Source organism: Ascaphus truei, chromosome 5, assembly GCF_040206685.1.
Source record: "Ascaphus truei isolate aAscTru1 chromosome 5, aAscTru1.hap1, whole genome shotgun sequence".
NCBI classification, from domain to species: Eukaryota; Metazoa; Chordata; class Amphibia; order Anura; family Ascaphidae; genus Ascaphus; species Ascaphus truei.
In genome coordinates this window covers 198,450,650-198,522,738 of record NC_134487.1, presented here as the reverse complement: position 1 = coordinate 198,522,738, position 72,089 = coordinate 198,450,650, and the positions used below count along the sequence as shown (strand labels likewise).

At 45.3% G+C, this 72,089-nt stretch overlaps 1 protein-coding gene across 1 annotated transcript; it reads right to left on the bottom strand.

Annotated features, from left to right (window-relative positions):
* Window positions 1-36,399: 36,399 nt before the first annotated feature.
* On the bottom strand, window positions 36,400-39,719 carry WNT8A (Wnt family member 8A). The gene is made up of 6 exons (XM_075599001.1): window positions 39,649-39,719; window positions 39,499-39,532; window positions 39,236-39,374; window positions 38,401-38,526; window positions 37,571-37,713; window positions 36,400-36,963 (listed from the first exon to the last, which is right to left on the bottom strand). The coding sequence occupies exons 1-6, from the start codon at window positions 39,717-39,719 to the stop codon at window positions 36,400-36,402; spliced, it is 1,077 nt and encodes a 358-aa protein (XP_075455116.1).
* Between the last annotated feature and the right edge of the window lie 32,370 nt (window positions 39,720-72,089).

Genomic DNA, 72,089 nt, shown 5'->3' with positions numbered 1-72,089 from the left:
GTCTTGAGCTCTGCACAGCAGAGCTGATTTTCAAGACACAGGGAAAACTACTACACCTGAAGCTGAACCAGGAAGTGAGATTTTCCCTCCAAGAAACAGATAAGACTTTTATTCTTAAGAGACTGCTTATATCTGCTTATTTCATGTAATATGTTTTGGGGCTGCGAGAACTGCTTGACTAAGGGAGATGTGAATTATTGCATAGTGTTTCACTAGAAATACTCCCAAGTGAATGGAAGCTTTGTTCCCCCCCTGTGTTTGGATAATTTTCCTGATGAAAAGGAACAGGCACAATAAAGCCTATTATAATTTCACAATTATAAAGCCTCCTAATTGTGTACCTCTGTGAACGTCCGTCTACATATATGTTCTATATATGTTTCATATATTTTATATCTTGGTGGAACGTAGTATTAATGTTTGTTCTCTCCATTATTCTCCTCTTAGATATCCTTTGAAATTCATGCGTCATTTGCATCGATTTATATTATATTTTATAATAAATAAATATTTTATGTAGATTAGGGGTTTTTATTAATATATTAATATATGTTTATAACACTGTCTATCTTATATATCATTATGTATTTGTACACTCATTCTGACTCTATTATGTAAATTATGTCCATTTGTATTATTGATTAATGTCCCGCCCGTTAGAGTAGCCAATAGTTAATTTGTCTGTACTATATATATGGGAGACCACTGGGGTTGTAATATAAGAAACACAGTGTTAAAAATAAATTTGAATCATAATTTAAAACAAAGACCACAATTGGGAAATAAAGGGGGTGGGGGGGAGGGAAAAAAAGTGTCATAAATAAGAGAATAATGCTCAATATAAAGCCCAAACGTCCACATCCTCATTTAACCCTTTCGGGAATAAGGTTTCTAATTTATGGATTCAGTATGTTTATTTTTAACACTGTGTTTCTTTTATTACAGACTATCATTTATTGCTTAATATTTGTGCATTTTAAGTTTCTTTGTTAATATCAATAAAGTTGTTGTTTTGTGTGTTAAATTAAAAACATTTCTCCAGTCATGCTGACTGCTGCCCTGCCAGTTTGATTGGTAGCCTTGTGCTAATTAGCCAACCAATGGGTAGTGCATGAGGGGTATTTAATGCCTCTGAGAAATGTTATTTCTAATCCCTGATGAAGTAGTGTCATACTACGAAACGCGTAGGATTTTATTAACACCTGTATCTAGTAGGTTATTGCTGCATTATTTTTTGGCATCATTGCGAGTCATTTCATTCCTGTGCCTTGATTCTTGTGAACCGCGACTGTGACGTCATCATACGGCGCACTACGACGGATCGACAGCATTTCTAACCAGAGAGACCTCTGTGTGAGTGACCGCTCCCGGCTTTTGCTGTGCCGGTTTCAGAGCACACTCTGTATGGTTAGGGTCCCCCTTACTGTTCAATCTGGGGACCGCTGCCATGCCTATACCATTGAAAGAACTTTGGACATTTTTAACACCATCTGACCGAAGGGAGTGTTTCTACAGAGGCGGTATCATCATCTCCGGTTGCCTGTACTTATTAGGAATCCCACAGATACCATCGTAGATGCCTGCCAGAGAGACCAGTTCCTGACTCCTGAACACCTACTTGTCGAGTGGTAACTTGTGTGCTGTGCACACTCAATGCTTATGATCTAGCTGTTTGATGTACGCAGAATATTTATCCCTACTTTTTATACAATAATATTTTGATTTACTTCACTATTTGCGTTTTGCGCTGTTTTTTTGTTTCCATAGATAGGGACACTGCCCTGTAGCATTAGAGTGAGGGACACAGACAGGATGCAACTGCAACCTGGCTTCAGGTGATCTGAGACCAGACACCTGCTACTACCATCAGACTGTTAAAGGTATTACAATCCACGTGGGACCTACCCAACGCAGAGGCTTCGTGGATACCGTCCCTCAATCCATGGATCCCATTCTTTTCATCTGCGCGCCAGGTGTGGACACACCCGGCAGGTACCTCATCAAGTTTAACAACAATACACGGCTAGTGGGGCGACAGCGCTGTCTCACACACTTGGATGGGGGTTTGACTCTGTGGACACCAGGGTGGTGTGGTGCCCGGGGCACCTCAGTACAGGGGGACAAAACCCGCGGGGGTATGGACACGGTGTTGGGGAAGCATGGTGAGGGGTTACGGCCCTATGAGGCCTGAGAGTTTATGTAGTGGTATTAGTATTATATCCTGTTCAGTAAAACCAGTTATATCCTGCTGGTGTGTGCTTACTATATTGTCCTGCATGGGTTATCCCACCTTGTTAGGATCCTGCGCAGGTGGAGGCGCTGTTGTCAACTGGATCAGGTAAACCCCCGGCTCCCAGTAGCAGAGGTTCAGTCCTCCTGTTAGCCGCAGGTAACGCACCACATACATTGTAGCCGCTATATATCCCAGGGGGTGGGGGAAAGTGCGTTACATTTGGAGCTCTGCTGAGATCTCAGACCTGGGGTGCCCTACTCAGCAGCCAAATTAAAATACCTCCCATTTGTCATCATGCTAGTACCCTCAAGCCATGAGGTCCATGCCTGGGCCTTCAAGGTTCAAGAACCACCCAGCCACGTAGTCGCAGTAGGGAACGTTCCCGCTCTCCTGGACCAAACAGAGATCCTGGACCACCTAAGATGACTCCTCGGCCAAGACAAAGCGTGGATAAGGGGGCGAGAGTTTGACACCACATTCCAGTGGAGTACCATATTACTGACGGCGGGTCAAGAAATATGCCGTGAAGATGCCCCTCAGACTTTACAAGCCCCAGAGGCCCCACCAGGGGCCTACCCCCTCATATTCTCTGATTTACCAGAAATCTGAGAAATGTTCACCTCAGTACCCTCCTCAGCAGTCCCTTCCCAAGCCAAAAAGTCCCCCTTCTTCCATCTCACCGGGGGGGTGGCCGACTACTGCTCCAGTTTCAAGTACTCTTAACAGGGTAGACGCAACCCTACCACGAGTAACCGTCACCCCGAGTGCCCTAAAAGGGGCCACCAGCTGGGCCTGGAGGCTCCCATGTACACCTACCTCAGGCCCTTGTCCAAGGCTTACCAGTGATAGTCGCTTCTCAAGTTGCGGCTCCGCCCTGGGGGTGGCCCTACCGCAATTAGTGGAGGCCATAACTATGTCATCACAGTTGCAAAATTACAGAAAGCTCAAGGCCTTCTCCGAGATAGAGCCCACGCCTCTAGGAGAAGAAGTGTTCGAGACCTGGAGGGAACAGGCTCTCCAAGTGATAGATGAGGGGTTGTGCTCAGAAGCCGTTAAGAGACAGAGGCTGGTCGAATGCATCCAGCCCCTGGCATCCCAACTGGTACGGATGCACCGGGACATCGAAGGAGACGTTACCGCTCATGAGTTAGTGGAACTTTTAACTCAATCGTACACCAGTGAAGACGACGAAGACGAGCTTCTGGCTCAGTTCAAGGCTATCCGCCAAAAGGAGGGAGAAGATTTGTCCACATTCTTCCGCAGGCTCCAACTATCCCTATGGACACTGCTATCCAAGAAGATCATCTCTGTCTCAGAAGTGGACCGGTATTGGCTTAAACAACTGCTGAAGGGATCCCTATCTTCCCATCCGGTAGCCCTTCTGATGCGGGCTGCCCCAGCAACCCCCGTACCTCCCAGCTATATGAACTTGATGCGGCAAGTCAGAAAGCACGAAGTTCAGCTTCACTTCCATGCCCCTAAAAAGACCAAAGAGCCCCTCAAGAGTGAAGCCAAAGGGCTATCCGCTCCAAAAATCCAAGAGACCTAACGTACAAAAGAGGATCCTTCCCCAGTCACCGATTGCCAAGTACCGGGAATCTGGGAGAGCCGCTCCTACCTATCGGAGTGAAGGGGACCTCAGTAACATCATCTGCTACCACTGTGGCCAGAAGGGTCAAATGTCACGGGCCTGCCCAGAGGAAAAAACTCCCCCACTGGGACTGTCCATCCTAACGTAATGATTTGCGGGGGTCAAGACGGTCGAGACACGTTCCGTATCAGACGAACCACCTAAAGTACCTGGTGACACCCCTTCTGAGCAAAGCCACAATGATGGAAACTCCCCATTGGACGCTTACAGTCGGGTGGGACCCGCTGCCATCATACGCATCGTCGTGGACAGTGTTTATTCATCGTCGTTGTTGGACACTGTGTCACAAGTGACCAATATGTACCGAGGGTTATACAACCAACATCTCCAGCCCCGACCCCTGCAGTCGGCGGAGCACATGAAACTGCGGGGACTCAGTAATGAAGATTATCCCATCGATGGGTTAGTGAAGGTTTGATTGGAGCTTCTGGAGCTGAACACTGGCATGTCACACCCTATGGATGTGGATATGGTATGCCCCGAACCCAGAGAGCATCCCAGTTCCCCGATCATACTGGGAACCAACACCGACATAGTGTGGACCGTAATACAGGCCTACCTGCAAGAAGCCGGCGAACTGCCTCTGGATAGTCTAACCATCCATCCCATCCTGTTGGAGGAGTGTTGCAAGATATCTGCCCTAGACCGTCATGGAGATCTCTTCAACATGCAACCAGGAGTAACAGAGATTCCACCAGGGGGAGTGAAGCGCATGGTCGCACTGTGCTGCTACCCCAACCGAGATGAAGCCGATCACCTCTTTTCCCTGGAGAGTATGCCCGAGGAAGACTCCCAGCGAGGCTACAAGCTGGTGCCCGAATTGCGGGAATGGATCTCCAATCTGCCAGGAAGAGTTAAAGTGTTCATCCAAAATATCTCTCCATATCCAATGGCTTTTGATCAGGGATGAAAATTGGGGCAGATATCACCGTCACCGCCGTGGAAGAGATGCCTCAGGTGAATGCCGCTTCCGCATCCGAGCAGTCAGCTGGGCTGACCTTCAACTTCGGCGACTAAGCCCTGCTGGCTGAGTGGAAAGATTGACTAGCGGAAAAACTGGAAAGACGCCGGGCCGTATTCTCCACAAGTTAGATGGACGGGGGCTGCAGCCGAAATGCCCAACACACAATCCGGCTGGGTGACGCCACCCCCTTTCGAGAATGTTCTTGTCGCACGGTCCCTCGGAATGTGGACAATGTAAGGGACATCTTGCAAGAGATGGAGACAGTGGGGATTGTGACTGAATCCCGGAGTCCCTACGCCTTGCCCATCATGGTGGTAAGGAAGAAGAATGGGTCGGTACAACTGTGTGTCAACTATAGGAAGCTGAATAACCGCACCTAACCTGACCAGTACACTCTTCAAAGAATAGAGGAAATACTCAACGCGCTGAATAGGAGCCAGTGTTTCTGTGTTCTAGATTTGCGATCTGGGTACTACCAGGTACCGATGAGTGCAGAAGATCAGGAGAAGTTCCCGCCCCAATCCTGATGATGCATGATGCATGGGCGGTGCGCGCTCTCCTCAGCGCCCTGTGGTCTCCGCCCCGACTCCGCCTCTGCTCTGACGACAGAGGTACGTGGCACAGCGGTCACCCGCGGGACTCCTATCTCTCCTCGAGTCCCGTCTCTGGTCTCCACCCCCGCACTGACACGGGTGCTGTGGCGCGCGATCGGGTTGTCCGTCGGATACGCGGGTGACGCACGGCGCGCACGCAGTCACTAGTAGCTCCACCTCCACTCCTAATCGGCTGCACAATAGGGCGCATGCGCGATCCAGCAGCCTATCAGTGAAGGTCCCACCACTTCCTGGATGCCTCCCATTGGTAGGAGGTCCTTTAAATACCCTGTCTGAGCTTCCATTCATTGCAGAGCATAACCTTGGTTTGTGACGCTGCATCTCACTGCAATTCTGAACCCTGCCTTGTCTGCCTTGTACTGTTGCTGCCTGACTCGGATCTTGTACTCTGTGATACTCTCCTGCACAGACCCTGGCTTTGATATACGACGATCCAGCTTTCTCCTGCGCTGACCTTGGCTTTGGCTTTACAACAACTCTACTCTCTCCAATCCTGACCCCAGCTATGTACCCCAACGATCCGCCACTCTCCACTCCTAGAACTGGCAAGTACCACGTTTAGGCTGTCTTCTATAATCCCGACCCGGCTTGCAAGACCATCCTACACTCTAGACGCGCCCTCGCGGTTGTGGTCGGTGTTCTGTACCAATCCCTACCTCAGCCCCGTGGTCGCGCCTCATTTGTGGTGAGGTACGCGTTACAACATTGCACAAGCCACGCAATGGACCCCGCAGAGGTAGCGAACACCGTTACCCATCAGGCCCAATTCTGGGAGCCCATGCCCCCGTCTAGCTATGCTGGATCAGAATCTGGATTTCATCTCTGCTACGCTGCAGACCATGTGCAGCCACCTCAGTACCCCCAGAATGACTCCATCTATGCCCGTGCCTTTAGCTCGTGATGTCACACCAGTATCTGTGGTCCTAAGGGAACCTGGGATCCCTACTCCTGACTGCTATGGAGGGCTCCCCTCAGCTTGCAGAGGATTCCTGAACCAGTGCCAGGTGCAGTGCAACATACAACCATCATCCTTTTCTACCCACCGCTCTCGAGTGGCATATATTGTATCACTCTTGACAGATGAAGCATTAGCTTGGGCATTACCTCTTTATGAAAAGGGTTCCCCCTTGTTGGAAGACTCTGTCACTTTCATGCAAACCTTCTGGACAATCCAAAGATTGGCTTCCGCTGAATTCACACTACTGCAGTTAAAACAAGGCTCTCGCACTATGGGACATGATGCTATCGAGTTTACGACCCTGGCCGCGGAGACAGATTGGAAAAAGGGGGAAAAACGATGCACACACAAGCGTACCACGGATTAATAATGGAACTAGGGGCTTTGAAGGCTGCTTTCCGTCAGGGCATTGAGGAGAGGCTGAAGGATGAATTGACGTACAGGGACATACCCGCAGATCTGGAAGGACTGATCGGCCTTTGCATGTACCTGGATCTTCGAATGAGTGAGAGACGTCTGGAGCAGGATCGTTCTCATAGATTCCGGTCTCTTCTGCTTACTTCACCTCTTCAGGCTCCTTCCAATGAAACGTCAGGAGAACCATCTGAACCCATGCAATTGGGTAATTTTGCGTTTGACAGAACGGAAGAAGCAGCACCGGTGATCCTTGGGGTTGGGCTTCTACTGTTGCGAGAAGGGTCACGTGGTACGAACCTGTCTTAAGATATCTGGAAACGCCAGTGCCAAGATCAAGTAGGGGAGTTGCCTCTGGGTATCTGCACCTTCTCCCCATCTCCCTGTAATTTAATGGTTTCCATCTGCCTATCCAATGCAATTACAACACATATCACTGCGAAATGCTCAAAGAACTAGATTGGTCATCACTCGAGTCTAGGCGCAAAGTTCACCTTTCCTGTCTTGCCTTCAAATACTTTCTGGGCAAGCTACCCATCTATCTGAACAAGCTCCTCACCCCTACCACATGCAGCACTTATCACCTGAGATCCGACTCCAAAAGACTGTTCATGGTCCCAAGGCTCAACAAAGTATCCAGCGGCGCCTCCTCTTACCATGCACCCCAAAACTGGAACAACCTACCGGAGACTCTCACATCCACCACCAGTTTAAGTTCTTTCAAAACTAAGGCTGTCTCACATTTTAATCTGGTCTGTAACTGTTACATAAGCCTATAATATACATCTTCTCTAACTGTGCATGCAATGTATTGTATATAATGTATACCCTGTTCATTTATGTAACTGTATTTGTAACCATGTATTATTTGTCATATTAACTATGTCCAGGACATACTTGAAAACGAGAGGTAACTCTCAATGTATTACTTCCTGGTAAAACATTTTATAAATAAATATCCGGACAAGACTATTCTGTGTTAACCAAGGCCTTCGTGGACTCTGGAGCCACTGGTATATTTGTAGATAAGGCTTTCGCTCAACGAATCAATAGGACGTACCCCTAGATATCTCCTCCATTGACGGTAGGCCGTTGGGATCGGGGGTCGTGTCACAAGAGATGATTGAAATCATGGCCACGGTCATTGCACTGCACCACAAGTCCTCCAGCTGGATGCAATAAATTCCCCAGCAATCGATGGGGTTCTAGGGCTTCCCTGGCTATGTACCCACAACCTCCAGATTTACTTAATTTCGGCCCAGATAATAACCTGGGGGTCTGCTTGCCATGGCAAATGTCTTTCAACCTGTCATCCTGTGACTACTCTTCTACTACCTGCACTAGAGGACTTACCCGGTATCCCAACCTGGTACTCTGACCTGAGTCAGGTCTTCCACAAGGGGCAGGCCGAAGAATTACCTGTGCATCTACCGTTTGATTTAGTGATCGACCTTCTTCGTGGGAAGACTCCTCCTCGTGGATGTATGTATCCTCTTTACGAACCAGAAACCAAGGTAATGAGGACATACATTGACGAGAACCTGAAGCGAGGATTCATTCGTAAATCAGGTTCTCCTGCTGGTGCAGGTTTTTTCTTTATGGCAAAGAAGGACGGGTAATTGAGGCCTTGTATTAATTACTGGGGTTTGAATAAGATTACTATCAAGAACTGGTATCCTCTCCCTCTGATCACCAAACTCTATGACCGCCTGCGTGGGGCAACCGTTTTTACCAAACTCAATCTAAGAAGAGCCTATAATCTTATAAGGATAAAACAGCGTGATGAGTGGAAAACTGCTTTCAACACACGTGACGGACACTATGCGTATCTGGTGATGCCCTTCGTCCTATGCAATGCACCTGCAGTCTTCCAGTTCTTCGTGAACGAGATTTTCAGAGACATGTTAGACTCATCCGTTATTGTATACCTTGACGATATCCTCATCTATTCTAAGGGGCCTATTCTTTAAGCCTTGATAAGCCACTTATCGAGCACTTATCGGCCAAAATGCCTACTGCTATTCAGTAAGCCTCGATAAGTGGGCGATAAAGGCATAAACCGCCCAAAGTTTCAGCTGTCAAAAAAAGATCGCCGGGTGAGCGGCAATAAGCCACTTATCGGCAGGTTCTGAAACTCATGCAATTTTAGTAGCCTTGATTAGCTTATCGAGGTTAATCGCAGCTCTAGAATGGCGAGTTTCTCCCAAAATCCTTACGTCAACTTTTCCTGGTGCTGGATGCTGGTGAGAAGTTGCTGTGAGGCGGCGAGAGAAGTCTTAGGGGAAAAAAATGCATTTTTCCTGCATCAGATTAATGCCGGGAGTCTCCGGAGCTGATACCCATTAATATCAGCACCGGAGGCCCCCGGCATGAATCCCATGCAATAAAAATGCATTTACAATCAACTTCATTACCTTAGTGGATAACCGCTAAGGCAATGAAGGGGTAACAACCAGTGCCATGTTTATTGTGGTAGCGGGGGTGGGTGAAGGTGGTATTTGGCTCTTGGTGGGTGTTTAGGCCTTGCGGGGGGCTTGCGGGTGGAGTTAACCTCTTCATTACCTTAGCGGTTAATAGCACTAAGGTAATGAAGGGGTTAACCCCTCCCGCTACCCACCCGGTACGTATAAACACCCACAAAGGGCCAAATACCACCTTCACCCAACCACGCTACGCACAATAAACCGTGCACTGGTGGTTAACCCCTTCATTGCCTTAGCGGCTAGCCGCAAAGGTAATTAAGCTGTTTTAAAAAGAAAATTAATACTAGTGTAGATGAGCAGGGGTTCTCCGGAGCAGAACCGCATTGATTTGAGGTCCGGGAACCCCCTGCTTCCAGAGATACAGGCCTGTATCTCGGGAAGCAGGTGGTTCCCAGACCTCAAATCAATGCAGTTCTGCTCCGGAGACGCCCTATTCATCTACACTAGTATTCAAATTAATATTAAAACACATCGATCTCTGGTGAGATTTGCACAGGGACATGTGTCTCTCACTGTGCAGCTCTCTCTGCAGCTAAAACAAATCGCCGGATTTGGCCTTTTGAGAGAGCGATCATCACGTTGCCAGCTACTCGTCTCTTTTGGGAATTTTGCCATCACAGGAATATCGTGATAGCAATGCTCAAAAAACAGGCGGCAAAATCGGCCCAGCCATTTTTTTATGAAGTCTTACAGAATAGGCCCCTAAGACTCTGGAACAACATCATCAGCAGGTGAGGGTGGTCCATAAACGTCTCCTGGATAACAACCTCTTCTCAAAATTCAAGAAGTGCGAATTCGAGAAAGCCCACCTTTCTTTTCTTGGATACATCATATCTGCCCAGTGCCTAGAAATGGACCCTGCCAGGTTGCTGCTGTTCTGGATTGGCCAGTACCTAAAGGACTAAAAGCTATCCAGAGATTCCTGGGCTTTGCGAATTATTACAGGCGATTTATACGGGACGTCCCCAAAATTGTTGTACCCATCACAGCCATGACAAAGAAACAGGCAGATCACATGAACTAGTCTCCGCAGGCTCAGGCGGCTTTTCTGAAGCTTAAGAAGATCTTTTCATCTGCACCCATCTTGAAACACCCCGATCCTCGTCATCCTTTTATCGTCGAAGTGGATACGTCTGACGTTGGAGCAGGTGCAGTCCTGTCACAGAGAAGTAAGTTTCAGGGTCGGTTAAATCTGTATTCCTTTTTCTCAACAAAAAAAAATGTCTCCTGCGGAACACAACTATGATGTGGGCAATCGTGAACTCCTAGCCGTAAAGATGGCCCTGGAGGAATAGAAACACCTTCTTGAAGGAACCACTGTACCAGTCATGATTCTTACAGACCATAAGAACTTAGAATACCTTGAGGGGGCATACAAGCTAAAGATGGGCACTTTTTGTAGCCGTTTCAATTATGTGATCTCCTACCGCCCGGGTTCCAAGACTGTAAAATTGGATGTGCTATCATGCCAGTTCTCCTCAGATGACACCGATTCTATGGACAAGGGTCCCATCATTCCCTCATCTAAAATTGTGTCCGAAATTATGATTCTCCATCGTATTCAGAAAGCCCAGAGCAAGGTGCCCACAGGAAAAGCCATCCCTCCATCCAAACTTTTCATTCCCACTTCTCTTCAACAGGAGGTCCTACGATGGGTACACGTATCCAAACTTGCAGTCCATCCGGGGGTTTCCAAACGTGAGCTTCTGGAGAGGACTTTTTGGTGGTCAAAATGTAAAACAGAAGTACAGGCCTGCAGTGTATGTGCCGAACTAAGGTTCCCGGAACTCTGCCCTCTGGGATTCTGCAACCACTGCCAATACCCTCTAGTCCACCTATCCATGGACTTTATTGTAGAACTTCCCCCATCTCAGAGTATGACCACCATTCTTGTTATTGTTGACCGTTTCACAAAACAAGCTCATTTTGTACCCCTAAAAAATCTTCCCTCTTCTTCTGAACTGGCAGACATCATCACCAAGGAGGTATTTCGTCTTCATGGACTGCCTTTACAGATTGTCTCAGACCGGAGATCCCATTTTTTTCCTCGAAATTTTGGAATGTTTACTGCAGGCGATTGGGGATTGACCTTCACTTTTCATCTGCCTATCACCCACAATCCAATGGGCAAACTGTGCGCACCAACCAATCCTTGGAGCAATACCTCAGGTACTATATTAATGAACACCAGAATGATTTGGCAGAACTCCTACCACTGGCTGAATTTGTCCGCAACAGTCTATCCCTCTAACTCTCTGGCTGTTCTCCATTTTTTGCAGCATGGGGTTACCATCACTTTTCTCTTCCCTTCATTCTCCAGTAACAGGTGTCCCAGTGGCTTATACTTGCAAGATCTTTGTAAGGGGATGCAGAAGTGTGCGGAGAAGCGGAGAACAGGGGGATTGCGACCCACTGTGCACCTGCCACCCGCTACTGACCCCGCACTATATATCATCCTAAGTGTAAGCCTTCAATTGTATTTTACTGTGTATGAATATAATTTCGATCTGCACTATTTGGTCTGTTTTCTTCTTTTGAAGATTGGCTGCTGAGATTTACTGCATACCTATGGGAACATCTACCCCTTGACTTGGATGACTGCTCCTTTATATCTGCTCTATTGTGAGTAGCCATTTGTGAGCCCCTTATAAGATATTGTCTATTCACTGTGTATGACATCACTACACTATGTTTTCATGGTTGCAAGCTGCGCTCCCCTGGTCCATGTGGAAGAAGTTTCACCATCGTCAGTTAGAAAAAACAGGACCTAGTCGCCCTGAAATTTGACCCTGAAGTGGGGGATACTATAAGGGATCTGTTCGAACATCCAGTATGACTGCTGAAAAGACATCATCTTCTTCAAAGCTACCACGGCCATATTGCTTCTTTTCAATCCCTGCCCTCGCAGGAAGTAAGCCTTGCTTTGAACCTCATTGTAAGCAGCTGCTTCACGCCTTTTAGTAGCAGGCAGTTGCTATCCAATTTTGCTTGTGCAAAGTACTTAGTACCTTGTCCCATATGAGCTCTGTCTTTGCCTTTGTTTTGTCTGACACCTGCCTCGACCTTGGAACCGGACCTAACTACCCCTTGCCTGCCGCCTGCCTGGACCCCGGAACCAGACCTGACTACCCCTGGCCTGATGCCTGCCTTGAACTCAGAACTGGACCTGACTCCCCTTGTCTGCCGCTTGCCTCGACCCCAGAACCATACCTGGCTACCCCTTGCCTGCCACCTGCCTCGTTCCCGGAACAGGACCTGACAATCCCTGCATCCCAGGCCTCTGATCCCAGGCCAAGGTGGGTGTATTACTTCCTACCTCTGCCCTGCGGGTCCGTATACTGTCCGGCAGTCAGCACGTCTTTGGGGAAATGGGATGTTATTGGGTCCGTTGTGCTGTTGGCAGATTTTGTGCACTCTCAGGATGTCACTGATGAGCAGTAGCAAAATCTTGGCATCTTGTTTTATCGGCTGGATGCGGTCAGCTATTCCACTAAGGTGTGGGTGATGACGTGCCACGTCTGGTGTGGGAATCTCGCTCCTGTTCACTGCCACCTGATTGCACTCTTATAAGCATAGCGAGTGGTATTTTTATCCTATCATCTATGGAACGTATGGTGAAGCCATGTGCTCTCCTCCCTCAGTCCAGCGCATGTTCTGAGTGTGTAGGTGGAGGCGTTGTCTCGTGTGTTGAATAAGTTGAAGCATTCTGACTTGACTAATGATTGATTGCTTTGATCATCGATGATTGCGTACATCCTAATAGCTCTCTTAGGTTGTCCCTTGGGGTATACTGCAACAAGGCAGTATAGAGCAGGACCTCTAGTCATACGCCTCTCCGCAAACTTTGATACACTGGGATGTGACAGATGGTGAGGGTGTCTTCTCTTCTCCCTCCTCCCCACCATGCTTTGGCATGGAGGTAGGGTTGTTGAGTTGGTTGAGTGTCAGTGCCTCTGGATGTAAGGATGTTACGTGCTTGTCACTATTGCACACTGTAGATTTAATGGCTTCTTTACAGTCTTTGAACAGATGACTTATGGAAGCGCAGCATCTGAAGCAAACTCCAAATTCTTTGAATAGGTTCCTGAGTTCCTCTATTGCAGTAGGTTCCGGAGTTAATCTATGGCAGTAGGTTCCTGAGTTCCTCTATGGCAGTCCTGCACAACTCCAGTCCTCGAGGGCCGCAAACAGGCTAGGTTTTCAGGATATTCCAATTTCAGCACAGCTGGCTCAATTAGTGGCTCAGTAATACTGAGCCACTAATTGAGCCAGCTGTGCTGAAATATGGATATGTTTAAAACCTGGCCTGTTTGCGGCACTCGAGGACTGGAGTTGTGCAGGCCTGCTCTATGGGATTCATTCTAAACCCGAAACACCTGTTAAGTGGGTGTGGCTTCTTGTGTGTGGGGCACTCCCTGTTTGGGTCCCGTCTCCCTGCTTGTAGCGATAGAATGATTGGGACGTGGAGATGTTGTAGAATACACGTCTGTCCTATGGACCGAGATAGGCATTCTGGTGCTATCGTATCTTGTCACAGGTCCTTCATTCTTGAGGTTGCTTGCACTGGGTGCAGTTGGTGTACCCATGGCGAAGCTGGGTTCATTTTTCGTTGCAGCTGCTTCATGTATAAAGTTCAAGAAGAGTGAGAAGGGAGGGAAGGCGGCTTGCTTCCCCCTTTGTATTTTGAACCTTAAGAAGACAATCTTTCTTGAAGGTTGTAAGGTAGTTTCTCCAAGATGGGTTTCACTCCACGAAAACAGTCTAAGACGTTGAAACCTTGTAGGGATTGATCAGTTCTTGAAGACTCCAATTCCTGCAGCAGATCACTGAGCTCTCGTAACTTTGTACAGTCTTTGACCGAGATTCTGGGGAAGTTGTCAATTCTTTTGAAAAGTGCGTCTTAAGTTACCTCTGGGCTATCATAGCACTCATCTAGTCTCTTCCATACTAAATTAAGACCCACTTTAGGGCAGTTTACGTTTGCTGCTCTGAGTCTCTTCACTTGCTCTGTAGATTATTTCCCTAACCATTTGGTTAGCAGTTTGAGTTCTTCCTTTGCAGTGACATCGAGACTCTTGGCTATATCCTTGAATGTAGATTTCCATACTCTGTTGTTCTCAGGATGGTCATTGAAGTTGGTGAGTCCTGTTTTTACCATATCCCGCCGGATCGTATACTTGCCCATGTATGTAAGGCCTGATGTATCAGTCTGTTTGTTTTGCGCATGATGTGGGCAGTGGCATTTGGGAATGTTGCTCTGTCCGCCATCAAAGTTCAGAGCGTTGTACTGTGAGGTCAAGTGTGGTTGATCGTGCGTCTTTGATATGTGGGCAGGGTGGGTGCTTTACGCAATGGTGTTTGCTAGGGGGAACCTTGCGTCGTCTCTTCCTTGTGGTGAATGTGTGATGACTGTGGGTTGGTTTGAGGAGCTGTCTTTCTCTGTGTGTGCGTAACTTGAATGCGAGCCTGTTGTAGTGCAACTGTGTGGATCACTGTTGTAGCTGTAGCCATCCCAGGGTGCATATGCCCCTAGAGAAGCAGCACCAACTTCCTGTGGGTTCTCCATAACTTCGACATCTGTGATATCCTCCTCATCAGGTACAGATGGTGAGCTGGCGTACATACTGACGTGGCTCATCACATAGTTTCTAGTGCGCTGGACTGGATCCTCCAAAGCTATCTGACTGAATGGTTGCTTCCCGCTGTCCTGTCTTGCGGCTGCTTCTAAAGACCTCGGCTTGGGCTGCGGCGGCGGTGTCCTTTACCTCTAGTAAGGTCTCTAAGTCCATGTCTAACTCAGCCTTCTTACACACAGTGGCTGTGGTTGCAGTATCCAACTCCAATGTTTTTGAAACAACTTAGGTCTCTTGTGGACGAGGGCTCCCTTTTGGGTGTTCTTGACCAGAGAGAATGTGAATTCCTTCTCGAGATACATCCCATCATTCCTGTCTTTCACCATCTCCCAAAGGTCCATAAAACTTTGGTCTCCCCTCCAGGGAGGCCAATAGTTTCTAGCATTGGATCTTTGGGAGATGGTGTCTCTAGATATGTGGATTATTATTTGCAGCATTTTGTACATTTATTACCATCATATATCAGAGACAGCGGGGACCTTTTGGACAGATTATCATGCATTGATTGGAAAGGGGTCACCCTAGATGTGACCTCCTTGTATACAATCATAACACATCAACACGGTATGGCAGCTATCAAAACTTATTTTGATCACTCCACTTTTTCACTAACACAGAGCACTTTTATTTTAGATTGTATAGATTTTTTATTAACACACAATTACTTTTTGTTTGATGACACTTTTTATCTCCAAACACGTGGGACCGCTATGGGTACCAGCTTTGCTCCGTCGTACGCAAACCTTTTTTTAGGAGTCGGTCCACGTGTTTGGAGACAACAACCCTTATCGACAGTTTATCACTTTTTATAGATGGTACATGATGATGATTTAATATTTATTTGGGAAGGAGGGTAAGAGTCACTATTATTATTTATTAATCACCTTAATCACAATGATTTAAATTTAAAATTCACCTACACTTATGATTTTCACCACATACAATACCTTGATTTGTATTTGTTTATCGATATGGACATGAAAATCATTTCAAATATATATAGAAAAATAAATTCACGGAATACTTATTTAAGATTTGATAGCTGCCATCCAAGATCCCTCCTAAATTCAATTCCGAAGGGACAATTAATACGCTTGAAGCGAATATGCGCTAAAAATGAAGATTTCTTAATTCAATCCGATGAACACTTAAAGAGGTTTGAGGAGAGGGGTTACTCTAGGTCTAGTCTAAAAAGGTCACTTGATGAAGTGATGGATATGAACAGGGATGATCTCTTGAATAAACAAAGGAATCAGAATAAACACAACACATGGAACACAAATAGTCCAATCTTTATTACACAACATAATGTTCAAGTCAATAACATTAAAGACATTGTAAAGAAACATTGGAAGGTTTTGTCTGCAGATCCCCTATTGAAGGAAGTGTACCTAGAGGGCCCACGTTTTGTCTTTAAAAAGGCAAAAACGATAGCAAATCATGTTTCTAGAAGCCTTTTTTCATCGATTGGTCAAACCCAAGGGGGTAATCTTCCTAAAGGGTGATTCAAATGTCTAAATTGTGTTTCCTGTGTTCATTTGATGCCGTCTTCTAATTTTGTTTCCTTTGATACAGGACAATCATATCCCATCAAATCCTTCATAAATTGCAATACCACATTCATAGTCTATCTTTTGGACGGTGGATGTGGTAAGCAATATGTGGGACGTACTACACGAGCCCTAAAGGTCAGAATGAGGGAGCATATCAGATTGGTCAAACTAGGGGATCTTACACACCCAGTATCTCAACACTTCACTAATTGCAAATTTGGGGACGTCACCAAGTTAAAATATAGAGGAATCGAACATGTTGAGAAACCATGTAGGGGTGGCAATAGGTTGGAACTGTTGGACAAAAGGGAACTCTTCTGGATTTTTACCCTTAATACCAGAATCCCATATGGTTTAAATTCAGACTGGGATTTGAGTCCATTTCTTAAGTAAATAACATAAGGTCATACAATGATTATGACGGTATGCCCTTTGAAATGATCATTGCAATAATTTGTACGGATGCACTCACTTTATCATTAATTTATATTCATGAGAATGTTTAGAGAAACATCATATATATATATAAATACATAAAAATTATGAAAATGAATGGATTGTATTGTACAAATTTATTGTTAAGGATATCTATCTTCAACTTTGATGTATCTATTGGTTACAAAACGATCTGGAATATATGACTCTTGATAATCACCATATAGGATATACTTACATTAAGAATGGACAATTATTTGTTTATTATCCTTCATTAGATTTGAACTATTATTCTTTGTTTGTACCCACTATATTATAGTATGTTCGGTCTATAAGGATAATGGGAGTCATATTAACCTATTCAAAATGTTTTTAACAATTGTATGATGACTTTACAAATTGTGTGTTTTTTTAAATGTTTGTCATTATTGATATCTCTAACTAATGGAGATCGTGGTTTTATTTTGTGTTCATATACATTCTTTTAATAAAGTTTGTTTAGGGTTTTTTTTGTATGTTAGTTATGTTAGGAATATAGTACTAATAAAGTTTTGTTTGTTTGTTTGTTCAGAGACGCGCCGACGTCACCACTCTACTCTGCGCGAGGCGCACTACTCGTGACACGCCCTGTTGACATGGCGCGTCGCTTGTGACGCGGCTAAGCGACGGGTTAGTGAGGACGAATGGCGGGAAAATTAGCATATATCAGGTAAGGGGGTTAGATTAAATCGGTATACACCTTGAGAAAGAGAGGAATCTCGAAACGCGTTGGTGGGGGCCTTAGGGCTCGTTTTTCTTGTAACCATGCTCTGATCCATTAAACCTTTTATTTTGGGACCCACTCTCTAGCAATTGTTTTTGTAGTAGTGCTCCAATTCTCCTTTGTCTACCCTGTTGAGTACTTTGGAGTGCCGGTAGCACACGCCTACGAAGATCAAGCCCAGTGGAGACCATCCTACCTAACAGTGAGTTATTCCACTTATTTGTACACCGCTATAATCCTAAATCAATGTGTTGGGCTGGACACTAGCAAGTGTGAGTATTCATCATTCAAGAGGTGGTACTCTTCCAGTTTATTGATATCTGGTGGATTTGGTGCTATCATTCTGGAGGTGGTCACTTTATTGTATGGGATACTTCAAGGATACAATTTATGGCAATTATACTCTCATGAGCCTAACAGCTTTTTGGGTCTGTGTTTGAGCACCATACAGCTTTTTTTTGTTCTTGCAACTGAGGTTGCGGTATCGGCAGCAGTGGAAGCAGCAGTGGCTTTAGCGATGGCTGCAGCGGCGGCAGCAGTGGCTGCAGCAGCGACCTTCTGCTCCTCCTCTTCTAGGCGTACTCTCTATTTTTATGGTTGCCTCTTTCTGAGTGTATGCGACCCTTCCGCGTGCAGCCTCTGCGTAGCTTGTGCTTTGGTAGCGTTTGCGCTTGTGCTAGACACATTAGATCGCGCTGCTTTTGCTGACCTTGTGGAATGCCTGGATGCGCTGGAGCCCTAAGATGCGGTTTCCAGCAAGAGGTCCTTTCCCCTACTTTCATCTTCCGTGATAGTGGTCTGCACGAGGTGGTCACATGTTAGATTGCTATTATTCTGCAAGTCTTGTTCTTGCTGGATTTCACTGGTATTGGCCCTTGTCAAGTAGGTGATGTATATCTCTGACAGCACTAGGTAGCATGTATGGTCAGACCTTGAGTTATAGCCTGCGCAAGCTGCTTTTCATAATTGACAGTGTTTGCAAAGTTAATAATTTCAAGTCCAGTTTTTCCCATGCCTTCTCTAACTTGTTATGGTATGAGTCAATGTTAGAATCTTACTTTTTGCGGGACTTCTGTGTAAGTGTGACTGTCCATTTAGGCCTTGCACCTTCTTGTGTCTGTTGCAGTTGTGTAGCAGTCTCAGTATCTGAGTTGTCACTCTCATGTGTGGTGTCTGGTGAGGGTGTGAGTTCTGCCATGCTGCAGATGTCTAAAGGCCTTAGCCAGTGTGTGTGGCGCACAGTTTGTTACCTGCGTCAGCGATGGACGACTGTCTCAGATAGTGCAAGTCGGTGTCCTGCAGCGGTCAGCTTAGCAATAGCTGTACTTACAGGTGTCCCTGGCTCTGACCTGTGTCCTGGTGGATATCCGGAGCGTGGTCCTTGGTAGCCCTAGCTGTGGGAACGTAGCGCTGGGGTAGGTGTGGTGGCTGTACCTCACTGTGTAGCTGTGTAAAGTTGCAGGCCTGTGGAGCTGTGCTGCAGTGTTTCTGCTGTGTAGAATGCAGGACTCTGCTAATCTGAAGCTGTGTGCAGCTGTAGTGCAGTGACTGACCTTTCAGAATGCTGTTATACTGCAGCTTGTTATTTATTTATTTTATTTATAAAATGTTTTACCAGGAAGTAATACATTGAGAGTTACCTCTCATTTTCAAGCATGCCCTCGGCACAGAGTTATGATGACAAATACATGGTTACATTAAGTGAGCAGGGTTATACATTATATACAGCTTGTGTCTCCTGTAGAGTTATCATTTATTATTCGGACTCCTGCACACTGTGGCAAGTGTTAGAGACAGGTAGCTTAACTCATTCCCCTTTTTATGCACACCAAGTCCTTCCTTTCTTCTGCAAGCTTTATTGTGTCATAACAGCAACATAAAAAAGGGGGGAAACTATAATAGGTATCACTAATTCAGGGAAAGGTAAATGATATTAAACTTTACCAGGAGATCATGGGGAACATGACAGTTCCTGAAGGCTGCTGGTTGAAAGAGGAAGGTGATATGATCTGACATGCAAGAAAAAGGTCAGGGAGAGACCAACATCCAGGGGTCCTGGATCATACCACTCAGCCAGTGGAAAAGCTATTAATTAGGCAACAGGCTGAAAGCAACAAAGGAGTTATAATGTTGGAACATTACTCAAAGCAGTGACATGAATCACAGGACAGGGGGAAATGAGCAACTGGTTCCAGGACAGATGCAAAAACGGATTCATTACAGATCTTCAATTTGTCTCTAACTACTTTCAGTTTTGATCAGCTGAGTTTGTAGAGAAAGGGACTTTCATTCTCCCTTATGTAACGGGTTTTTCCCCACCCACTCGCAGATAATACTGTGGAGGTGTAGGAACATGCAAGGTTACTCAGGTGTGGTGCATTACCTGTTGGCTCACAGGAGGGCTGAGCTTCCGCCACGGGGAACCTGGGGTACATACATCTTATACATCTCTAGGTGCAACGCCTCCACCTAGGAGGAATCCCAACGGAGTGGGAGGAGGCCCTCACAGGAAACAACCACACAAAGCGAACAAATGTAAAACAAGACTGGCTTTACTGCATAACAAACCGTATCTAAATACATCAACACAACCTTCATGCGCCACGGCGGACGCTAACCACACTGGGCGTCACGGCGGACGTTACCACCTCTGGCGTCACGGCGGACGCTAATCACACTAGGCGTCACGGCGTGCGCTAACCTCCCACAGAGTGATCCCACCCCGTGTCCAGTAACCCCCACCCAAATGTCTCGCACCCCCAAAGTCAAATACCACTGTGCATGTGTATGTGTGACTGCGCAGCCACTATGTCTGGTGATAGGCCTGGTTGGTGCACGTGAGTTGCAGGTTACCTGCCCGGGCTCCAGCCACGGGTACCGCGATATCACTGGAGATCCGCCCGATCCGACGTTGTACTCCACACCGCGTTGGGTGAATTCCAGCACGGATAATATCACCTTAGTCCCAGGGTCTTTGATGGTGTTCTGAGCCCAGAACCCACCTCGCAGGGCCGCACGGCTTTAGCACTGTGTCCCTGACTAAGCTACCAATAAATGGGGCAGTGTCCCTATCTAGGGCCTGTCCCTATACTCCACAAGCTATTAAGTGGCTCAGGACCTAACTGGGGCCTGGGGGCTGCTGGCCTAATGCAGAGGGTCACTGACCCCTGCATCCACCTCTTACCCCTAGCTGGTCCGGATCCTGACTGCCTGCGTGACTGCAAAACCCCGCGAAAAGTATCTCTTCTTTCCCGGGCAAATCCCTCAGCCCTATTGGCTCCCTGGCGTCAGGTGTCTCTGCCCCTATGCACCCTGGGGGCTGGCAGTCTATTCTCGCGCATGCGCGAGCTATCTGGGGCCTCCCGCGCTGTCTCCTGCATCTGCGCATGCGCAACAGCACTAGGCATGGCGGCGCCCTGCTTCCCGGCCGCCGGGGACCCCAGCAATGCGATCGCGGCCTCGGCAACCGGCCCGATCGCGTCCCCAGCAACCGCCCGACCGCGTCATGGCAACCAGCCGCACATCCACACCGCGCGCTACAACGGGGAAGGAGGGGGTGAGTGCGCGAGGGGGGACATGGCTACATCCTCCCCCTGGTGAAAACTCCAACGTCCTCGCTTGGACCACATAACTTCCCACCAATGTACAAAAATTATATAATAAAAATGCAATAAAATATATAACTTAGCACAGGTATAACTCTAAACGAGGTTGCATAACTCGGTGAGCATCGCAATCACAGACTGTATCTTACTCCGAGAACACTGCTGAGCCTCATAATGGGGTGCCCCCATTTGATCATAGGTTACCCGAGTTGGAGGGTACCTGGCCCTTTGGCTCCTACGGAGTTGTTCTTCAGCAACTCCCTCTGGGGAGTAATAAGTACAGTCCTGAGGCTCAGCCTCTTCCCTTGAGGGGAGAAATGTCTCTGAACAGTCTCTGTTAGGCACAAAGCACGGGCTCTGTGGATCCAAAGGCTGGCCTGTTGGCGCCACCTTAGTAGGCATTGGCCTATGGGGCCCCTTACCCGTAGCTCCTCTGGGAGATGCCCCTTCTGTGGAATAGTCCCTTTGAGAGGGTCCCTCCATAGGGTCTTCAGGAGTTTCAGAGTGGGTCTCGTTATTTACAGTCTCTTGACCCACCTCTGATAGATCGGACTCACCGTTGAGCGGTGTGGCCTGTATTTCTTCTTCTTCGTCTCCCACTTGGGGGATAGGGAGAAGGTGATTACGATGCCAAACCTTTACCCGGCCGTCTGTGTCTTTGATGCGATAGACCGGGAGGCCGGGCATCTGTGACTCTACCTCATATACGCCATCTCTCCATCGGTCTGCCAGTTTATGTTTTCCGGTGACTCCCAAATTACGAAGTAACACAGCGTCCCCAGGACGTAACTCTCAATACTTGACTTTGTTGTCGTATCGTCTCTTATTGCCAGCATTCAGTTTAGCTGTAGACTTCTCAGCCTGTTGGTAAGCTCGCTGCAAACTGTCCTTTAGCCTTTGCACATACTTGAAATGGGTAGCATTGTATATCCCATCCGTTGAGACTCGAAGACGCACATCCACGGGGAGTCTTGCCTCCCGCCCAAACATGAGGAAGTACGGGGAGAACCCAGTGGACTCATGGCGAGTACAGTTGTACGCGTGTACCAACGTTTCTACGTGACGACTCCATTCTGTTTTCTGCGTTCCCTTCAGAGTTCCAAGCATGTCCAACAGGGTCCTGTTGAATCGTTCAGGCAAAGCATCTCCTTCGGGGTGGTACGGAGTCGTCCGGGATTTGGCGACGTTCAGCATTTTAAGTAATTCTCGGATTAGAGTACTCTCAAAATCTCGCCCTTGGTCGGAGTGGAGTCGGTTTGGAAGACCGTAATGAACGAAGAACTTTTCCCATAGAACTTTCGCGACCGTGATAGCCTTCTGGTCTTTTGTGGGGAAGGCCTGTGCATATCGGGTGTAATGGTCCGTGATGACCAGCACGTTACCGATACCTCGGCTATCAGGTTCGATACATAAAAAGTCCATACACACCAGAACTCTTCAGATGGGCCATGGGAGCTGCTCTGGTAGGCAACGTCTTGCGTTGAACGCACCGGGCACAACGGCGGCAGTGTTGTTCCACCGCTTCCCGCATCTTGGGCCAGAAGAACCGGTCTCGGACTAGCCCAAAAGTCTTCTCTACACCGAGATGCCCGTGTTCATCGTGTAGGGACTTCAACACCAGGTATTGTAAGTTCTTAGGTAGGACTAGTTGTCTCCTATCCGGGTGGTTGTGGTATTGCACCACCCGATAGAGCAAGCAATTGTCTATTTCAAATTTGTCCCATTCTCGCATGAGTAAGGCCACCAAGTCATTGGGCGCACGTTTCAGAAGGGCTAGGTTCCTCTTTTCAACGGCGTGCCGGATGATACTAGCGACCGGATCTCGAATTTGGTAGTCTACCAGATCTTTCCACCGGAACACCTTGTCATGCGTGAGGTGCATCCCTTTTGGGTCGCAGTAGGCGGCGGGGACAGCCTGCGACTGGCATCCCAAGGAGTCGGCCACTCGTAACTCGGAGAAGGCCACTTGGTCATTAACTATGGCTGCAGTTTTACACATAGCCCGCACTCCGGGGCCGGGAAGTTCTTCCCATTCCTCGTCATCGGGGGTAGCGAGTAGTCCTGGTCTTCGGGAGAGGGCGTCCGCCCCAATATTCAATGGCCCCGGCTTATACTTCAAGGAGAAGCGGTAGTTACTGAGGGCGGCCTGCCATCTGTGGCCGGCTGCATCTAATTTGGCCGACGTATTGATGTACGTGAGGGGATTGTTATCCGTCCTTACCTCGAAGGTGACACCGTACAAGTAATCGTGGAGCTTCTCGGTGATCGCCCACTTGAGAGCCAGAAACTCCAACTTGTGGACGGGGTATCTCTGCTCACTGGGTGTCAAGCTGCGGCTGATGTAAGCTACCGGCCGTAGGCCCTCCGGGTGTTTCTGGTGCAGGACGGCGCCTAGTCCATTTAGACTGGCATCCACATGCAGGACGTATGGCTGTTCGGGATCCGCATAAGCAAGTACAGGCGCTTCGGTCAGACACTTCTTCAGCTTCAGGAAGGCCTGCTCACACTCAGAGGTCCATTTGTCACAGAAAGGTTGGCGGGCTGATACAGGTCTCGGAAGGGTATATCTTCAACAGATTGTTCAAGGGTTTAGCCTTGCTCGAGTACCCTTCCACGAAGCGGCGGTAATACCCACAGAACCCCAGGAAGGATCGCAGCTCTGTGACGTTCTCTGGGCGAGGCCAGTTCACCACGGCCTCTACCTTGGCAGGGTCGGTGGCGATCCCTTTGGCGGACACGATGTGCCCCACGTAGGTCACCGAGGTATGGCAAAATCGGCACTTGTCTAGGGATAATTTCAACCCTTCGTTCCCCAGGCGGTCGATCACCTTAAACAATCGCTCTTCGTGCTCTTCCAGAGTCCTTCCGAAGACGATGATATCGTCCAGGTACACCAGACACTCCCGGGGAATCATGTCTCCGATAGTCTTTTCCATCAACCTTTGGAACGTAGCAGGCGCCCCACATATACCTTGGGGCATACGGGTGAATTGATAGAATCCCAGGGGGCAGACGAAAGCTGTTTTCTCCTGGTCTTCCGGCGTCATGGGCACCTGATAGTACCCTGATCGGAGGTCAAGCACGCTAAACCAGTGACTCCCATTCAGCGCATTCAGGATCTCTTCAATGCGCGGAAGGTTGTATTGATCCGGGATCGTGCGATTGTTCAGTGTTCGGTAGTCGATACACAGTCGTACGGACCCGTTCTTTTTCCGCACCACTATGGGCGACGCGTAAGGTCCTCGTGATTCCGTCACAATCCCAGCGGTTTCCATGTCTTGTATGGCGTTCCTCACATCGTCCACATCCCGAGGGGCAAGGCGACGAGAACGTTCCCGGAACGGAGTGGCATCACTCATCCGAATGGTATGTTGGGCACTGCGGCTGCACCCCACATCCATCTCGCTCGTGGAGAACACATGTCGTCATTGCAGCAACTGGGTGGTCAACCGCTCTTTCCACTCTGTGGACAGCGTCGACTCGCCGAAATTGAAGTCCAGATCGACTATCCGCTCGTGCGCGGCCGCCGCCTTCACCTGAGGCGTGGCTCCCACCGGGCTGACCGGATATATGCATCCCAACTTCTGGTCGACATCAAACTCCATCGGAAAGGGGGAGAGATTCTGCACATACACGTGGGTTCGAATAGGGATCTTAGACATCCATTCCCTCACTTCGGGAAGTACTCTATACCCTCGCTGAACCTCTTCTTCTTCAGGCTCACTCTCCAGCGAGAACAGTTGGTCGTTCTGGTCTCGGTCAGGATAACAACACCAGACGGCCATCTTTTGCACTCCCCCTGGTAATATGGTCGTCAGTCCTCGTTGACGATTGTAGAGGTCCCCATGATGCTCCAAGGCATATACCCGGTGGCACTCTTCTCGTAAGATGGGGTCTAGGAGCGAATCGGCCAGCGGCAACTCGTTGGTCTCTTTCAAGTAAGCTCGGATTATAGCCTGCACTATGTCCGCATTGGTTCCCAAGATGATGGGGTATTTGCAATGGTCGTGGGGCTCCGGGCATACCATGGCCGCTACCTGCATAGGGTGCTTCTTGCCGGTGTTCAGTTGGAGTATGTCCAGCTGGACCCTTGCAATCCCATCGATGGGGTAGTCTTCATTACTCAATCCCCTAACCTTCATATGTTCGGCCGGCCTCAGAGGGCAGTGTTGAAGGTGCTGGTCATAGAACTTGCGATATATTATGGTCACTTGTGACCCGGTGTCCAATAGAGCCGAGGCGTATATCCCTTCTATTACCACGGGCACGATGGCCGCGGGGCCCACTTGACTGCAAGCTTCACCGGGTGAGGCGTCCTCACTGGGGCCAGCGTCAGCAGGGGAATCCGTGGTTCCCTGAGGGGTGTTCACCTCAGGCTTGACGGTCTGGGCTCGGCATACCATCGATCGGGCTGTGCTTCTTCTGTCGGGAGGTTTTTCTTCCAGTTGGTCCTCCTTCTCCGGACAATAGTACGAGATGTGGCCCTTCTTCCCGCAGTTGTAGCAAGATACCTCACGGCGGTCCGGTCGACCCGTATACGTGGATGAGGACCGCTCAGAACTACGACTTTCCCGAACAGACGACTTGGGGGTCGCTTCCTCCTCTGGTGTGGAAGGTTTCTTACTCTTTGGGGCCGAGGGGGCCACAGGGTCATTCTTGGGGGTAGTTTTGGGTTTCTTTGATTCATGGAAATGGCGCTGCACTTCATGGTCTCTTATGTAATCCATTAGTTCCCCGTATTTAGGGGATACTGCCGTGACCGGGGCGGCCCGCATCATTATAGCTATGTTGTGGTCTGGCAACGACCCCTTGAGTAGCTGTTTGAACCGGTATCGGTCCGCTTCGGCCGCGGAAATGATATGCTTGTCCAGGAGGGTGCCCAGGGACAGCTGTAGGTCACAAACGAAGGCAGATAATTCTTGCCCTTCACGTTGTCGGAGGGCTTTGAATTGAGCCAGTAGCTCATCTTCGTCGTCTTTTCTGGCAAAGGATTTAATTAGCATTTCCACTAGTTCCTGGGCAGTAACTTCTCCTTCCACGCTCCGGTGCACCCGCACTAACCGAGCGGCGGGGCCTCGGAGGCACTCGACCAGTCTTTGTCTCTTGCTGGCTTCAGAACACGACCACTCCTCTATGATTTGAAGCGTATGGTCCCTCCATGCCTCGATCCCCTCTTCTCCCATGGGCGTCGGCAGAATCCCAGAGAAGGCCTTGAGTTTCCGGTAGTTCTGTGCTTGCGTCGAAATGGTTACAGCTTCTCCTAGTTGGGAGGCTATCGTGTTCACGTCAAGATTCCCACTAAGGGCCTGACTACTGCTCCCAGTTCCTATGCTAGGCATGGTTGGGGTCCCGCCAGACCGTTGATCAGGGTTGGGTGGGATGAGCGGGCTCCTTGCCCAGCTGGCGGTACCTCCTAATCCGCTTGGGGTGAAAGAGACCCTAGGGGGGTCCACCCAGTGAGGCGTACTGGTCACTCGTTGGCTCGGGTGTAATCCAGTACTAGTGGACGCTTCTTCAGGAGTTGAGAGTCAGCGTAGATCATGCGGCAGTCCTCTGCGGAGGGCTCGGGTAGGTTTAATACATGGGGGGCCGTTTCTAAGCATATGTCACTCATGGTGAACAGGAGACAGGTGATCCCCCGGCCAGCAACATCCAGTTTATAGTCTATCACCCAGGCGGTGGCCAACCCCGGGCAACTTCTTACTTGCATGCGCACTGTAGATAAGTCTGTATCAAGTGCTACCCTGGTCACTGCAACCGCGCGTCTTGGGGATACTTGGTGCGCTAAGGCCCAGGCATGGACATCCTGCGGTGACGGCACGGAGTGGTTGATGAAAATGAATCGGGCAATTTAGAAAAAAAACGGAACAGGGCACCCCAGGACTTGATCTCAGCAGCGCCTCCAAATGTAACGGGTTTTCCCCCACCCACTCGCAGATAATACTGTGGAGGTGTAGGAACATGCAAGGTTACTCAGGTGTGGTGCATTATCTGTTGGCTCACAGGAGGGCTGAGCTTCCGCCACGGGGAACCTGGGGTACATACATCTTATACATCTCTAGGTGCAACGCCTCCACCTGGGAGGAATCCCAACGGAGTGGGAGGAGGCACTCACAGGAAACAACCACACAAAGCGAACAAATGTAAAACAAGACTGGCTTTACTGCATAACAAACCGTATCTACATACATCAACACAACCTTCATGCGCCACGGCGGACGCTAACCACACTGGGCGTCACGGCGTGCGCTAACCTCCCACAGAGTGATCCCACCCCGTGTCCAGTAACCCCCACCCAAATGTCTCGCACCCCCAAAGTCAAATACCACTGTGCATGTGTATGTGTGACTGCGCAGCCACTATGTCTGGTGATAGGCCTGGTTGGTGCACGTGAGTTGCAGATTACCTGCCCGGGATCCAGCCACGGGTACCGCGATATCACTGGAGATCCGCCCGATCCGACGTTGTACTCCACACCGCGTTGGGTGAATTCCAGCGCGGATAATATCACCTTAGTCCCAGGGTCTTTGATGGTGTTCTGAGCCCAGAACCCACCTCGCAGGGCAGCACGGCTTTAGCACTGTGTCCCTGACTAAGCTACCAATAAATGGGGCAGTGTCCCTATCTAGGGCCTGTCCCTATACTCCACAAGCTATTAAGTGGCTCAGGACCTAACTGGGGCCTGGGGGCTGCTGGCCTAATGCAGAGGGTCACTGACCCCTGCATCCACCTCTTACCCCTAGCTGGTCCGGATCCTGACAGCCTGCGTGACTGCAAAACCCCGCGAAAAGTATCTCTTCTTTCCCGGGCAAATCCCTCAGCCCTATTGGCTCCCTGGCGTCAGGTGTCTCTGCCCCTATGCACCCTGGGGGCTGGCAGTCTATTCTCGCGCATGCGCGAGCTATCTGGGGCCTCACGCGCTGTCTCCTGCATCTGCGCATGCGCAACAGCACTAGGCATGGCGGCGCCCTGCTTCCCTGCTGCCGGGGACCCCAGCAACGCGATCGCGGCCTCGGCAACCGGCCCGATCGCGTCCCCAGCAACCGCCCGACCGCGTCATGGCAACCGGCCGCACATCCACACCGCGCGCTACAACGGGGAAGGAGGGGGTGAGTGCGCGAGGGGGGACCTGGCTACACTTACTTCAGATTTGAATCTGTTTGAATGGGTCAAAGATTTGAATCTGCTTGGCAGGAGATGGTTACTTCATAATTTCCATACCAAATGAGCTAACGATGGCTCAGATACTTTGAGCTCATCTGACAGATGTAACCTTGAGGCCCTTATCGCCTTGCTAGAGCAAAATGAAGACATTGATACCCACATCACTGGCCCTTTTGTTGATCTGAAAAACAAAAGTAATTTTACTCTGCCATCCACTCTTTGCCCTCTTTGTACTAAGAATTTGATCGATAGCGAGAGGGTGTCATAGCTTTTATGTCAATCACTGAATTCACCATCAAACCGTTGGATAAAGATAGGAATATCGTCATTCAAGACACAGGCGCCTATGTCGCTGAAAATAAAAGAGACTATTAGGTGATAAACAGTGCTATAACACCCTTGAGAGTAGTACCACATCCAATTTTAAGAAAGAACTAGTCATCATTTTACAAAGAGGACAAGATGATGATCTCATTTCCAGGCAGGAATATGATTTATGCTTCCCAAGTCTCCAATGGTAGTGACTTTCGATAGGCTCCCAAAATATGTAAGAACCAACAGTACCCTCTCGGACGACCTATTGTTTCTGCTAATAACTGCCTCACGGATGGCAGTAGTTGTGTATATCGACAAAGTCCAACGTAGTTTTGTCACCAGTCTATCATCTCACGTTAAGGATACTAAAGACACTCTGAATAGACTTACAGTCATTACTGTTACCACTGAGACATTCCTAGCGAGTTTCAATGTAGAGTCGTTATACACCAGCATTAGACAGAATAATGATTTCATGGCATGTGCACATTTTCTATCTACAGAGACTGCAGATTTGGGCAGCATAATAGCTTCATCTTTGACCTCTTACACTATGTGCTAACACAATTATTTTTTAATCTTTGATGGCCAGTACTACCAGCAGACCCAGGGTTCAGCGATGGGGACTGCATGCACACCTACCTATACCTGTACCTGGGCTGGTGTGAGGACATTTATGTGTTTAATACAGAGTTATCTATACACTGACCACATCGAGTTGAGGATCAGGTACATAGATGACATTCTAATATTGTGGAATGATCCTGCACCATTATTTGCTGAATTTGTGGCATATCTGAACAACAACCAGCTCAATTTAAAAATAACAGTGAAAATAAGTCAAACATCAATCACCTTTCTCGATCTCCATATTTTTATTGATTCAGATCAACTTCCAAACCAGGGTATTCATTATGGCTACCAATAGCCTACTTCTTGCTCAGAGCCAACATCCATCCAGCTTGTTGGCAGGGATACCCACCAGTCAATATCTCTGCATATGGAGGAATTGTTCAACATTACAGGAATTCCAAACTCAATACAGAGATCTGCAGGACTGTTTCCTAACACATGGCTACAGCCTGAAGGCTCTTAAAAGATCTTACAATCAAGCATTCAATAATTTTAGGGACTCACTACTGTCAAATAACAACCCCCCAAAAAAACAACATAACCATTTGATGCATTGAGACTTACAACAAGATATGGTGGGCAATAAAACAGGTTGTTTTTCTAAACACTGGCACTGTCTCCTCACTGATATTGACCTTAAAGAAGTTCTAGGTCCTACCCCAGTGATTACGAGTAGACGGTCTAAAAATCTATGTGATAATTTAGTCCACAGTCACCATCAGAGGACCAGACCAACTAATTGGTTCACCTCATCGGTCAAGGGGATGGATAAGTGCCAGTGCTTCAAAGCTTGCAAATATGTCTTCCCCTCCAAAACATTCCTCAATCATGACCACTGTCGATAATTTACAGTTGGTATATTCATCAATTACCATACTGCCAATGTTATTTATCTAATCATGTGTACTTGCTGTAAAAAAAATACATTGGCAAAACCATGAGACAGCTATGTAGATGCAATACATTGGCAAAACCATGAGACAGCCATGTCGCCAAACACACACTAAACACTCCGGTCGCGAGACACATTAATCAGAAACATGATTGGGATGTAAGCTGCCTTACATTTATGGACATATATCATTTTACATGTGCCAGAGGGGGTACCATTGACAAAAAATGAGGGGAGAGTGGGAGGGGAGATTAAATGGGAAAGCGAAGGGGGTGAGAGAGAAGGGAGAGAAAGAATGGGGAGGGAGTAGTGAGAGCAAATGGGGGATTTAGGGGGAGGAGAGACAATAGGGGAGGGAACGTGAGAGGAATCGGTGGACGGAGGGGGCAGTAGAGAGAATGGGGAGGATGGGGAGAAAGAAGGGAGGGGGTAATAGGATTGGGGCAGAGCATGGGGAGAGAGAATGGGGAGAGTGTTATGGGGGAGGAAGAATGGAGAGAGATAAATTATGGGGCAAGGGGAGAGAAAGATAATAGGGGGAGGAAGGGTATAACCCCCAGAAATAAGATGATGTGGGAGAAGAGGAGGAAGTAGGGGTAGAAAAAATGGTGGGGAGAGAGAGAATTTGGGAAGGACAGAGAATGTGGGGAAGGAGGGGAAAGAGAGAATCGGAGAGGTAGGGTGACAGACAGATAATCTGAGAAATCCAGGAATCACTCCCAGACGAAGCGCCAGCAAAGCGTGAAACGTGTAGAGGTGGAGGCTGTGCGGAGAGGTTTTTACCTGTGTGTGTCCATACCAATAAAGCTACTGCATTCAACTGTGGATCTGACGTCATTTGGCTGTTTGCTGTGGCACCGAATCTTTCCTCTTCATTTCCAGATAATCGGAGAAAGAAAGAAATGGGGTGAGACTGAGATAGAATGGGTGATAAGGGGAGATAAAAGGGGTAGGGGTAGAGAGCAGAAAAAGTTATCAGAATGGCGGTCACTGCTTGTCAAATCAGGACACAACCAAGCGCAGTAAAAATAAAGTAATTATTTATTTATTCATCCAAAAGAACATGTAGAGAGCACACTCTGATGCGTTTCGTCTCCGTGAAGGAGACTTTATCAAAGATATCCTTCACGGAGACGAAATGCGTCAGAGTGTGCTCTCTACATGTTCTTTTGGATGAATAAATAAATAATTACTTTATTTTTACTGCGCTTGGTTGTATCCTGATTTGACAAGCAGTGACCGCCATTCTGACAACTTTTTCTGCATTACTACATCGGCTGGAGCACGCAGCTGTCGGTGTCTACGAGGAAACTTTGGCACTAATCAGCAACAAGAGGCGGACACGGTTAGAACATTGTGAGTACCGGCCAGCTGATCGTGAAGTGTGGGACACAGGGTGCGGCGAGGGAAGCAATTGAAGATTCCGTGAGTACCTCTGTGACGCTTGCTATAGCGCTTTCACAGACACCAGAGACTGTATAATGTATACTGCTTACTAGCCCCCCACCCTGGCTGAGTCATATTTAAACACACTCGGAACATTGAAGCCATCTACCATTATTTACCCCTACACGCTGATATAATTGAAGGATCCAGGAGTTTGTGGAATATATGTTTTATCTATTGTATCATTGCTAGCTTTTGAGCACCAACTTCAGAGGTTTATTCCTCACTTTTTTCTCGTAGGGGTAGAGAGAGAGAGAATGAGGGAGAGAGAATAGAGATTAGTGGAGAGAAAATGGGGAGATGGAAAGGGGAAATAGGATGGGGAGGGAGGGGTTAGAGAGAATAAAGTGGAAAAAGGGGCAGACAGAATGTGGTGCAGAGAATGGGGGAGGGAGGGGGAGAGAATGGGCGAGGGAGAGAAGACAGAATGGGGAAGACAGAATGGGGAGGGGGAGGGAGGATGGGGGGGGAAGGGGAGGAAGACAGAATTGGGAGGGAGAGAGACATAATGGGTAGAGGGAGAATATGTGGAGAAAGAATTAGGGAGGGTTTGGAAAGGAAAGTTAGAGGGGGAGGGAGGGGGAGAGAGAGAAAGGGGGAGAGAGGAAGGAGAGAGAGAATGGAGGGAATGGTAGAGAGAATGGAGGGAGGGAAGGGGAGAGAGAATGGGGGGGGCGATAGAGAAGGCAGAAGGGAGAGAATGTGGGAGGTAAAAGAAAAGGAGAGAGAATGGGGACAGGGAGCGGTGTAGGAGAGAGAATAGTGGGAGCGAAAGATGAGAGAGAATGTGGGGGAGGGGCAGAGAAATAGAATAGGTAGCAAGAGTTAAGGGGTCAGAGAATCATGGAGGGGGAGGAAAAGCGAGTTAATGGGGAGGGAAGATGATGGCATTGGAGAGAGAATGGGGGAGAGAATTGAGGGAGGAGGGGTGGGAGGGGGAGAGGGAATGGGGGAGGGCGAGAGGGAATGGGGGAGGGAGAGGCAGGTAGACAAAATGTGGGGGTGGTAGAAGGTGGGAGAGAGATTGAATGCAGAGGAAGTGGGAGGGAAGGGGAGAATGGAGGTGGAGGGGAAGGGGAGAATGGGGATGAGAGGGGGAAAGAGTATGGGGAGAGATAATTGAGGGAGGGAGGGGAGAGAGAATGGGGAGAGACTAGAGAAGATATGGGTAGATAGAGAAAGGAAGAGAGAATGGAGGAGGAAGGAGAGTTGGAGAGAATGGAGGGAGATATAATTGTGGAAGGAAGGGAAGGATATAGAATGAGGGGGAGAAGAGAGAGAGAGAATGCAGAGATGGAGGGAGAGAGAGAATGAGGGTGTTGGAGGGGAGAGATAATTGGGGTGGAAGGTGGATAGAGAATGAGGGGTGGGATGGGGAGAGATAATGGGGGGGGAGGGGAAGTGTATAAGGAGGGAGTGGGGAGAGAATTGAGGGTGAGAGAATTCGGGAGGGAGGGAGAGAGCGAATGAGGGGGTGGCAGGGGAAGGAGGGAAGGGGAGGGGAGAGAATGGAGGAGAGAAGAGGAGGGAGGGTGAGAAAGAGAATGGGGAGAGAGAATGGGTAAGGTTGGGACAGAGAAAATGGGGAAGAGAATAGAGGGAGGGAATGGGAGAGAGAATAGGTGAGGGGATATTGAATGGAAGAGGGAGAGAACAGTGGGAGGGAGAGAGAATGGAGAATGGAGTGAGAGAGAAAGAGGGAGGATGGAGAGAGAGAATATGGGAGGGAGAGAGAATTAGAGAGGGAGGGGGAACGGAAAGCGAATGGTGTCAGGGGGAGAGAAAAGGGGAGGGAGAGGGATACAATGGGAGGGAAAATTAATGGGAAGAGAGAATGGGAAATGGAGAGAGATTTGAGGAGGAAGGGGGAGAGAGAATGGGGGGATGAAAGGGGAGAGCGAGCATGGGGATGGAAGGGGAAGAGAGAGATTGGGGAGGGGGGAGGATATGAGGGAGGGAGGAAAGAGAGAGTCTATATGATAAAAAAAAAACAATCACTGTGGAACTAGCATAAAAGGTGGCACAAAGTGTGCTTATTTGCTACAATGAAAAAAACTTTATGAAGAATGTAGCAAAACTACTGTGACTGGAAGAATTTGTAAAAAGGTTGAGTTAATTGCTTATGCAACACACTGGTGCCAGTCAGCAACAAGTCCTTCATCACACCAGCAACTGAGTAGGCATTTATGGCAGGCGCGCTATCAGACCAATCTTCTGACACTAATAAATGGGAGAGACGGGGATAAGGGAGAGAGGGGGGAAAGAGAGGTGGGTTCTATAAATTGGGTGGGGGCGCAGTTGGGGGAACGTGCCCTGGGCGTAAAAATATCTAGTTCCGCTTTTATTAACAACATTCTTGTGGTTAGAGGAAGAGCAGAGAGTAGATTCCAGAGTCCAGAACTCAACGAAAACTAAAGTCACAGTGGTAGCCAGGCAGACACAGAGACAGATGATGCAGACATACAGTATAATAAAATGATACTGTATACATTGATGGTCAGATAGTGGAAAAGTGGAGATAAAGAAATTCAGCACAAGGCACTTTTATTTTCACAGAGTAATAAATAGTAGCATTTAACATTATTGATGGCATGAACACCATTTAAATAGATTCCATGGGAGTGTGTGTATATAAATAATGTTTTAAGATCGTTAAATTAAACATGTTATACTTGTTTTAATGTGTAGTTTACGAAGCACTCTTAATTGCCACCATATCAATGCCTATTCCTTCAATGGCTTGAATATAAGCCATTTCAAATAATTATTTATTTTCTACTGGTAAAGCAGTTGTCTTATATTTATTTTTGGAACTAATTGTATGCCTTTTCAACAACTCTTTATTAAACATTATTTATCACCTTGAACCTTACAGGATATTTTATTTGCTTATAAAAAGCACATCCCTCAAACATATATATACGTTTTAATTTGGAGAAACATTGGTGCCTACGTTTGAAATGTTTTTTTTTTTTTTTTGCTCTATTGTTTTGACATGAATCCTTACAACAGACGGTATTTCATACACCTTCTGTGAGAATATTCCTCCCCTAAAACCTGCAAACTGTAGGAAGTTGCTTTCTATGCATGGCAACAGGTTATGGATAAGTAACAGCAGGAGATGAGGCTAACACAGCAAACATATTCACAACCATTCACGACAGCTTACAGTATGTGTTCAGGTTCAAAGGATTGATGTTGTTCGTTAGAATAATGAATTTCACTACAAGCAAAGATATTTAACACATCAAAGGACAACAGAGTATACGGTCATTGTTTAACCAAAATTGGCTCATGCACAGAAATAGCGTTATAAGGTCTTATAATCACATTATTATTCTGTCTTTTGTTAATACATTATTATGCTGAAAGAACGAAATATCACTTCCGTTACTGTATCCCATAATGCAGGTAAAATTCACCATGTCTAACTTATTACTTAAAATACTATAAGGAGAGAACGTGCCACCATTATATTGTGTTAAATCCAAAAACTATTATGATACACAATAGTCATTTCTTTGCATTCAGTTTGTATAGTTTCTGCTTAAATAATCATTTATTTTCATCCCCAATAGTTAGACATCTTTTTAATTGTGTTAAATGAAATGAAAATGTTTGGCACTTCAGGTGGTGTGCTAAACACTCTATGTACTTATTGAATACATTGTTCACATGTTTCTTGTTTTCCAGTCTTCAATAGGATCCACATTATGGTACTAACTTAACCAATAGCATCCTTAAGGAAACGTGCAAACGGTATATTCTGATTTATGTGTTATCTGGTATGTATTGAATCCTCGCTGATTTCTAATTAACAGTTTACTTTGCCTCCGAGTGCTGTATGGTTTGGTATACTCAATTGTATTTAATTGAAGTATGTTTATTGGATTTCTTTTCATGTGTTACAGCTATTGCATTCCTAAATACAAATGACATTTCTAGCTTGCGCCTTATGTTTAAGATCATCTGTTTAGCTATTTGCCTTCGAAAACTTAACAAACAATAAACCTTATTTTTCTGTATCAAAAAAAAGAACAGAAACGTCAACGTATTATGTTTATTTAAAATATATCCATTGTGACTGCTCTGGATAACCATGCTGAAACAACTCTTGAACACCAAGTTTGATAAAGATGGTAGATGCAATCTCGATAAAATGAGACGCTGACAAATGCAATTTCAAAAATATATATTTTTTAGAAGAAAAAAAATATTTCACAAACTAAAACATATCCTCTGGAGCAAAGTCAACACAGTCAGAGTTGTTAAAACGTTCCTAAAGCTATAAAAATGGGTCACCCCCTGGTAGCAGTGTGAAAACTTGTTTCACATCAAAAAGTGCATACGTTTTACATGTAAACATTATTTACAATCGTCTTGTAAAGCACAAAATACTTACTAATATAAAAGAATATATAGAATCATATGTCCCTAAATCATCAAAATCCATAAATAAAGAGGAGAAACACACAAAGAAAAATCGTGTCAAACAAGGTATGTAAGATGCAGGGGTATTGCCTCCTACAGAATGCTTACAAAATGCCACTGTCTACTATGGTCCGCTTACAAATGAATGAGTTAATGGTGTGCTAAAATTTAGCACCCTAGTTAATCTGGGCCTGTGTGTCTCTATACCGTGGTCATCTCTGATGTCCTTTGTGCTTTCTTCTGGTGTAGAAATTAGCATCGTGCTTCTCCCACTTTGAGCAATAGTGCTTGGTCACTACCTGCTTGCATTGCTCACACTTCACTGTGCAACACCAGTGAAATTTACAGTTACAACTACTAATGATCTCAGTTCTTTTCTCCTCTACTTTGAGGCCACACTCTGTGCAGAGCCTCCTGCAACTTCTTCTCTCCCACTGTGACAGGTTCTTGCCACTCTGAAGACACTCCCGACCCTCTGTCCCCTGAAGACCAAGGCTGGCATTTTTTAAGCAATAATCGGGAGAGTCTTCCAGAAAAATAAGTTCTGTGCCAGCAACGGAGCCGAAAGCATCTGCTATGGCCCCTCTGTTATCTGCGCTGTTACCAGATCTCATCCTTCTCTTGTCCATCTCCAGTTTTAGAGCCTGGTCGTGTTTGACCTTTAAATAATTTCCAATATCCCGAAACTCTGCAAGCTGTAGCCAGCACGTTTGGATACTGCAACTTCCTGAGATCCCATGGCATTTACAAGTCCTCTTCATAGTTGCTTTGACTGCCTTTTAAAAGATAAGAAAATCGAACTATTGGAAACTGTGCGTAAAATAGAATATAGGACGGGATCTAATTACCAAAATCTTGAACAATTGTAAATATTGCAGTGTTTTTTTTTAAATAACTAAAAATACTATATTTACAGTTAAGCATGTGTGCTAATACAGTTAGGTCTTCATAGGTACACCCATAATAAAAAAAAAATTATTTCACAGGTACACCTTGAATTAAATACCTGGACTTCATGGGTATTCCTGCTGATTAAATATTGAAATGCAAAATCATATGGTAATTATACAAAACTATTAATAAAAACTTGAACATTTTATTGACGGTGATTAATCCTTAATACAATAAAATGTAAAACTTGCACTTCACTTGGAAAACGAAACTATATCTTAATGTCAGTGTACGTGTGTGTGTGTGTGTGTGTGTGTGTGTGTGTGTGTGTGTGTGTGTGTGTGTGTGTGTGTGTGTGTGTGTGTGTGTGTGTGTGTGTGTGTGTGTGTATATACACACACACACACACACACACACAAACAATTATCCTCTTTTGGATATTTACAAAGTGTCTTTGTTAACAAAACAGACAACAAACGTAAATGGACTTACAAGTCTTCCTGCTTCGTTGTTATGCAGGTTCATTAAGGCTCTGGCATCTTGTCCTGTCTCCAAGCCATCAACAAACAGTTTTGAAATTCTCTCCCCAAATTCCACATTATCACTGCAGCCTCCCCATACCCATCCTCTTCCACCTGTGTAAAAATACACATGGATAAACTGTAAAATATGTCAAGGAAGCTAAATCTAAAAGTTATTATTTTTTTCTTTAACCAATATAGTAGCCAGCGTTGATGTTGTTCCAGTTATTTATAATACAGTATATAAACATTGATATAATGAACATTACACACACCACCGTCATTTTTGTAGAGATTTTAAACGTTCCTCTTCTTAAGGGAAAAATCTAAACGATCTTCAAAATAGTAACTTCTGATTTCTTCTTGCTTGTTTCACACTATATTTGATAAAGTAATGTAGTTTTTATTTCTTGTAGCCATGGGTTGTGATACCATTTAATGGACCAATATGATCATTCTTAATAGAAAACAATTATAGTGTAACAGAGCTTTTACTACCCCACAGGTCTCTTCTTAAGGTGTGCTTTTAAAGTGAAAAATAAATCAAATAATGACAGCAGGGATCCAGTCATCAAAATGTGTACTAAATACACGATTAATATTATTTTATCAGACAGATGCCTTGCATGTTGAAATACATGTAAAGTCCTCGTCTGGGGACTTTTAAAGTGCCGAAATTTGGAAACATTCACACATTGGCCCTTCACAGTAATGTGACTTTACTCCAGGGCCAATGTAGAACATATTTTAATGCTCAAAGCATTTGCAAGGATATGAGGACAAATAAATGTAAAAACTCACCAATTCGTCCATTTCTGGAATCATCACATCCACAATTATCAAAGTCACCCATACTGCAGTTTCTGGTCAGAGTGTACATCACTCCAGCTGAGCTGATGGCATGAACAAAAGACGTTTCTCTGGTTGCTGAAATGACAGAGAAGAGATGATATGTCCTCCCCTAAGGTACTTATAAGTAATTCAACATATTTTTTATTGCTTTAACTAAAAATGTAAATTAGTCTTTCATGTTCAAAAATGGTGTGCATGTGTACTTACGTTTTACAGAAATCTTCATTTTAAATGAAATATAGTTAAATTATATTACATATAATAGGTATAAATATGAAGTAATACAACAACTTTTTTTTTTTAACTCGAACCCAAATTTACATAACCAGATGTATCAGAAAATGTCTATTAATGTTAATGCAAAATAAATAATTGAATAAGCATGGAGAGTTTACAAAAGCAGATATATCTGTGTAAAACTCAGTACTCAAAATGTTAACAGCAATCAGTGGCCCTGGGTACCACACGTTTGTTTGAAAATCGAAACTAAACAGTAGTAAATACTTCCCTTTTAGGGTAAATGGCATTCTTAAAAAGAATCCAATTTGCAGTCCCAATAACAACATCAAATATTATATAATGCTCTCCCTTTTTAATGGATTGTGCTCTCTTGCATTAAAGTACAGTACCCATACTTCTAAACTCTCTTTCAAATCATGGGTTCGTGTAACAAGCGTATAATGTGAATGTCGAAGTGTTGACATATATTCTACCACCATTACATTACCATGAAGTTACAATAGGATATGGAAACACACAAAAAAAAGACATGCTAGATCCTTACCACTTCTGAGTCCGTTGTGAGTAGAAAGTTGAAGAGCAGTTTCAGGACAGTTCCAGCGCTCCCAGGCAAACTGAAATTTACATTCTTCAATCCCACTCTGAGCACCCACTGCCACACTCGTTGAGTATGTCAAATATGCCTTTTTAATACAAAATGATACAACGTAAAACAATAATTTGGCATTGTGTGTGTGTACTAGGTGGGATTATTAGCATTAAATACCTTAATACATCCAAGTTTGTAAGAGGTATTGAATGAATTACCTTGGGTCCTGTCATCAGAAAGTTGTTCACTGACCTGTAATGAAGAAGACATCATTGAAATGAACACAAATATTTATTTTCACCGTTCTCTTGGATCTAAACCATTATCTTGAAATTGTCATGTATGTAGGTTATTTCATCAAATCTTACCAGGCTGATGCTGTAAAAATGGTGCAGAACACTAGGAGAGTTGTAAAGACAAAAAGTTTGGTGTTTTTCATGGCTACAAAATCCTTTCCTGTATTAGGACGACTCAATTGGATGCTTACACAGATCTTATATCCTCTGTAGGTGAAAATACTGACGAATTTAAGTGGGAAAAAATAACCTGCGCTACTTATATGGCATAGGTAGGGCTAGCAGGAAACTATTTGTTTTGTTGACCAATTGCACTCTGCAAATGAAAAGTTCCTTGGCCAATGGACCAAATGGAGACGCCTTTTACCACACTTCAAAAGACAAGGAATGGTTGTCACCCAGAGCTGCAGTAATGAAGTGGTGTTAACGTACAATGGGTAACTTTAATTATATTAGACATTTTAAATAGTTTAGTTCACAGTGTATTTACAATGAGAATCGCTCAAGATATTTCTTGTTCCAGTACATGGGATCATTGTAAGAAAGAATGTTATAGCATTGGTATTTTAATTTGTAGTATTTAATACCTGTCAGTATGTCTAAAGAAATATATTTTTTTAAGTGTATACAACCTATACAGTATTTCCATACCCATTCAATTCATTAAATATATAATATCGGTCATTTCTTCTAAAACTACAATTATTCATCGAGCACTGTGGGTCGTAATTTTGTTTCCACTGCAGCAACTCTAAAACAGCTCCGCGATTTTATAGATGCAGTTATGCTTCAAAGTGTTTAATTATAATAACGATGATGTTTGTAACTGCGTGTGTCCAAAAAGGAATGTTTCATAGTACTAGTCTCAACTTCAATGAATGTTACCTGGTTATGAAAGGTGCAGTCCTACTTAGAATAGCGTATTGGTGTTGCAATACAGATAAAGCACTCAACTTTCTAATACATTTTTACCACTTACATGCATGATTATATAGATGTCAAATAGGTTTTGAAATATATGCCAACATGTTCATTTCTGAACAGAAGGACAGAACACGCTAGCTATAGAATACCTATGTCTATGGTTGGACTAAAATATATAACTGGCATAAGAGTGTTTCAGTGATTCCAAAGTAGCAGAGATCAAGGATGTGGGGCATGATTATGCATTCCCTAAGCTTTTATTTCATACCAACATTACTTGAAAGAAACAGAAAGCTACTGCAAGACTTCCTATTATAACTTGATAAAGATATGGGGGTAGATAAAGATGGTACTCATTAAAATATATGATAATTGCATCCTTTACTTTAGCATCTACACTCCTCAAATCTGCTTATTTGCTTACAGATGTTAGGTTTTGTGTGCAGTTGTGTTTAAAAATTATACAATTGTGCAAATAGAGGGCTTGAAACGTACATAACCCAATGTCACTGTAACCATAGCAGCAAAATAAGGACAAAGACACTAATGGAAATATTTTATAGGTGAACCTGTCCTGTTGACCCCCATTATCTTTGCACAATCGTGTGTGTGTGTGTGTGTGTGTGTGTGTGTGTGTGTGTGTGTGTGTGTGTGTGTGTGTGTGTGTGTGTTGTGTGTGCGTGTGCGTGTGCGTGTGCGTGTGCGTGTGCGTGTGTGTGTGTGTGTGTGTAAAACTCCAGTATATTATAAATGTCAATCTCTAAATACAAAATCTGATGCATAGTTGGGTGTAAGTTATAGTGTCTTTATAGTTTATTCCTAAAATCAACATCTGCTAGCACTAAACAATATACAAATTGTGCCTCATGTCTCATTTTGCCTGCAGAATTCTATGTACAGTATTGCATACCTTGTCAGTACTATATAACAAATTATTATTATTATTATTATGATTATTATTACCACTAATATAATACAGAGTTTATGATCATTTGCACATGTTATAATTATATGTTACCGACCAAAAAGAGTGTTAATAGATGCAGCAAATAAGGATTGCTATAGCTTTACATTTACCCAGCATGTTTGACTAGGTTGTATTGTGTTTAAACTAAGGAGGTTTCAATGTGGATAGACAATGTAATTATATTAAAGTATTTGGATGTTCCTCGATGCCCAAATCATTGCCTAAACTTGTATGTCCTGGAATGTCATGAAAAAGTTAACAGTGAAGGAGAAGAGATTCATTTTAGATATAGCTGAGGACACATGAATAAGAGACCTCTAATGTATTGAAAATTCTGCATACACTATTACACCTATTATGAACTTTTTTGTTGGCCTTTAAAAGTCTACAATAAAATTGTCCTTCTCTGGGACCAATAGAAATGGGCGAATATGTCGGGTTTGCGAAGAATTCAACAATTTTTTGTAAACAAACCATGGATTATTTGTCGTCGTGATTTTCCAATACAAATCTATGTGAAAGCACGGAAATACGATGAAGATTGAATTTTTTTTTTTTCGTTTGAAAAACCCCCCCATTTATTTGTATTTTCCATTCGACAAATGTGTACAAAAAAAATTATATTCTTAGCGGAAAATTAGAATACACAAACAAATATAGTAAAAAAAAAGAAGCGGATTCGTCTGGTCTCAGATGGGCAAGCAAATATTCGTGCTTGTGAAGTAATGCGATATTCGCTCATCTCTACTTCTAAACCCTTGCACTACATATACGTTAACAATTTGGCTACAGATGCAGTCCAACTAACTCAGTTGTATAATATTTTAGTTTACAATGTACTTATACTCTTTAATTTTTCATTGTGTAGCCGTATTGTGAAGCTGTTTTGCAGAGATATATGAAGTAGAGTTCATGGTGGGTGCATATAATAATAATAGCATGTTCTTGTACAGCGCTGCTAGTTTTACGCAGCGCTTTACAGAGACATTTTGCAGACACCGGTCTCTGACCTGTGGAGCTTACAATCTATGTTTTTGGTGCCTGAGGCACAGGGAGATAAAGTGACTTGCCCAAGGTCACAAGGAGCTGACACCGGGAATTGAACCAGGTCGCTTGCTTCAAACTCAGTGCCAGTCAGTGTCTTTACTCACTAAGCCACTCCTTATTGAGTACTTTTAAAATACATCGATCATTATAACTTTTTTCCGGTGATGTATTTGTCACATACTGTATGTGCTGTTCATAAGGAAGTTGAAACTTGTGCCGGGATTCACTATCACTATCACTAAGCTCCGATACGGTTTATCGCACCAGTATACTGTGTTAACTACCATTGAGTTGAGTGGCAGTTAATGCTGGATCTTGTTGCAATAGCCCACAGCTTGGTGAATCTCCCGTAAGGGCCTAAATGTGATGATTATTAAATATACATTATGAAACAAATGTTACAGAAGCTGTTGCACTGCTACTCTTGGCATGCTACTGAAGCACCAATGTGATAATGTTGATTAAATAAACGTGTGTACATTCTTATGTTCAGGTAAGGTATTATTCTGACCAATAACAGATCATACTAAATACAGGGTTTTATTGTAGGCAATCTCTATCAACACCTCACAGTACTACTGTATCTATCTGTTAGTGACATACAATAAAGTTCTAACATCCTCAGTTTCAGGAAGTCCCATTTCGCATGTTGAAAAATAATTGAAGGCAATTATTAGAAATTGTTTTACTGCTCTAAAATATTTAAAATAGTTTCTACTAATGCGAGAAGCTATGTAAAGAAGGAAGAGGGAGGAATAAAGACAAGAAATGAGGAGCATTTTATCCTTCTGGCTCCAAGTTTATTAGCAAGCAATAGAATATACTTATCACCACAGAATCTGTGAAAGGGTAACCTGGGGCCAGTCTGGCAAAGCTGTAAATTCTAGCACTTTGAAGCAGAAGATTAAAGTTGTAGGTCTGTGAGAAAGTAATGAATGCAAAATACTGCTTAATGAAGGCAGATCAGACTCACTGTTGGCATATTCCTGCAGAGCAAAGATTTAGTGAAACGCAATTCTGGTCATTTAATAAAGCATAAGGGAAGCACAGAAGATAGGTTATTGTGCAGAACTTGAGTTTGTTGCTTTCAAAAAGTTTGAGCGATGGGGCATAGACATCGTTAACTAAACTCCAAATTATGATACATATTATAATGATACATATTATTTAATAAATAATATATATTGCATGCTTATGTGAAATTCATTATAGTCTTCTAAAGAAGGAAGCAAAGGATGCCCATATGGGGATTTTTAGCACATATTATGCTCACAAGTTTGCTAGACAACTTTGCTAGACAACTTTGCTAGACAACTTTGCTAGACAGAAGAAGTGGCTCGTTGAGTAAGGACACTGGCTCTGTAACAAACGGCACTGTAGGGGAACCTGGTTCAATTCCTGCTCCTTGTGAAGTTGTGTATGTCACTTTATTTCTCTGTGCCTCAGGCACAATAAAACATATATTCACTGTACATCTCTATCTGTAAAATTCATATGTGCCTTAAACTGTAATTGTGAAGTCCCATTGGAAGAAAAGTTATTATTACTATAAATTAAATATGAAACCATATATGAAACTATCAGTATGGTAGTGCTCCAGCCATTCATTAAATAGATCAGTGTAGCAAAGCAAAAGGTGTTCTTGCTTGTACATTGATGCTAGGGATGGCATTTTCACCTTGTGGTTCTATGCATGTTATTTCAAAAGAGAAAAAATTAATGTAGGGACATGTTACCATGGGATGTATCTAATTCTGCACTTGAGTACATTTTGACTTTGCATGAATGGTCTATGATGTGTATTATGTGACACTGTGGCATTTCTCTTTAAAAGTGCAATGACGTTAATGCAGTGCTATCTCATGGAAAGCTCCATTCAAGTCAATGGAGCTTTCTGTGTGATAACGCTGGATCTGTGCTTTATAGAATGGGGCTGTTGGGAGCTTTACTAAGCTCAGACACAGGGTATCACAGGATGATCCCACGTTAATTGTCATACAAGTTAATGGAGGATCCCACTGCAATATACTTGGTATTAGGGGTTATTTGAGTGAATCCCAGCCTATAACTGATATTGTCTGTCGATTGTTGTAGCATTATCCTTAACCAAGGAAAATATGGCAGCCGTTCCTCCTGCTTCCTATTTTAACATAGAAAAATGGAAGGTCTTAAAAATATCTGACTTATCACATAAAAATAACATTTATGCTGAAAAAATATGGTTTATCACATAGACCATCTTTTTTCGGCGTAAAATGCTATTTCTACTTAACTGAAGAAATACCTCTCTTGACCAAAATTGGTATGAAATGTTTTGTATGTATTTGTTTTGTGATTGATAACTATTTCACTATGCCATGGGCCTGGCATGTCATGGAATAATACCTTATGTATTACAGAGGTTAATGGTCCATAAGGTGCCTTAGGACTCACAGATTAGGTAATAAGTATTAATGTATTGGGTGACAGGCCTCAGGCAGTGTGGGAGTTACATTTTATACTGTCTATTAGCTTACAGGATTTTATCTATGTAGCTAGTAAAATAACAAAATGAACAAATGCAATGTTGTATTAGTTGCTCCAGATTAGGGCAGAATATTGTAATGCTGTTTTTGTTCGGCTATCTTTCAGAGCAATGAATTACAGCACCCGACCCCCCTCCCCCCGGAAGTAAATTGGATTAACTAACTCTCACTTCTCCTGGGTACAATAACTTTACATCTACAAACTGTGACATGGAAAAAAAGGGTTTCTAGCTGAGAAAGAAGACACTTCAGTTTCTAATTTGCTGAATAGACTAAGTGATGAGAAGCTCAATGTGACCCCCTGCGGGTACCCCTCCAGCTCACATGTGCCTTTCATAGCCATGGGTCAAATTAACTTGTCCAACAATTGCTTAAGGAGCATATTGTCTCATTTGGGTGACAATACGGACAACAACTGTGTTTTCTTTTAAAGGCTCCAAACAAAACAATTTATAGCCTCCAATTTATGGGGGAAACATGACTGTAAAAGGTCAAATATTACTGTAATAGCATCTGAGAGCAATGAAACTGCAGTGGAATGCCATCACCTAAAAATAAAATACATACGCTTTTACTATCTTTTCACCACATAAGCACAAATATAAAGGGATCAAGAGTTTTAAACCCCCATTGCCAAGAGTCAACAGCATTGCATTACAGTGAAATATGTTAAATCAAAAGTATGTAAGGAGATTCGTAGAAGGAATTGCACTGAAATTGTAAAAGAGCTTCATGCATACATATAGCAACTAGTTGTTTGTAACGTGTTGTCACTTGCTAAGGTTTATTTCCTTGAAAGTGGGATTAGATTCAATGTAGTTATTTTATACCTAAATCTGCAGATAAAAATGTAAACATTTAAAAGGCGACTTTTTATTGAAAAGTGAGGGTCTTCAATGCTAGTGATTTATGTTGCATAGTTTTTCGATAAGCCATTTTTTTCCTATTGCCCTATTTCTTTCATTCTCTTCCCCTAAACTCTCGCCATCATTTCTTAATAAATTTTTTTTTTAAATAACCTATTTTATATGGAAAACCAGCATTGACTTTTTTTGATTGTTAATGCATCTATCCGTGTATCTATTTTCACACTATATATTTTGTTACATGACAAAGAAAATTATACACAGAGCGCATCGGAGATCAGTAATCAAATATATTCAAGTAAAAAGGACAAGATGAAGCCACACTTACAATTGGGGTAACATAGATCAGTAAAAAGCGATGATCGCCAAAAGTAAAGTCCTGGAATCAGGTAAGTGTCCACTGCAGGGCTCTGTGCGCTGGAGCAAGTGTCCTTGCTATATGTGAAACTCCCCGACACTTCCTGGTTCAGTCTGTCTCAGGATCCAGACATACAAGCACCAAGTTCTGGCTAAGCAAACAACTGGATGTTGTTCAAGAAGAGGTGTGTCCTGTGAGCACTACGTGTTTCGCACAGCCGCGCGTCTTCTTAAAATCTGTGGATTGGATTGTCAATGATAAAAAGAAATCTGGAAAAGGCGAATCGCCCTTTTAGAGATTGATCAGCAGAAATCCACGGACCAAAGAAACCGGTCAATCCGCAGTGGATCCAAATCCACCCCAAAAATGTACCCATCTCTAGCCATGGGATCATTCAGTTGATGGTAGTACCTGTATTTGACAAATTTATGCATAGTACACATGGTACCATTTTTACAATTTTGTGAATAGGCCTCTTAATATGAAGCGGATACAAGACCAGTCCTGGATTTATTTCCTTTTGGTGACATTACCTTAAGTACGGTACATATTCTTTAGCTATTAAATAACCAACTGACTGCTCTTTTATAAAGATACAAATATTGCCTATTTTACCCAATAACATTATTCAAATTATTCTGGAAAAGAAAGGGTTATCTGAGTAAGCAAAGATGACTTCATACTTCTCATTCCCCAACCCCACTGTAAGTGTACTTCTTGTTTGTTGCTGTATTATCTGTTGTGTTCACCTATCCTAAGGAATAAATCCCCTTTTTTATATCTTACGCCTCGTTCAGTTCAAACCCAGTTATTTTTGTGTAATATTAATAAGCCTGTGGAAGCTATCGTCACAGGCGTATTAATAAAAGTACTGTACATATTCTTTAGCTAATAAATAACCAACTGACTGCTCTTTTATAAAGATACAAATATTGCCTATTTTACCCAATAACATTATTCAAATTATTCTGGAAAAGAAAGGGTTATCTGAGTAGCAAAGATGACATTGTTTTCCTAAAACTGTAGGGTATAAAACCGTTTTTTTTTGTGGTCGGGGGAGGGGGGGTCCTATCATCAAGTGAATGTTCTCGCACTGTTATAAACTAGTCTGAATTAGATAAGAGCGGGAAAAAAACAGGTCCAAACTGATAACATAATAATGTAAAAAGATGCATTCTTTCCTACTGGCGAGAGTCCAGCGAGGGCAAAATAAATTTACCTGGTGATGTGTGTGTGCATATGAGAATAGCTTATATTGTTACCACAATCTTGATATGGGCGTTTAATGCATTGATATGGGATCAAGAAAAATCAATGTATTAACGTCTCATACAGCAACAAATTATTAGAGACATAAGGTGAAAAATAGAAATGTTGTATAAACTGACAGTTACATGAGTTTATTTGTAAAAATGCATTGTTCCAAACATTATGCATCTGATAAGTACTTTACATTTCAAATGACTGCACAAATTTGCTTCTCTGGAGTAGTATTCCTAATTTAATTGACTAGTTCAGAGCCCAGCTCTATAAACCAGGACTAGATTACACTATTCTTTTTTACCTAGAAGCTTTATATGAAGGAGTGCTGATGTGATCTAATAAAAGGCATTTGTCACAGTGTCAGATTCCAGGCATAAAAAAGCAGGTTCTCTGGCTTTATGGACTATCTTTGACCACCTGGATGTATAAGACCTTGTGCAAACAATCCATGGATTGCGTTCCACTACCTGTGATTGGGACCCAGTCCCAACACACCTTCTCTTAGGCTGTGATGATGTAATCGACCCAATTTTTGCCAAAATAGTCCTGTGCTCTTTGCAGATGGTGATCTTTCCTGAACGGCTGAAGGAAGCAGTCATCAAACCTCTTCGAAAAAAGCCTTGATTAGACCTGGATATCATGGCTAATTACAGGCCTTTATCAAACCTTCCTTTCCTAGGGAAGGTTATTGAAAAAACGGTGGCAACCCAACTGGTAAGTCGTCCAAAGCCATGAAATGTATGGCCCATTCCAGTTAGGATTCAGAAGGCGACATAATACTGAAACAGCTCTGGTTCATGTGCTAAATGATCTCCTAATGGCAAAAGACAGAAGTGACTGTTCGATCTTAACACTCCTTGACCTCTCTGCAGCATTTGATACAGAGACCATGGGATTTTAATTGAGCACCTGAAGGATTTCTGTGGACTGGATGCAGGGCCGCCAACAGAAATCATGGGGCCCAGGACAGATGAATGGAGCAGGGCCACCACCTCCCTGCCCCAACCCATAACGCACCTACCATGGAAAAATATTTTTTAGCACGCAACTTTTACTTAACTGTTTCCTTCTTATTGTAAGATGGCAAAAAACATTACAATGCAATCTGTATATTTTAATATTTTCAACAAAAGACAAAGATATCCAATGTGACAAAAGGCCTGGGGGGGGGGGGGATTCAGTATGGGCCTGGGGAGGGGGAGGTGGAGCCTTCAACCGGCCGGAGGTGGGCTTCAATTGGCAGGTGGTGGGACTGGTTTTGTAGGGGAGATGGAAGGCACGTGGGTGGGTGACTGACTGCCTGGGTGGGTGAGTGACTGACTGACTGCCTGGGTGGGTGAGTGACTGACTGACTGCCTGGGTGGGTGAGTGACTGACTGCCTGCCTGGGTGGGTGACTGACTGGGTGGGTGACTGTCTGAGTGGGTGGATGACTGACTGGGTGGGTGACTGGGTGACTGACTGACTTGGATGACTGGGTGGGTGGGTGACTGACTGGGTGGATGGGTCGGTGGGTGGGTGACTGGGTGGGTGACTGACTGGATGGGTGGGTGACTGACTGTGGGTGACTGACTGGGAGGGTGGGTGACTGACTGCCTGCCTGGGTGGGTGGTGTCTGACTGCCTGGGTGGGTGACTGAATGCCTGGGTGGGTAACTGACTGACTGAATGCCTGTGTGGGTGACTGCCTGGGTGAGTGTCTGACTAACTGCCTGGGTGAGTACGTGACTGACTGCCCCGGTGGGTGAGTGACTGAGTGCCTGGGTGGGTGACTGGGTGGGTGACTGACTGGGTTGACTAACTGACCGACTGACTGACTGACTGACTGACTGGGTGGGTGACTGACTGACTGCCTGGGTGGGGGACTGCCTTGGTGGGTGGGTGACTGCCTGGGTGGGTGGTGACTGCCTGGGTGGGTGACTGCCTTGGGTGACTGCCTGGGTGTGTGACTGGGTGCCTGGGTGTGTGACTGGGTGCCTATGGGTGAGTGAGTGTCTGGGTGACTGACCTTGACCAGTGGGTGCTGATTCCTGCTTCCCTGCCTGCCGGACGGTTCAGACGAAGGTTTGTCCATAGTTGTTGCCTCGCTTCCCTCCCTGTCCCCAATCCCCATGGCTGCTGCCCTGGGCGGGAGGTAGGCAGACTCAGGGGGAGGCAAGAGGGAGGCTTAGGGGGGGGTAAGTAGGCTCGGGCGGGGGGCGAGACTAGCGGGCTAATTCCAACGGAAAGCATTTACTTTCTTCCACCCCGGCCCCTGGTCCCTGTCTCTGCTGTCCGGGGCAGGAGGCTGGCACGGGGGGAGCTGGATTAGCGGGCACCAGGGGAGCTGGGTTGGTGGGCATGAGGGGAGCTGGGATGGCAGGCTTGATGGGAGCTGGGATGGCAGATGCGAGGGGAGCTGGGATGGCGGGCGCGAGCTCGCCCAGGCGCTTCCCCTCCATCCCACGTTGGGAGCAGGGGGGGAGTGGTCCACCATACTTAACTGCGCATGCACGCAGAGACCTCTGCGCATGCGCATGGGGATCACTGGCCGGCTTTTTGCGCAACAAGCCAGAGGACCCGATCGCGCCACCGCCGCCATACCCTGCGGCATTTTTTTTTTTGACACTTTTTTCATTTTTATTACACTGGCACAGCCGTGCAGGGGGCCCAAGCGGCCAGGACCGCTGACTCACAGGGCCCGCGACGCCAACCCCGGCAGACCCCCCCCCCCCCCCGTTGGCGGCCCTGACTGGGTGACACAGTTCTCAGCTGGTTGAGATCTTTTCTCACTGGCAGGTCACAGAGAGTATCTTCAGGAGTGTACTCCTTTGCACCAATGCCTCTGTCATGTGGAGTATGTTCTTTCTCCTATGTTGTTCACAGTGTACATGCTGAAACAAGGAGACATAATTCGATGGCATGGCTTGGGTTATCACTGCTATGCAGGTGACATACAACTCTACTTGTCATTTGCACCAGGCACTAAGAACCCATAACCAGTCTTCAATAGATGTTTTTATGAGCTCCTAGAGTGGATGAGTGCCAGTTGCTTGAGGTTGAATCCTGATAAAAAAAGAAGTGCACGTGGTGGATGCTCAAAGTCGGAAAACAACAAGACTGCAGCTATGTCACCTTAAACTTGTGGGATCCCAGCTTCTAAACTCTGCTCATGTGTGGAATATTTGTGTTGTCCTTGACTGTGACTTCTTCCACCTAAAGAATATAGCCAGCATGTGATTCCCCCTAAAGGATCTTACTATGCTTGTCCGTGCCTTTGTGTCCTCAAGCCTGGAGTACTACAATGCACTCTACCAGGGTCTTCAAGGAAAAAGAGCTGCACCGCCTGCAGCTGGTTCAGAATGCTGTGCCCAGGTTCTTAACTAACCAGACCGTTCTTGTTACATGAAACCTGTTCTCCGTTCTCTGAACTGGCTGCATGTAAAATGGTGAATTTATTTCAAGATTGTCTTGTTGACATTTAAAGCACTAAATGACAAGTGTCCCAGCTATCTGAAAAAGTATCTAGTGTCAAGATGTGCTCACCACAAACAAGGTGTGACAACGAGGCCGAGGTGCGGATTGATATAAAAACCTCCCAGAGCCACGTGGGCGCTTCTGGAGTGTAGGTTGGTCGAGGTAGACGGGTCGAGGTTGGAGAGGTACAGATAGTCGATATACTTGCTGGGGTCTGCATTGGAGAGGTATGGATCATAGCAGGTACTATTAGCCAAGGTCTGGGATTGGAGAGAGGAGAATGGTCGTTGTACGGATGGTGAGGTCAGGGGTGGAGAGGTGCAGATTGTCGTAGTTAGCCGGGGTCAGGTGTACAGAAGAGCCGGGTCAATGACAGAGAGCTGCGAACAAGAGAACAGGACAAGACTGCGAGGCTAGGAAGCAATGAACACAATGGAACATTGAATTATGCTTAGCCAATTTGCCAGTGGGGCAGCTGAGCATAAGTAGGAGCGAGCAACCAATGAGAAACTTGCAGCGTGGAGGTGCGTCAGCAGCAAGGGATGAGATAGGTGAATCTGGAGCAGGAATTAGATGGGAAGAGGATTCCTGGTAATTTTCTGAGGAGGAGGGATCTGTGTGCACCGGACGCGCGTCGCGTGCGTGCCTCGACGTCGTCGTGGGAGCACGAATCATCCGTGGAGGCATAAAGCCTGGAGCAGGGTGCGCACATGCAAGTCGCCCGCAGAGCAGTCCCTGACGGTGCGGCGTGCGTGTCAGCGGCGGGAGCAGAGAGCGGAGGTAAGTGGGGAGAGCGCAGAGGGCGACGTGGCTCCCCAATCCTTACATCTAGTTCCCTACACTCCAATTTGCTCACTTCAATCTTCAAATGAAGGACCTCCTAACTTTTCCCAGAATATTCTTGACTTCTTTTGGGACCCGAGCTTCTAGCCATGCTGCTCCCACTCTCTGGAATAGTGTCCCTCATACAAACAAAAACATAAGGCCAGCACAACATACAAAATTACACAACATATAGTACAATACTTCAGGGCTTATCTGTTCATGAATAAGGGCCATTTAGTTAAACCCTTTGGCCAAAGCGTTATAAGCCTGCAGCCAGTTCACGGCATGACCAATCTGCAGGTCCTAACACTTCCTGGTACAATTCTCATGTACCTCTCTTTACTGCTGGAGGGAGAAAAAAAATCATATTGTTCTGTGATACACAGGATCATGATAAAAACTTCTAATTGGAAAGTGGGGTGGGGCGAGCTTTAAACCATGGGGAGGAGGGGCCACACATCCAAGCAACAACAGTTGCATTAACCCATCAAGCTCCATTTAAAGCACTAAATGACAAGCGTCCCAGATATCTGAAAGAGTACCTAGTTCCCTACACTCCCATTCGCTCACTTCAATCTTCAATGAAGGACCTCCTAACTGTTCCCAGAATCTTCTTGTCTTCCTTTGAGACCCGAGCTTCTAGCCATGCTGCTCCCACTCTCTGGAACAGTGTCCCTCATACAGTTTGAGAGGCCCCCTCTCTGGAATTCTATAAAAATAGGCTCAAGGCCTATCTGTTTACCCACCCACACCAAAATCCATCTGCGGATTGGGCACAAAAAAAAAGATCCGTGGCCGGATTGTTAAAAATCCTCATACAGATTAATCTGCAGAGAGAGAGAGACACAGAGACACAGACAGAGACAGAGAGAGATATTCCCCCCCCCCCCAGCCCCGCCCCCCATGGATTAATTTGTGTCCGGATTTTTAACAATCCGGCAATGGATTTAGGATTGCTCTCTAAAATAAAAAAAAATAAAAACTGCAGATTTTCTTTTTTGAGATTGATTTATGAAAATCCAAGCAAATCCATATCTGCAACAACAAAAAAAATCACCCATCTCTGGAGGACACTAAGGAAATAAATATACAGAGATAACAGGCTGTCAAACCAGTTTGTGAAAGTCTTATTTATCCACAATCCAGGAGCATATTGGCAGCTTTTTTTCGGCAATAAATGCTTCTTACCATGATCCAGGCCAACTATGATCCAAGATTGTTACAGTCGTGCACGTTTCTATGTACTGTCCAGGAGACAGACCCGCTAGGCAGAGGAGTAGAGTAGAGACCGACCCGTAACTGGGATCCGAATCCTGAAGAGTAGAATCGTAAGGTCTGGGTCCGAGGTCAGGGCAGGAGTAGGCAGGATAAACGTGGTGACTGTTCCGGGGTCAGGGCTGGAGAAGGCAGAGTAGTAGGTGTCACAGTTCTGAGGTCGTCAACGATAGGCAAAGAGTAAGACAGGCAGGACAAAGCTTCCAGCAGGGAACAAGGTTAGCAGAACCTTGCACAGGCAAGGAGTGGAGGGGAATGAGGCCTTATAAAGAGAGCAAGCAGATGCAGGCAATCATTCCAGACTGCGGCTGACTTCCTTCGTCAGCAGCCATGTTGGTGGGGGCAGACGTCCTGCCTTGGCGGCCATGTTGGGAGGTCCTATATGGGTCCGGAATGAGGCTGACTTCCTGCCACGGTGGCAATGTTGGTAGAAGCAGATGTCCTGCCACGGTAGCCATGTTGGGAGATCCTTATAGAATTCCCCCTTTTAGGGGCAGACTCTGAATGCCCAGGAGTGGGTTTGGTAGGAAAACCCTTGTGGAAGTCCTTGACCAAGGTGGGAAAGTGGACATCAGAAGCTTTTTCCCAACTCCTCCCCTCTGGACCATACCCCTTGCAGTCAATAAGGTACTGAAGGGATCCCTTAGAAATTCGAGAGTCCAAAATCTTCTGGATGAGATACTCCTGTTGACCATCCACAGAAATCGGAGCGGGAGGGGGTAGAGTGCTGGAAAACCAATTCCGGATTGCTGGTTCCAGTAAGGATATGGTCAAGGTGTAGGGGGTTCTTGAGTGATGCAGGAAGTTCCAACTGGAAGGACACTTCGTTCACTCTCCATGAAATCCTGTAAGGACAGATAAAACACGATGGAGGGCTGACGTACAGGAGGGCCCCAAGCATGCGGCGGGTTCCGCACTAAGGGCCCGCTGCAAAGCGAAAATCGCCAGAAAGTGGATCCGGCAATTTTCAGTGTATGCGCATGCGCAGACCAACAATTCGCCCTTCTACGCATGCACAACCTCGGAAAACCCCTCAATCTGTGCATGCGCGACCTTGGACTGGCCCGATCTGCACATGCGTGACCTTGACTGGCCCGTTATATGCATGCGCAGACATGAGGGCCCCCTTCTTGGCACCGCCGTATCGGTGGATCACCGAAAATCGGGGCGCCGAGAATAGGGGCCTTGCTGTAATCGAATATTCCGCTCCAAGTGCCAGACCTCATCACGACTTGATATTTGGGTGATGGCCTCCTACGTTTGTCCGCGTTTCTTTTCTGTGCTTCTGCAGCTATGCGAAGGGTTGCTTGATTACCTTTCAAGAGATCCTCTAGGTCCAGGGTGGGCAACCCTGTCGCCATTCGCCACTTGTGGCGAATTGGCAGTGAAACTGTGGCGAATAGAGCCTCCTCCCTCCCCCTACCCCTCCCCCCCCTTTCCTGCTTCTTACTGCACCGGCAGCCACAGGGACAGGAGAAGCAGCAGCAGCACGGAGAGGAAGCTCTCTCTCCTCTCTCCTGCCCCCTGCTTCTTACTGCACCGGCAGCCACAGGGAGAAGAGAAGCAGCACGGAGAGGAAGCTCTCTCTCTCCTCCTCTCTCCTCCCCCCCCCCCACCTACTTCTTACTGCACCGGCAGCCACAGGGACAAGAGAAGCAGCATGGAAAGGAAGCTCTCTCTCCTCTCTCCTCCTCCCACCCCATTTCCTCCCTGCTTTTTACTGCACCGGCAGCCACAGGGACAGGAGAAGCTGCAGCAGCACAGAGAGGAAGCTCTCCAGCCTCACTCCGGTGCCTGCTCCTCGGCTGTGCTGGAAGGGAGAAGCCAGCCGGCTCCAGCCACTGTCAGGGGGCACTGCACTGATCAGCTCCACCATGAGCCATAGACCCGGGGAGCAGCCCCCTGCACAGCCTCTTTAAACCCCCACAGCCTGCATAAGCACCCACCATAAGGCTTAGGATACCCCCCCCCCGATGCCCAGGTACCCCCACCCCCCCCCCCCATTGTCCTCTCCTGCTGCCCAGATCCCCACTCATGCTGCCTTCATGCTCCCAGACCACCCCCTCTCAGGCTGCCCAGATCTCCCCCCCAGACTGCCCTGACCCTCGCCACTTATGCTGCCCTGACCCTCCCCTCTCACGCTGCCCTGACCCTCCCCTCTCATGCTGCCCTGACCCTCCCCTCTCACGCTGCCCTGACCCTCCCCTCTCGCGCTGCCCTGACCCTCCCCTCTTGTGCTGCCCTCACCCTCCCCTCTCGTGCTGCCCTCATCATCCCCTCTCACGCTGCCCTCATCATCCCGTCCCATGCTGCCCAGACCACCCCCCTCCCCCACAGCTGCACCAAGCCTGCCCACACCGGCACCCGCCCTGCCCCCACTGCTGCTGTGGAGTTACCCCCTCCCGCCACCACAGTTCCCCTGCCCTTCGTGTTATGCACCCTCCTATATGCCCTACACATAGAACGGGGGGGGGTGCTTGATGATGAGGGGGACTGCTGAAAGGGACTGGGGGAGATCTAGGGTGCTGGGGGGAGATGATGATGGTCTAAAAGAAATAATATAGTTGAAACTGGTGAAAAAGAGAGCCCATCTCACTTGGCGGGTATTCAGCCTATGGGCCGCACCCAGATACTCCAGGTTGCGGTGGTCCGTTAGTATAGTCAAAGGCAATGAATTTCCCTCAAGGAGATGTCTCCATTCTTCCAGTGCCATCTATACCGCCAAGAGCTCCCGATTCCCAACATCATAGTTACGATCTGCTGAAGATATAGGGGAAAAAATATTAATTGCGCCAACCGTATTTAAGTGAATTCAAGACTTCAGTCCCTCACAGAGTGTAATCCTGCTGCCCGAGTTTCTTAGAGGTGATTCACCAACCTCTATATGTAACAGTCAAAAAAAAGGGGGGGGGAATCCTCCGTCGCGTGGTTCCACTTGTGATTCCGGGACTCCACAGATGTACCATCTTACCAGCTGGAACAAAATCCACAAGAGACAACCAGATATTCTGGAGGATGATCTGTGGAGTCTGGAGACACCTCCTCTCTATGCCATTAATTATTGGCCGCTTGTGAGTTTTCAATCTCTTTTTAATTTGTTGTTAATAAACAGTGTTATACTATGTTTCCCTTCTCTTCCCTATTTTGAGGTATCATCAAGAGGTCCCCCCCATCCAGATTTGAAGATTTGTTGTTCAAATGTAAGTGTGTTCCCTATAGAACTTCATACGTTTATTATTGTCTCTTAACCACCGCTGATTGTGGTCCCTCTTTTTATTTTACTTTGCATGTGTCCCGGAATCACAAGTGGAACCACGCGCCGGAGGATTCCCCGCCCCTTTTTTTGACGCTCTGCTGAAGAGAACTTCTTAGGCTGCGTCCATAGTAGAACGCGCTAGGTTCCGTGCTCCTCGGTGAAGCGCACGCTTTCCTGCAGCGGGAGATATTACCTGAGGCGACAGGGAAGCGTGTCAAGGGGCATGGCTGTGATGCAATGGAGCTGGTTCGCCCGCATTGGAAATGCAAATTTGTTTGTAGTGCAAAGTGCCGCTTTCCTCGTAGCGCATGTGCATGTGCTAGCACGCACTATGCGCATATGCATTGGCGTCCTATTGTTTGTGTCGGCGCGAGCTTCGTAGCTCGCACCGTATTCTGCACGATGGATGCAGCCTTAGAGAAGAAGCAATAAGGATGCAGACGTGACTGAAAATCCGTTCTCGGTGAAAGTACTGCACCAGCACCAACATCGGAAGCATCAACTTCGTGGATGAATGGATGGAGAGGGTCCGGGTGAACAAGAATAGGAGCCGTGGAAAAAAAGTCTCTTTAATTTGAGAAAGGCAGTTTCTGACTCTGGAGACCAAGAAACATTCTCTGCCCCGTTTTTGGTCATGGCCATTTTGGGGGGGCTATATTTGAGAAATCTCGGACGAAACGACTGTAATAGGTTGTGTATCCAAGGTACCTTTGGATGGGTTTAAGTTCCTTGGGCAGTTGCCAATCTAGAATAGCAGAGACCTTGGCAGGATCCATCTGTAAGCCTTGAGTGGATATGATGTATCCAAGGAAAGCAAGACTAGATTTCTTGAATTCACATTTTTCAAGTTTAGCAAACAGCTGATTTTCACAAAAGCATTGAAGCACCACCTTTACCTGGTAACAATGTTGCTTCAAGGATTTAGAAAAAATAAGGAAGTCGTCGAGGTAGACGATACAAGAATCCAGCAAGTCTCTGGAGAGACACGTCCATCTCCACCTCTGTGGGGTCCATAGCGCTTGGCCTGTGCAACGTGTTATGGTTGCATACGTCGCTGTGTACTGTCCAGGAAACAGACCCACTAGGCAGAGGTAGAGAGTAGAGACCGACCCGTAACTGGGATCCGAATCCTGTAGAGTAGAGTAGAAAGGTCTGGGTCCGAGGTCAGGGCAGGAGAAGGCAGGATAAACGTGGTCACTGATCCAGGGTCAGGGCTGGAGAAGGCAGGATAAACATGGTCACTGATCCAGGGTCAGGGCTGGAGAAGGCAGAGTAGTACGGGTCACAGTTCTGAGGTTCTCAATGATAGGCAAAGAGCAAGATAGGCAGGAAAAAGCTTCCAGCAGAGAACAAGGTTAGCAGAACCTTGCACGGGCAAGGAGTGGAGGGGAATGAGGCCTTTTAAAGGGAGCAGGCATGGGTAGGCAATTATTCCAGACTGAGGCTGACTTCCTGCCTCGGCAGCCATGTTGGTGGGGGCAGACGTCCTGCCTTGGCGGCCATGTTGGGAGGTCCTATATGGGTTTGGAATGAGGTGACTTCCTGCATCGACGGCCATGTTGGTAGATCCTTATAAAGATTTGCCGATACAGGGAAAGCCACAAGGTGGTGAATTTGAGGAATAGCCTCCCAACAGAGGTGGTATAAGGTAAAGTAAAGGAATGAAATAAAAACGCTTGGGATAGACATAATGCTGAAAAAAGGCTAAACCTGCAGATGCATCACTGTCACGTCATACTTTTAGCATATCTTAGAGGTATCTCAGGTGTATTCCACAAGGAAAATAACACTGTCAATCAGGAAGTGGAAGTTGTCTGCTTTTAAAGGAAACCGGGTGGAGGGAGCTACTACAGGTATGGGGCAGTGCTAAATGAAGGGTATGCACTAAGATGGCTATGGTGAAACAGAACAGGGACAAAAATATTCACTGTGCCATGGTGCCAGACACATTATGGAATTGAAATACTTTATTTTAAAATAAATAAAGCTCTACAAACTGTGAAACATTAGATTATTTTTCTAAATGAAAACAGTTGTTTTTATGGGTGTATTTCCTATTTTGCCGTTCCGCAGCAATTACAAATGCAGAATTGTAAATCCTTAGGTACTTTATACAGTTTCACATATTGATTTTACCCTTTTTGTGTCCATGACCTTTGAGATGGTTTTAGGGCATCACTTTTTCTTATAGTCATATATGTATGTATATCTTTACTTATATAACACCATTAATGTACATAGCGCTTCACAGCAGTAATACACGTGATAATCATATACATAACAAATAACACATAATGGGAAGAAGTGCTGTAGACATTAAAGGAAAAGGCGTCCATGACCTGAAGAACTTACAATCTAATTGGTAAGTAGGTGGAACATACAGAGACGGTACGAAAGTGTTCTGGTAAGTGCGTCTGCAAGGGGACAAGGTTTCTGAATGAAGTGTATAGTATCAGCCACGGAGCTACTCATATGCTTTGTTAAGGAGGTGTGTTTAAGATGGATGTTAAAGGTGGATAGAGAGTGCTAGTTGGATATTGAGGGGAAGGGCATTCCAGAGGTGTGAGGCAGTCAGTGAGAAAGGTTTAAGGTGGGAGAGGGCTTTACACAGAAAAGGGGTAGAGAGAAGACATCCTTGAGCAGAACGCAAGAGTCAGGATGGTGTAAAGCGAGAAATTAGGTCTGAGATGTAAGGACAGGCAGAAGAGTGTAAAGCTTTAAAAATGAGGAGGAGAAATGAGTGTGTGATATGCAAATTGATAGAAAGCCAGGAGAGGGATTTCAGCAGGGGAGACGCTGAGACAGATTTAGGAAAGAGTAGAGTGATTCTAGCTGCAGTGTTAAGGATAGATTGTAGTTCCATTATATGTAAAGAGTTCAATTTGAGTACACAGCTAAATATGTTACCAGCTTTAATAGAATAGCAATAGGTTAAACTAATGGAAGATTACATATATATATATATATATATATATATATATATATATCACTTGTGAGCCCATTCACATGTCTTAGATAGGTCTGCAACCCTGCCTTTCAACCATTATCACGTAGCATACAGTGCTCCCACTGCAGCAAGGGATTCTGGGAAATGCAATGCAAATGAGCACACAATGTGTCACCTTTTGCCTGGAATATCCATTCACATGGAGCCCATTTAAGCAAATGCATCGCCATTCATACAGCTTTTAAGCACAGCATGGGACTAGCAAAGCAAGTCAAACCACTCACACACATATTTCAACCTTGATGGGTATCATCAGTGTGAGGTTGGTTTATACTATGTGAGCAAAAAAAGATTAACTTTTTTAAGAATTGTGTGATATTTGTCAATTAGCTTGATGTCAATCGGTTAGTCTGGTAAGCACTTGTTTTACACTACACAATATGAAAATACATGTATAGAATGTACATCGGTAAATATTGGACACTTTCTGTTATTGTCTAAGACTCGAGAAATCAAATGTTCTATACCTTGTTAGAAATCCTGTAAACTCAATAAAATGTAGGTTAAAAAATAAATAAGTAAACCTTTTTTAGTGTCCGGATACGCTGGAAGAATCCTTTAAAAAAAAAGTGAAGTACAGATCAGATACAGCAATTTCAGGTGGAAATAGAGATTTATTTTTGCATTATGTAAATTTCCAAATTAACACAAAGGAAACTTCTTCAGAGCTTGTTGTAAGACTCAAAACATGCTGTTAATAGATATAGGTTACATATATGTTACCTTTACATAATTGTAGCAGCTATTATTAATTAACCGTACCTAATACCTGCATATTTTGTGCTTAATTAGAAATCAATAAGACATTTACAAAAGGTTCCCGCACTGTAAACTGCACATCAATGTTATGGGTGCCCATAAGAGTATACCAAAGTAAATCAACATTTTCATTTGATATTATTATTATTATTATTATTAGAAAATTATTAGAGTTCAACCACTGCCTTACAATAAAAAATGTAAGTTATCACTATTATCAGCTTAATTGGTTAAATATTTTTCTAGGGGTTGTCCTTTTCAATCATACACACAGCATGCAGTGGGTGGCTGTTAGTTTACAACACACATGTGCTAATTACTATTATGCTTGTTGACACTAGTGCATTAACTAAGATAGAAGAAATAGTCAAAGCCTTGAGATTTTGCTGCAAATAAACAATAAATATGCTCTCTGGGGTTGGTACCAGTTGTTAAATTCAGCATGTATATGTTACAGCACTGCTATTTCCAGTAGACACATCCACATCATCATTACTTAATTTCATGTAATTCTGTTGTCAATAGTTTATTACTATTTAACTCTTGTTAGGTTTCTTTTTGCATGTATATTGATGGGAAAAAAACAGCATTCCTTAAAGAGGGGAAAATGATAACACAAATCTACTTTCATCGGATAAGCAATGTAGAAGACAAACCTATTTATTTTTAAATGGCACATCCCAAAAAGTTAGAGCAACAAAACACGTGGAAATAATCTGAAATGTTCTACTTCACAAACCAGGAATTAGTGTGTAAATGTAAAAAAGGAGAATTGTATCAAGGCAAAACAGTGTTTTTGCTATGAAAATAATGCTGTTGGAGGAATTTTCATCCTGATTGTTTTAGCATCTATCAGCATGTATCAAGCTACTTTGCACTTATTTAGCTTCATGTGACATATTGAAATGATGGGAGTGTCAGTAAGTTAGGGAGAAGTTTAGATCGTTTGATATAATTAACTTCTCAGTTACTTTCTGCCAATTTTTTCATTTCTCAAAAAACTCCAAAGTGGTGTAAATCTCACGGGCTAAGGATTTTTAAGATTTCTATATATCAAGCATTCTGAAGTAGAACTTTTATTTTAAAAAAACCTAACAAATTTGCAGTGCACCAAAGTATACATTTCTTTGCCTTAAGAAAACAGGGCGGATTAATTGGAATGGCCTTTAACACACATTGCTAATGTATTTTTGTGAATGACCCCCTGACCTCTTTTCAGATTCCTGTTAGCACTCAATATTGTACTTGCATTGTTATGTTAACAGCTAATGTTTTGTGTACTTACATTATTAAAGTATTTTAGACTCCTAGGCCCCTATTTTATGGAAATGGGTGAGTTGGGGGAGGGGGAGCGGCTCAGATTCTGTGAAAACTACCCCAACCATTGCTTGGCCTGCTGAGCCCAAGGGGAAAGCGAGATAACACCTTGTTTCCATTTCCAACTCGGGCAGAGCGGGAAAGGGCTAAGTAGGAAAGTGTACCAACTGAGCTAGCCAGTGAAAGTGCAGGGAAAACAAGTTAGGAGTCAAGTGAGCTAGCTGGGAGGGCAGGGAAACAGAAGAGAGGAGGTTGGTTGCTGACTGAGCTAGCCATGAGGGAAACGGACATGGGGTGGGAATATACCGTTCCGAGGTCTGGTAATCAAGAGACAGCACTATGTTAGAAATACTTCAAAAAGGTGTATGAGTGATAACAGTGATACATCAAATAACCCAACGTTTCAGGTCCTCCAAAACGGGATTTTCCTCAGGGGGATGCAAGGGGAGAATAACAGAAACACCACATATATATATACATCATACAATGCCAACCAATTATCCAATCAGCACAAACCAATTAAAAAGACACAGCAACTGCAAAAATGACATCATGTGTTGACCACACTTACATAAGATACCTCCATGTTGCCTACGTCACTTGATCTCCCAGCTGTGGGGTTGCTACATGCAAAGTGTCCGTGACAACCCTATTGTAAACAAGAGGCTGCCTGCAAGCGTCTGATTGTGCATGCGTACCTATTGGCAGCTCCCTGCAGTCACACAGAACAACCAGCGCATGCGCATTGCGGAGACTTCCCCCAGTTATCAGGGTAACCGGCCAACTCAGTGGCGTTAGCGCTTAACGCCGCGCAGCACCGCAAGCAATCTCCCTGAGGGCCGAAACGTCATTAGCAGTGCAAGTATATTTTAATACATTTTTTGGACTACAATATGGTATGCTGTCTCTTTTTACCAGCGTCAGATCTGGTTTATTTGTTTATATATATATATATATATATATATATATATATATATATATATTTTGCATGTCATTTCCCAGAATCCCTTGCTGCAGTGGAAGTGCTGTGTGCTGGGTGATAATGGGGAAAGGCGGGGTTGCAGACCTGCCTAAGACATGCAGATGAGCATACAGTTGTATTTACATTTTTATATATATATATATATATATATATATGTGTGCAGGGAGTATATATATATATATATATATATATATATATATATATATATATATATATATATGTGTGTGTTTCCCCCACCCGTCGGAGATTTAGCCATTACTAGTCGTGTGGTGCATGATACCTGCGGGTAACAGGAGGGCTGAGCTGTCCGCCGATGGTAGTGGGGACACAGGATCAGGTTTCTGGGGTACATTACCCACATGGTTCTCTAGCAGTGCAGCGCCTCCATCTGCCGCAGGTTCCAAGATGAATGGCAGCGATCTCCTATGGTAGAATTATTCCCTCTCCTCCAAGTAAGATCACACACCAGGCAGGAGGTATATGCAAACAGGAATGGTCTTTATTGAATACACCCCAACACAGCCGTGGTCTGCCCTATCACAGCTGATTGGACATGCTCAGACCTGATGTCTACGCTTCCCATTGTCAATCAAGTTCAGCACCAAGGAGTGGGGAAAACCCATATTGACGGTTGGCAAGGCCTGCTCTTACCAGGGCTTACTGCCAGTACAAGGGCAGATTAGTAGCGACAGGTGGCATGGCTATACTCTCCCTCTGGTGAAAACTCCAATGGCCCTGCTTGGACCCTAAATTTGGTGGGTACCATCATTCAATGCATAACCTACAAAACAGTAGATATAATGCAGTATGTTAGTCATAACAACACATGATACATACTTGTTGTACTTACATTGGAAACATAATCATGTCAGCATTCCATTGCACAACCGAGGTCCCTCTCAACATGTAGAACCTATTACTCAATAATAATGCTCCGGGTCCGGCTTACTGACTAATGCCCCAGTACTGTCGGACACTTAAACTGAAAATACCCTCTTAGGGTGGCGCTCGGACACATATTCCACTCTATCCATATAAATAGACCTCCCTACTTTCCACACATCCACTAAGTAGGCTATTCTGGCTTCCAGATGGTGGAATGTGTTCGAACATAGTCCCTAATAACTTCCACTAACCATTTCTCACGGTTCTCCTCAATCTCTCTCATTATTGGTTCAGGCACATAAGTATACTCAAACCCGTACGGGTTCCGGTACTGCTATACAGCGTGCCGTTCTGCTTTTAGTAAGCCTACGACTCTCAGCTTTTCCTGGACTCCTGTATTGGTGGTTCACAGTACATCACCATACTGCCTTTTGGTTCTATGATACCCATATTGATTTCATATTCCCTGCGCCTCATGACCTCCGCTGTCTTTTCAGGGCAGAATTCACCTCTTCCCACCAGTGGTCTATCACATCCCCAGCTTCTAACAGGAATCGTGTGTGGTGCATGTACAGCATGTACCCCCGAAACCTAGGGTGCCACCAGGGTAGGGTCTTAACAGGCAGTGCCTTACTAACTTCTGACTCAGAGGTGGTGTGTGAAGAAAACCCAGATGTATCTGAATTCACGGACATCGCATACTGACTTATACCAGACTTAACACTACATGACATGGCATCTTCCATATCATCATCATCAGTACACTTATCATCTATTAAACTTTTACTCCCCCCAAGACCAGTCCCTCCAATCTGCAGATGGATTAAGAGTATTAGAGACCCGCAGGCTCCTTATTTTAGAGTAGTATTCCCGGGCAGTACGATCAGCTTCTCCTGACGGAGCACCACCCTGGCTGATCCTGGTAGTAGTTCCCGCAGGAGCACAACATTTAGGGAACACAGAGTTACTAGTGGAAGGATAAGCGTCCTTAAAGTCTCGATCAGAGTCCTGCACAATGCGCCCACCTTGACCAAGGGACAACGTTGCACTGCCAACATGCAGTTCTACTGCAGGCTTGAACTTGAGCAGTGAACTGTGCTCCGTAATATAGTCCCGGTACTGGGCCAGAAACTTGGGAGTAGGAATTTTAGACCATTCTAGGGGCATGACCTTCTTAGGGGATTGACGCTCCCGGAGAGAGTCCATAAAGGCTTTTCCCTTTACAGGGGTTGGAGCAGTACTCACAGGAGCAGGAATCGATTTGGGCTCCTCCGCTCCAGCGGTCACTCAAATTGTGACATCATCACTTGGTGGCATCGCAAGGTCCGGATACAGCTCCAGGTCCTGCACTGGGAGTGTGCTGACATCCGGTATTTGGACGGGCGTGTCCCCACTGTTGTCGTCATCTGTATCCGCAGGGGTTGCAGTACCGGAAGGTACCTCCACACCGGATGTTTCCATGGACACCATAGCTGAGCAATCAGCAGGACCCTTTCCAGCTCCTGCACCTCTAGCAACAGCGGTTCCTCATCATCCCAGGCAGTCACCTTACCCAGTTGCTCTCGGACAGGCTTCGGCTCGCTGACCATCTCTGATTCCTCTGCAGGGACTGGGTCTGGAACCCCCTCGGAGCTTTCTGGGATCATCGGGGTACTCGGATACCCTGGAGTGTCCTTATGGGCACACGGGCCCTCAGAAACCTCCAACGTTGAGGTAGTTTGTGTAGCAGCAGTATCGACCACCCTAGTCTTGGGGTCGGTCATGTCTTTGTCCACAAATGACGCAGCAGCCTGGGCTTGATAAAGCGTGCTCCGCAGCAGGCAAACCTGGCTCCCCAAACCAGCTCGCCACCGTGGAAATTGCACCTAGGACATAGGCACCGGAGGTACCTCTTTCCGTCCACCTTCACTACCACGAGGCCTCCTGGTAAATGGTAGTGGGTGAAGTCCATAGTGCTAGACATAGCTATATTTTTGAATAAGCCAGAGCGCTGGAGTATTGGTTAGATATCCCCTCTCTCTTGCTTGGCTGAGGGTGCAGTCGGCCACATCCGATTACTCCCTTGTCCTCGGCTGTCGTTAGACATTGGTTGTCACAATGCCCCCTCCCTCTGGTGGAGATCAGAGGTGGGGCACACTGGGACAGGGCGTGACTCTGACTCCTAACTGAGCAATTCACAACGCTTGGGTGGGCTCCTGGCTTTCGCGCCAGATCCTTGCAGAGTTTTGCAAAAAGGAGTGCAGCTTGTCTGCTAACCTTCTACGCGGTTCCCATTCACGGCGGGAACCACCATCTTAGATAAGGCAACTCACGTGGTCCATTCCCGGGCAGGGAACCTCCATTTTGTGCACATTTCTTTCATTGGTTCCACAGTCTGCTATGGCTAGTAGTACTCTAGGTGTTCTTCCAACAGAGGGGTCTAGGCACCTTGTACGTCAGGCACCCCTACTAAGACACTCCCTAGCAGTACCTTATGCCGCCCCGCATGGCTGCCAGCATCGCAGACCCTCTTCAGAGGACCCTGGGACTGTTAACCAGAGCACCCCCTTTAAGCATCCCGACTACCCGCCTCAGGGCGACTCAGAACAGCAATAGCCCTTATGTCTCCAGACAATTTACCCGATAGGGCAGTCTAAGGCATAGTTCCGTCACCGACTCCCACTGTCAATCAAGTGCGGCACCAAGGAGTGGGGAAAATTTCGCAAGGAAGCAAAATTGAGAATAAAAATGCCAAAAATACACAAGGGCTTAATATAGGCCTGCACAACTCCAGTCCTCGAGGGCCCCAAACATGCCAGATTTTCAGGATATCCCTACTTCAGCACAGCTGGCTCAATTAGTGGCTCAGTCATATACATATATATATATATATATATATATATATATATATATATATATATATATATATATATATATATATATATATATATACAGGTAAACCCCGTTATAGCGCGACCCGTTATAACGCGAATCGGTTATAACGCGGTTTTCACGTGGCTCCCTTTTTTTTTTTTTTCATTTTAAATTTAAAAAATTTTTTGCACACACTCTCACTGCACACACTCTCACTGCACACACTGCTCACTGCACACACTGCTCACAGTACACACTGCTCACAGCACACACTGCTCACTGCACACACTCTCACTGCACACACTGCACAGTGCACACTGCACACACTCTCTCTGCACACACAGCACACACTCTCACTGCACACACTGCACACACTCCCTGCACACACTGCTCACTGCACACACTGCTCACTGCACACACTGCTCACTGCACACACTGCTCACAGCACACACTGTCACTGCACACACTGCACAGTGCACACTGCACACACTCTCACTGCACACAGCACACAGCACACTGCACACTCTCACTGCACACACTGCACACAGCACACTGCACACACTCCCTGCACACACTGCTCACTGCACACACTGCTCACTGCACACACTGCTCACTGCACACACTGCTCACTGCACACACTGCACAGTGCACACTGCACACACTCTCACTGCACACTCTCACTGCACACACTCTCACTGCACACACTGCACACAGCACACTGCACACACTCCCTGCACACACTGCTCACTGCACACACTGCTCACTGCACACACTGCTCACTGCACACACTGCTCACTGCAAACACTCTCACTCACACACACACATCCATATACACACACACCCACACCCATATACACACACACACACACACACATATACACATACACACCCATATATACACACACACACACACACACACACACACACACACACACACACACACACACACACACACCCCCATATACACACACACACACCCATATACACACATACACACACACATCCATATACACACACACACATCCATACACACACACACACACACACACACACACACACACACACACACACACACACACACACACACACACACACACACACACACACACACCCATATACACACACATACACACACATATACACATATACACCCATATACACACACACACACACACCCATATACACACACACACACCCATATACACACCCACACACACCCATATACACACACACAGTTTCTCTCCCATATATACATACACACACACACACTCTCTCACTCTACACAGACGAGGGGGGGGTCGGAACAGAGGAAAGGCCGCGACCAGCACCACCACCCGCTCCCCCACCTCCTTCCGCGCAGGCAGCGGTAGCGCCGGGGACAGCGGTGGGGAGAGGAAACCCCCGCTACCACCTCCATGCAGGCAGCGGGAGCACAGAGCACGTGGGGGGATCAGAGGTAAGCGGGAACCCGAGGGACATCCCCGCTCCCTATCCTGCCCCGCGGGCTGTCACGCGGTGACAGGGGGAAGCGGGAACCGGAGGGACATCCCCGCTCCCATCTCCTGCCCCGCGGGGTGAAGGGTGCTGCGGGGGGGGAGGGTGATGATGCGCCGATGCTGCCGGGGGGTGGCGGTTTTGGCCGGGGGGGGGAAGGAACTCAGGCCTTTGGGAAACACTGTTCTAACTAATTTTTTTGCGGCGGCCATTTTAGTTTTTGCGCGACCCCGTTACTAACACGGTGGTCTCGGGGTGGACCCCGAGGACCGCATTATAACGGGGTTTACCTGTATATAGATATATATATATACATACATATAAATATATCCCGGAAGAAGCGTTGGCGAAAAATTCGTCGGGACGGCCTGTTCCAGTTCTCTCCACATCCTCGAGGCATTTGGAGGAATTTATGCCCCAGTCCGATTTTGTGAAGAACTCTTCCATTTAGAATACATGTTCTAACTCTCTGGACTGTTTATGTCCCTTTTTTGATCAGTGGGGCATATGCAGAAGCACATACATCTTCCATAGCACTTGCATATATGTCCAGTTTTGTGTCTAACTGTCCTTTTTTTTCACGCGCATTTATTTTCTGTCAATTATGTTCTGTTCCACCATTTTTGTTTTGACCTGTTGGTCCTGGCGGTATGAGGTAATCATTTTGATTTCACTCTCCATCTTGCTACTTCATTAGACAGAACATATTACTAGATCGTTCACCTACTTGGAATCTGTTATGGATTTAGTAGATTTATCCTTGTCAGACCGCGCATTATACTATTGAGGAAAAACACATTTTCTTTTAATGTTTTTAGTGGCTACTTAATAAATTGATTATTACTTTTGTATACCAGAGCGCTCTGTTTGTGGGATGTTTTTCTCTTGATAGCAGTTATATGGTCCTTATTCTATAAGGTATGATAGCACAGATGACGTGCTATTGCATCAAAAGTCCCATTGACTTTAATGGGGCTTTTCCTTCTGATATCACGTCATCTGCTCTATCACACCTTACAGAATAAGGGCCTATATCAAGGGTTGCCACCTTCAACTGATGGCCAACCCAGAGGGAAAAAATATTTCCCTTCTTGGCGGCGTGCAGCGGTGGCGTCTCCCTACATCCTGCTGCAACTCCCCCTCCAAATGCAGTGAACATGGCTGCAAGCGTCATACGACACCGTGTTGTCATGGCAACAGAACGCTATGTGACGTCATGATGCTACGCAGCGTTCCGTTGCCATGGCAACGCGGCGTCATAGCAGCCATATTCAGTGCAGTTGGAGGGGGAATTACAGAAGAATACCAAAGAATGTGGGAGACGCGGCCGCCGCAGTACGCCGCCACCCGCCCCCGCAGCAGCACACTACCGTTTTTAGACAAATACCGTTTTTACACAAATTTCATAGCATTCGGTAGAAACATGCAAACATGTTCAGTGATGCAATGAATTTATCGAAGTTTAGTGAATAGACCGCTTAAAGAGGTCTTGGCCTGGTCTCCTGTTTTTGGTTCTAAATAAGTTTGCGGTTTTAGTTCTAAAATCTTGAGGTTTTGGTTTTGTATTTTCTCTTGGAATATAATCTGGCAACTTTCTTAATTTCTTTTTTTGATATACAGTAGAACACGATTAAATTCACATATTCCGCCACAATTCCAAACCAGAACATGAACCAACCCCAAAACCTGTGAAAATGTTAGAGGCAAAATGAAAACACTGCATCAAATAGGCATCTATACCTACGTATCAAGGCAGAAGTCGTGCAATTCTGGGTCATAACAAATGGCACCAAATGTATCAAAGATAAAATGTAATATAATTTAATCTGATTTTTTTATTATTTCTTTTTAAGCATCTGGTTCAGATTTTTGTGCCCCAGATCTTCCTTTACTTCCATTCTTACTACAGACACCATGCTGTCTAGTTAGGGAGACAAAAGGCAATGCAGGGAGACATTTGCTGCATTTCCTTTTCTTCTCACCCTAAACAAGTGACAAATTCAGACCTACGATGTCAAATCCTGCCTTGCTTTTATAAATAAAACTAAATTCACCTGGGTAATTAACAAGATCTATCCCTCCCCCTGTAAGACACAGATAAAATTGGATTTTATGGCCTTTTAAAAGAAGGCCATTAAACAATTTAGAGATTAGGGTGCAAATTTAAGAAGAGCAAGGTTACATAAATTACATATTAAACCCATTATAAAAATTACATCAATGTTCTCATCATCATTATTAACTAAAAAGTATGAGTATATTGTGTGTTCAATAGGCATAAATGGCATACTCAACATTGTCCTGCTTAAAAGCCCAATTTACATTTTCGTTTACATTTTTCCTTTAGGTTTTATTTGAATCACACTGTCAAATCCTCTAGCATTTTTTAATCTCTGAGATATATTGTTGTACAATCATTTTTTGTGGGGCTTCTTAAACATGACTGCAATTGTTATTTTTTATTTAAAATCTGCCTCAGTGAAACGTTTAAATCACTGCTGCACTTTTACTCCTTTTAGGTACTGTATGATTACTTTTAACTTGGCTTGAAAGTAAGAAATATTTATAGTATACATATTAGGGTATTAGGATATTGTTTTTTGGGGAGAAAGACTTTTGGGCCGGTGTTTGTAAATCTATCAAACAGATAACTATTAAACAGTGCTAGGGGTGCTACATTGTACTGTGGTTTTATTTTTAAGTGATCTTAATTGATGGTGAGAGACAGTACTTTTAATTTTGATGAAAGAAATAACATAGGCATAGGCTGAGGCATGCTTTCTAAGTCAAAACCCCAGGTAGACAAAAAAATGTCCTTAGGACACTTCTTATTTGATTGTTTATATTATTAATTTTGACAAAGAAATAAAATAAATGTACTCAAAAGCAAATATCACAATTTACATAACATACACATTCTGTAAAATTAGACCAAACTAAACTTAATTAAAACAAAAATAGTCAAAAAATGTTTTAAAGCTGCAGTTCAAGCTGTCGCGTTTACGTTTAAAAAAAAAAAAATTCATTCAATATGTGCATCAATACAATCTACACACTGACAAGTGATTAGCCAAGTTGCTGATCAATCCGTTCTCCTGTAATCAATCGCTGAGGATTCCGCTTGGTGTTCACTAAATGCATCATGGGTACTCTTCTGCTGTACTGACAGCCAAAGTTCTGTGAGAAAGATCATGTGACCAGACAGGCACTAGATTCAATTGGTTCACGGCTAGAGAGTGCAGGGCTCAAAAAGGTGACGCTGTTTCAGAAAGTGAAGAGGATGTGACTTTGTAAATCAAGCATGTCAAACTCAAAGGCTAACACGGGCCAAATAAACAAGGTTTAAGTTTATAACAAGAGACAGGGGGTGCCCAATGCTGCATCCAATTGACAAAACATATAAAGTAAAATACTTCAATAATAATAATTGGTTATTTAGTTAACCCTTTGGCCAAAGGCGTCATAAGCCTGCATACCAACGTCAAGGTATAACCAAAATAATGCAGGTCCTACACTACACTGTGAAACCTTTCCTTTTACCTCTGTGATTATGGTTTTTTCCCCTCTCACAGAGGTAAAAGGAAAGGTTTCACAGTGTAGTGTAGGACCTGCATTATTTTGGTTATACCTTGACGTTGGTATGCAGGCTTATGACGCCTTTGGCCAAAGGGTTAACTAAATAACCAATTATTATTATTGAAGTATTTTACTTTATATGTTTTGTCAATTGGATGCAGCATTGGGCACCCCCTGTCTCTTGTTATATACAATTGCCACGCTCAGTAGCTCTCTGGTTGACATAAATATATATTCACTTTGTGGTGGGTGGGGGAGTTTGAGCTTGCTGGGTATCTGTGTTAAGGTTTAAGTTTAGGTGGGCCTCAAAAAAACAAAAACTTCAATTTTCATAGAAACGTAGTTTTATTTTGAAAAGTACAGTATAAAAAAAAGAATGATAAAATTAATGTTTTTTTCCTGACACTTGGCATCTCTGTCTCTCTCTCACTCTCTCTGACACTCACTCTCTCTCACTGTCTCTCACTCTCTCTGACTCTCTCTCTGACTCTCTCTGACTCTCTCTGACTCCCTCTGACTCCCTCTGACTCCCTCTGACTCTCTCCCTCTCTCTGACTCTCTCCCTCTCGCTGACTCTCTCCTCTCTCTCTCTCTCTGACTCTCTCCCTCCCTCTGACTCTCTCCCTCTCTCTGACTCTCTCACTGACTCTGACTCTCCCTCTCTCTCTGACTCTCCCTCTCTCTGACACTGACACTCTCCCTCTCCCTGACACTCTCCCTGACACTGACACTCTCCCTCTCCCTGACACTCTCCCTCTCCCTGACACTCTCCCTCTCCCTGACACTCTCCCTCTCCCTGACACTCTCCCTGACACTGACACTCTCCCTCTCCCTGACACTCTCCCGCTACCTGACACTCTCCCTCTCCCTGACACTCTCC

Coding starts and splice junctions, on each gene's coding strand:
- WNT8A (XM_075599001.1), bottom strand. CDS start 39,719: ATGAAAAACACCAAACTTTTTGTCTTTACAACTCTCCTAGTGTTCTGC. Junction 38,527..39,235: donor TCACAACGGACTCAGAAGTG/GTAAGGATCTAG, acceptor CTGTCATTTCAG/CAACCAGAGAAACGTCTTTT. Junction 36,964..37,570: donor ACAACGAAGCAGGAAGACTT/GTAAGTCCATTT, acceptor ATCTTTTAAAAG/GCAGTCAAAGCAACTATGAA.